Raw genomic sequence first — 72,089 nt, 5'->3', positions numbered from 1 at the left:
ACCGACATCTGTATGAACGTATAAATATCTACACCGACATCTGTATTAAGATGGAGATATCTACACCGCTATCTGTATAAACATGGAAATATAAAAACCGCTATCTGTATAAACATGGAAATATCTACACCGCTATCTGTATAAACATGGAAATATCTACACCGCTACCTGTATAAACATGGAAATATCAGCACCGCTATCTGTATGAACATGGAGATATCTACACCGCCATCTGTATGAACATGGATATGTCTACACAGCCATCTGGAGGAACATGGAAATATCTACAACGCTATCTGTACAAACATGGAAATATCTACACCGCTATCTGTATGAACATGGAAATATCTACACCACTATCTGAATGAACATGGAAATATCTACAGCGCTATCTGTATGAACATGGATATATCTACACAGCCATCTGGATGAACATGGAAATATCTACACCACTATCTGTATGAACATGGAAATATGTACACCGCTATCTGTGTAAACATGCATACATCTTCACCGCTATCTGTATAAACATGGAAATATCTACACCGCTATCTGTATGAACGTGGAAATAACTACACCGCTATCTGTATGAACATGGAAATATCTACACCGCTATCTGTATGAACATGGATATATCTACACAGCCATCTGGATGAACATGGAAATATCTACACCACTATCTGTGTAAACATGCATACATCTTCACCGCTATCTGTATAGACATGGAAATATCTACACTGCTATCTGAATGAACATGGAAATATCTGCACCGTTATCTGTATGAACATGGAAATATCTACACCGCTATCTGTGTAATCATGCATACATCTTCAAAGCTATCTGTATAAACATGGAAATATCTACCCCGCTATCTGTATGAACATGGAAATAACTACACCGCTATCTGTATGAACATGGAAATATCTACACCGCTATCTGTATGAACATGGATATATCTACACAGCCATCTGGATGAACATGGAAATATCTACACCGCTATCTGTATTAACATGGAAATATCTACACCGCTATCTGTGTAAACATGCATACATCTTCACCGCTATCTGTATAAACATGGAAATATCTACACCGCTATCTGTATGAACATGGAAATATCTGCACCGCTATCTGTATGAACATGGAAATATCTACACCGCTATCTGTGTAAACATGCATACATCTTCACCGCTATCTGTATAAACATGGAAATATCTACACCGCTATCTGTATGAACATGGAAATAACTACACCGCTATCTGTATGAACATGGAAATATCTACACCGCTATCTGTATGAACATGGATATATCTACACAGCCATGTGGATGAACATGGAAATATCTACACCAATATCTGTGTAAACATGCATACATCTTCACCGCTATCTGTATAAACATGGAAATGTCTACACCACTATCTGTATGAACATGGAAATATCTGCACCGCTATCTGTATGAACATGGAAATATCTACACCGCTATCTGTTTGAACATGGAAATATCTACATGGCTATCTGCATGAAAATGGAATTATCTACACTGCTATCTGCATATACATGGAAATATCTGCACAGCTATCTCTTTACACATGGAAATAACTACACCGCTATCTGTATGAACATGGAAATATCTACACCGCCATCTGTATGAACATGGAAATATCTGCACCGCCATCTGTATGAACATATAAATATCTACACCGCCATCTGTATTAAGATGGAGATATCTACACCGATATCTGTATAAACATGGAAATATCTACACCGCTATCTGTATAAACATGGAAATATCTACACCGCTATCTGTATAAACATGGAAATATCTACACCGCTACCTGTATAAACATGGAAATATCAGCACCGCTATCTGTATGAACATGGAGATATCTACACCGCCATCTGTATGAACATGGATATGTCTACACAGCCATCTGGAGGAACATGGAAATATCTACAACGCTATCTGTACAAACATGGAAATATCTACACCGCTATCTGTATGAACATGGAAATATCTACACCACTATCTGAATGAACATGGAAATATCTACACCGCTATCTGTATAAACATGGATATATCTACACAGCCATCTGGATGAACATGGAAATATCTACACCGCTATCTGTATGAACATGGAAATATCTACACCGCTATCTGTGTAAACATGCATACATCTTCACCGCTATCTGTATAAACATGGAAATATCTACACCGCTATCTGTATGAACATGAAAATAACTACACGGCTATCTGTATGAACATGGAAATATCTACACCGCTATCTGTATGAACATGGATATATCTACACAGCCATCTGGATGAACATGGAAATATATACACCACTATCTGTGTAAACATGCATACATCTTCACCGCTATCTGTATAAACATGGAAATATCTACACCGCTATCTGTATAAACATGGAAATATCTACACCGCTATCTGTATAAACATGGAAATATCTACACCGCTACCTGTATAAACATGGAAATATCAGCACCGCTATCTGTATGAACATGGAGATATCTACACCGCCATCTGTATGAACATGGATATGTCTACACAGCCATCTGGAGGATCATGGAAATATCTACAACGCTATCTGTACAAACATGGAAATATCTACACCGCCATCTGTATGAACATGGAAATATCTACACCACTATCTGAATGAACATGGAAATATCTACACCGCTATCTGTATGAACATGGATATATCTACACAGCCATCTGGATGAACATGGAAATATCTACACCGCTATCTGTATGAACATGGAAATATGTACACCGCTATCTGTGTAAACATGCATACATCTTCACCGCTATCTGTATAAACATGGAAATATCTACACCGCTATCTGTATGAACATGGAAATAACTACACCGCTATCTGTATGAACATGGAAATATCTACACCGCTATCTGTATGAACATGGATATATCTACACAGCCATCTGGATGAACATGGAAATATCTACAGCACTATCTGTGTAAACATGCATACATCTTCACCGCTATCTGTATAAACATGGAAATATCTACACCGCTATCTGTATGAACATGGAAATATCTGCACCGCTATCTGTATGAACATGGAAATATCTACACCGCTATCTGTGTAAACATGCATACATCTTCACCGCTATCTGTATAAACATGGAAATATCTACACCGCTATCTGTATGAACATGGAAATAACTACACCGCTATCTGTATGAACATGGAAATATCTACACCGCTATCTGTATGAACATGGATATATCTACACAGCCATGTGGATGAACATGGAAATATCTACACCACTATCTGTGTAAACATGCATACATCTTCACCGCTATCTGTATAAACATGGAAATATCTACACCGCTATCTGTATGAACATGGAAATATCTGCACCGCTATCTGTATGAACATGGAAATATCTACACCGCTATCTGTTTGAACATGGAAATATCTGCACCGCCATCTGTATGAACATATAAATATCTACACCGCCATCTGTATTAAGATGGAGGTATCTACACCGATATCTGTATAAACATGGAAATATCTACACCGCTATCTGTATAAAAATGGAAATATCTACACCGCTATCTGTATAAACATGGAAATATCTACACCGCTACCTGTATAAACATGGAAATATCAGCACCGCTATCTGTATGAACATGGAGATATCTACACCGCCATCTGTATGAACATGGATATGTCTACACAGCCATCTGGAGGAACATGGAAATATCTACAACGCTATCTGTACAAACATGGAAATATCTACACCGCTATCTGTATGAACATGGAAATATCTACACCGCTATCTGTATGAACAAGGAAATATCTTCACCGCCATCTGTACGAACATGGATATATCTACAGAGCCATCTGGATGAACATGGAAATATCAACACCGCCATCTGAATGAACATATAAATATCTACACCGCCATCTGTATTAAGATGGAGATATCTACACCGCTATCAGTATAAACCTGGAAATATCTACACCGCTATCTGGATAAACATGGAAATATCTTCACCGCTATCTGGATAAACATGGAAATTTCTTCACCGCTACCTGTATAAAGATGGAAATATCAGCACCGCTATCTGTAGGAACATGGAGATATCTACACCGCCATCTGTATGAACATGGATATGTCTACACAGCCATCTGGAGGAACATGGAAATATCTACAACGCTATCTGTACAAACATGGAAATATCTACACCGCTATCTGTATGAACATGGAAATAGCTACACCGCTATCTGTATGAACATGGAAATATCTACACCACTATCTGAATGAACATGGAAATATCTACACCGCTATCTGTATGAACATGGATATATCTACACAGCCATGTGGATGAACATGGAAATATCTACACCGCTATCTGTATGAACATGGAAATAACTACACCGCTATCTGTGTAAACATGCATACATCTTCACCGCTATCTGTATAAACATGGAAATATCTACACCGCTATCTGTATGAACATGGAAATAACTACACCGCCATCTGTATGAACATGGAAATATCTACACCGCTATCTGTATGAACATGGATATATCTACACAGCCATCTGGATGAACATGGAAATATCTACACCACTATCTGTGTAAACATGCATACATCTTCACCGCTATCTGTATAAACATGGAAATATCTACACCGCTATCTCTATGAACATGGAAATATCTGCACCGCTATCTGTATGAACATGGAAATATCTACACCGCTATCTGTTTGAACATGGAAATATCTACACGGCTATCTGCATGAAAATGGAATTATCTACACTGCTATCTGCATATACATGGAAATATCTACACAGCTATCTCTTTACACATGGAAATAACTACACCGCTATCTGTATGAACATGGAAATATCTACACCGCCATCTGTATGAACATGGAAATATCTGCACCGACATCTGTATGAACGTATAAATATCTACACCGACATCTGTATTAAGATGGAGATATCTACACCGCTATCTGTATAAACATGGAAATATCTACACCGCTATCTGTATAAACATGGAAATATCTACACCGCTATCTGTATAAACATGGAAATATCTACACCGCTACCTGTATAAACATGGAAATATCAGCACCGCTATCTGTATGAACATGGAGATATCTACACCGCCATCTGTATGAACATGGATATGTCTACACAGCCATCTGGAGGAACATGGAAATATCTACAACGCTATCTGTACAAACATGGAAATATCTACACCGCTATCTGTATGAACATGGAAATATCTACACCACTATCTGAATGAACATGGAAATATCTACAGCGCTATCTGTATGAACATGGATATATCTACACAGCCATCTGGATGAACATGGAAATATCTACACCACTATCTGTATGAACATGGAAATATGTACACCGCTATCTGTGTAAACATGCATACATCTTCACCGCTATCTGTATAAACATGGAAATATCTACACCACTATCTGTATGAACGTGGAAATAACTACACCGCTATCTGTATGAACATGGAAATATCTACACCGCTATCTGTATGAACATGGATATATCTACACAGCCATCTGGATGAACATGGAAATATCTACACCACTATCTGTGTAAACATGCATACATCTTCACCGCTATCTGTATAGACATGGAAATATCTACACTGCTATCTGAATGAACATGGAAATATCTGCACCGCTATCTGTATGAACATGGAAATATCTACACCGCTATCTGTGTAATCATGCATACATCTTCAAAGCTATCTGTATAAACATGGAAATATCTACCCCGCTATCTGTATGAACATGGAAATAACTACACCGCTATCTGTATGAACATGGAAATATCTACACCGCTATCTGTATGAACATGGATATATCTACACAGCCATCTGGATGAACATGGAAATATCTACACCGCTATCTGTATGAACATGGAAATATCTACACCGCTATCTGTGTAAACATGCATACATCTTCACCGCTATCTGTATAAACATGGAAATATCTACACCGCTATCTGTATGAACATGGAAATATCTGCACCGCTATCTGTATGAACGTGGAAATATCTACACCGCTATCTGTGTAAACATGCATACATCTTCACCGCTATCTGTATAAACATGGAAATATCTACACCGCTATCTGTATGAACATGGAAATAACTACACCGCTATCTGTATGAACATGGAAATATCTACACCGCTATCTGTATGAACATGGATATATCTACACAGCCATGTGGATGAACATGGAAATATCTACACCACTATCTGTGTAAACATGCATACATCTTCACCGCTATCTGTATAAACATGGAAATATCTACACCACTATCTGTATGAACATGGAAATATCTGCACCGCTATCTGTATGAACATGGAAATATCTACACCGCTATCTGTTTGAACATGGAAATATCTACATGGCTTTTTGCATGAAAATGGAATTATCTACACTGCTATCTGCATATACATGGAAATATCTACACAGCTATCTCTTTACACATGGAAATAACTACACCGCTATCTGTATGAACATGGAAATATCTACACCGCCATCTGTATGAACATGGAAATATCTGCACCGCCATCTGTATGAACATATAAATATCTACACCGCCATCTGTATTAAGATGGAGATATCTACACCGATATCTGTATAAACATGGAAATATCTACACCGCTATCTGTATAAACATGGAAATATCTACACCGCTATCTGTATAAACATGGAAATATCTACACCGCTACCTGTATAAACATGGAAATATCAGCACCGCTATCTGTATGAACATGGAGATATCTACACCGCCATCTGTATGAACATGGATATGTCTACACAGCCATCTGGAGGAACATGGAAATATCTACAACGCTATCTGTACAAACATGGAAATATCTACACCGCTATCTGTATGAACATGGAAATATCTACACCACTATCTGAATGAACATGGAAATATCTACACCGCTATCTGTATAAACATGGATATATCTACACAGCCATCTGGATGAACATGGAAATATCTACACCGCTATCTGTATGAACATGGAAATATCTACACCGCTATCTGTGTAAACATGCATACATCTTCACCGCTATCTGTATAAACATGGAAATATCTACACCGCTATCTGTATGAACATGGAAATAACTACACGGCTATCTGTATGAACATGGAAATATCTACACCGCTATCTGTATGAACATGGATATATCTACACAGCCATCTGGATGAACATGGAAATATATACACCACTATCTGTGTAAACATGCATACATCTTCACCGCTATCTGTATAAACATGGAAATATCTACACCGCTATCTGTATAAACATGGAAATATCTACACCGCTATCTGTATAAACATGGAAATATCTACACCGCTATCTGTATAAACATGGAAATATCAGCACCGCTATCTGTATGAACATGGAGATATCTACACCGCCATCTGTATGAACATGGATATGTCTACACAGCCATCTGGAGGATCATGGAAATATCTACAACGCTATCTGTACAAACATGGAAATATCTACACCGCCATCTGTATGAACATGGAAATATCTACACCACTATCTGAATGAACATGGAAATATCTACACCGCTATCTGTATGAACATGGAAATATGTACACCGCTATCTGTGTAAACATGCATACATCTTCACCGCTATCTGTATAAACATGGAAATATCTACACCGCTATCTGTATGAACATGGAAATAACTACACCGCTATCTGTATGAACATGGAAATATCTACACCGCTATCTGTATGAACATGGATATATCTACACAGCCATCTGGATGAACATGGAAATATCTACAGCACTATCTGTGTAAACATGCATACATCTTCACCGCTATCTGTATAAACATGGAAATATCTACACCGCTATCTGTATGAACATGGAAATATCTGCACCGCTATCTGTATGAACATGGAAATATCTACACCGCTATCTGTGTAAACATGCATACATCTTCACCGCTATCTGTATAAACATGGAAATATCTACACCGCTATCTGTATGAACATGGAAATAACTACACCGCTATCTGTATGAACATGGAAATATCTACACCGCTATCTGTATGAACATGGATATATCTACACAGCCATGTGGATGAACATGGAAATATCTACACCACTATCTGTGTAAACATGCATACATCTTCACCGCTATCTGTATAAACGTGGAAATATCTACACCGCTATCTGTATGAACATGGAAATATCTGCACCGCTATCTGTATGAACATGGAAATATCTACACCGCTATCTGTTTGAACATGGAAATATCTGCACCGCCATCTGTATGAACATATAAATATCTACACCGCCATCTGTATTAAGATGGAGGTATCTACACCGATATCTGTATAAACATGGAAATATCTACACCGCTATCTGTATAAAAATGGAAATATCTACACCGCTATCTGTATAAACATGGAAATATCTACACCGCTACCTGTATAAACATGGAAATATCAGCACCGCTATCTGTATGAACATGGAGATATCTACACCGCCATCTGTATGAACATGGATATGTCTACACAGCCATCTGGAGGAACATGGAAATATCTACACCGCTATCTGTATGAACATGGAAATATCTACACCGCTATCTGTGTAAACATGCATACATCTTCACCGCTATCTGTATAAACATGGAAATATCTACACCGCTATCTGTATGAACATGGAAATAACTACACCGCTATCTGTATGAACATGGAAATATCTACACCGCTATCTGTATGAACATGGATATATCTACACAGCCATCTGGATGAACATGGAAATATCTACACCACTATCTGTGTAAACATGCATACATCTTCACCGCTATCTGTATAAACATGGAAATATCTACACCGCTATCTGTATGAACATGGAAATATCTGCACCGCTATCTGTATGAACATGGAAATATCTACACCGCTATCTGTTTGAACATGGAAATATCTACACGGCTATCTGCATGAAAATGGAATTATTTACACTGCTATCTGCATATACATGGAAATATCTACACAGCTATCTCTTTACACATGGAAATAACTACACCGCTATCTGTATGAACATGGAAATATCTACACCGCTATCTGTATGAACATGGAAATATCTGCACCGCCATCTGTATGAACATATAAATATCTACACCGACATCTGTATTAAGATGGAGATATCTACACCGCTATCTGTATAAACATGGAAATATCTACACCGCTATCTGTATAAACATGGAAACATCTACACCGCTATCTGTATAAACTTGGAAATATCTACACCACTATCTGAATGAACATGGAAATATCTACACCGCTATCTGTATAAACATGGATATATCTACACAGCCATCTGGATGAACATGGAAATATCTACACCGCTATCTGTATGAACATGGAAATATCTACACCGCTATCTGTGTAAACATGCATACATCTTCACCGCTATCTGTATAAACATGGAAATATCTACACCGCTATCTGTATGAACATGGAAATAACTACACGGCTATCTGTATGAACATGGAAATATCTACACCGCTATCTGTATGAACATGGATATATCTACACAGCCATCTGGATGAACATGGAAATATATACACCACTATCTGTGTAAACATGCATACATCTTCACCGCTATCTGTATAAACATGGAAATATCTACACCGCTATCTGTATAAACATGGAAATATCTACACCGCTATCTGTATAAACATGGAAATATCTACACCGCTACCTGTATAAACATGGAAATATCAGCACCGCTGTCTGTATGAACATGGAGATATCTACACCGCCATCTGTATGAACATGGATATGTCTACACAGCCATCTGGAGGATCATGGAAATATCTACAACGCTATCTGTACAAACATGGAAATATCTACACCGCCATCTGTATGAACATGGAAATATCTACACCACTATCTGAATGAACATGGAAATATCTACACCGCTATCTGTATGAACATGGATATATCTACAAAGCCATCTGGATGAACATGGAAATATCTACACCGCTATCTGTATGAACATGGAAATATGTACACCGCTATCTGTGTAAACATGCATACATCTTCACCGCTATCTGTATAAACATGGAAATATCTACACCGCTATCTGTATGAACATGGAAATAACTACACCGCTATCTGTATGAACATGGAAATATCTACACCGCTATCTGTATGAACATGGATATATCTACACAGCCATCTGGATGAACATGGAAATATCTACAGCACTATCTGTGTAAACATGCATACATCTTCACCGCTATCTGTATAAACATGGAAATATCTACACCGCTATCTGTATGAACATGGAAATATCTGCACCGCTATCTGTATGAACATGGAAATATCTACACCGCTATCTGTTTGAACATGGAAATATCTGCACCGCCATCTGTATGAACATATAAATATCTACACCGCCATCTGTATTAAGATGGAGGTATCTACACCGATATCTGTATAAACATGGAAATATCTACACCGCTATCTGTATAAAAATGGAAATATCTACACCGCTATCTGTATAAACATGGAAATATCTACACCGCTACCTGTATAAACATGGAAATATCAGCACCGCAATCTGTATGAACATGGAGATATCTACACCGCCATCTGTATGAACATGGATATGTCTACACAGCCATCTGGAGGAACATGGAAATATCTACAACGCTATCTGTACAAAAATGGAAATATCTACACCGCTATCTGTATGAACATGGAAATATCTACACCACTATCTGAATGAACATGGAAATATCTACACCGCTATCTGTATAAACATGGATATATCTACACAGCCATCTGGATGAACATGGAAATATCTACACCGCTATCTGTATGAACATGGAAATATCTACACCACTATCTGTGTAAACATGCATACATCTTCACCGCTATCTGTATAAACATGGAAATATCTACACCGCTATCTGTATGAACATGGAAATAACTACACCGCTATCTGTATGAACATGGAAATATCTACACCGCTATCTGTATGAACATGGATATATCTACACAGCCATCTGGATGAACATGGAAATATCTACACCACTATCTGTGTAAACATGCATACATCTTCACCGCTATCTGTATAAACATGGAAATATCTACACCGCTATCTGTATGAACATGGAAATATCTGCACCGCTATCTGTATGAACATGGAAATATCTACACGGCTATCTGCATGAAAATGGAATTATCTACACTGCTATCTGCATATACATGGAAATATCTACACAGCTATCTCTTTACACATGGAAATAACTACACCGCTATCTGTATTAACATGGAAATATCTACACCGCCATCTGTATGAACATGGAAATATCTGCACCGCCATCTGTATGAACATATAAATATCTACACCGACATCTGTATTAAGATGGAGATATCTACACCGCTATCTGTATAAACATGGAAATATCTACACCGCTATCTGTATAAACATGGAAACATCTACACCGCTATCTGTATAAACAAGGAAATATCTACACCACTATCTGAATGAACATGGAAATATCTACACCGCTATCTGTATAAACATGGATATATCTACACAGCCATCTGGATGAACATGGAAATATCTACACCGCTATCTGTATGAACATGGTAATATCTACACCGCTATCTGTGTAAACATGCATACATCTTCACCGCTATCTGTATAAACATGGAAATATCTACACCGCTATCTGTATGAACATGGAAATAACTACACCGCTATCTGTATGAACATGGAAATATCTACAACGCTATCTGTATGAACATGGATATATCTACACAGCCATCTGGATGAACATGGAAATATCTACACCACTATCTGTGTAAACATGCATACATCTTCAACGCTATCTGTATAAACATGGAAATATCTACACCGCTATCTGTATGAACATGGAAATATCTGCACCGCTATCTGTATGAACATGGAAATATCTACACCGCTATCTGTGTAATCATGCATACATCTTCACCGCTATCTGTATAAACATGGAAATATCTACACCGCTATCTGTATGAACATGGAAATAACTACACCGCTATCTGTATGAACATGGAAATATCTACACCGCTATCTGTATGAACATGGATATATCTACACAGCCATCTGGATGAACATGGAAATATCTACACCGCTATCTGTATGAACATGGAAATATCTACACCGCTATCTGTGTAAACATGCATACATCTTCACCGCTATCTGTATAAACATGGAAATATCTACTCCGCTATCTGTATGAACATGGAAATAACTACACCGCTATCTGTATGAACATGGAAATATCTACACCGCTATCTGTATGAACATGGATATATCTACACAGCCATCTGGATGAACATGGAAATATCTACACCCCTATCTGTGTAAACATGCATACATCTTCACCGCTATCTGTATAAACATGGAAATATATACACCGCTATCTGTATGAACATGGAAATATCTGCACCGCTATCTGTATGAACATGGAAATATCTACACCGCTACCTGTGTAAACATGCATACATCTTCACCGCTATCTGTATAAACATGGAAATATCTACACCGCTATCTGTATGAACATGGAAATAACTACACCGCTATCTGTATGAACATGGAAATATCTACACCGCTATCTGTATGAACATGGATATATCTACACAGCCATGTGGATGAACATGGAAATATCTACACCACTATCTGTGTAAACATGCATACATCTTCACCGCTATCTGTATAAACATGGAAATATCTACACCGCTATCTGTATGAACATGGAAATATCTGCACCGCTATCTGTATGAACATGGAAATATCTACACCGCTATCTGTTTGAACATGGAAATATCTACAAGGCTATCTGCATGAAAATGGAATTATCTACACTGCTATCTGCATATACATGGAAATATCTACACAGCTATCTCTTTACACATGGAAATAACTACACAGCTATCTGTATGAACATGGAAATATCTACACCGCCATCTGCATGAACATGGAAATATCTGCACCGCCATCTGTATGAACATATAAATATCTACACCGCCATCTGTATTAAGATGGAGATATCTACACCGATATCTGTATAAACATGGAAATATCTACACCGCTATCTGTATAAACATGGAAATATCTACACCGCTATCTGTATAAACATGGAAATATCTACACCGCTACCTGTATAAACATGGAAATATCAGCACCGCTATCTGTATGAACATGGAGATATCTACACCGCCATCTGTATGAACATGGATATGTCTACACAGCCATCTGGAGGAACATGGAAATATCTACAAAGCTATCTGTACAAACATGGAAATATCTACACCGCTATCTGTATGAACATGGAAATATCTACACCACTATCTGAATGAACATGGAAATATCTACACCGCTATCTGTATAAACATGGATATATCTACACAGCCATCTGGATGAACATGGAAATATCTACACCGCTATCTGTATAAACATGGAAATATCTACACTGCTACCTGTATAAACATGGAAATATCTACACCGCTACCTGTATAAACATGGAAATATCAGCACCGCTATCTGTATGAACATGGAAATATCTACACCGCTATCTGTATGAACATGGAAATAGCTACACCACTATCTGTATGAACATGGAAATATCTACACCGCTATCTGTATGAAAATGGAAATATCTACACCGCTATCTGTATGAACATGGAAATATCTTCACCGCCATCTGTACGAACATGGATATATCTACAGAGCCATGTGGATGAACATGGAAATATCTACAACGCCATCTGTATGAACATATAAATATCTACACCGCCATCTGTATTAAGATGGAGATATCTACACCGCTATCTGTATAAACATGGAAATATCAACACGGCTATCTGTATAAACATGGAAATATCTACATCGCTATCTGTATAAACATGGAAATATCTACACCGCTACCTGTATAAACATGGAAATATCAGCACCGCTATCTGTATGAACATGGAAATATCTACATCGCTATCTGTATGAACATGGAAATATCTACACCGCTATCTGTATGAACATGGATATATCTACACAGCCCTCTGGATGAACATGGAAATCTCTACACCGCTATCTGTGTAAACATGCATACATCTTCACCGCTATCTGTATAAACATGGAAATATCTACACCGCTATCTCTATGAACATGGAAATATCTACACCGCTATCTGTTTGAAGATGGAAATATATACACAGCTATCTGCATGAAAATGGAAATATCTACACAGCTACCTCTTTACACCTTGAAATATTTACACCGCGATCTGTAGGAACATGGAAATATCAGCACCGCTATCTGTATGAACATGGAAATATCTACACCGCTATCTGTATGAACATGGAAATATCTACACCGCTATCAGTATGAACATGGATATATCTACACAGCCCTCTGGATGAACATGGAAATATCCACACCGCTATCTGTGTAAACATGCATACATCTTCACCGTTATCTGTATAAACATGGAAATATCTACACCGCTATCTGTATGAACATGGAAATATCTACACCGCTATCTGTTTGAAGATGGAAATATATACATAGCTATCTGCATGAAAATGGAAATATCTACTCAGATATCTGCATATAGATGGAAATATCTACACAGCAATCTCTTTACACATGGAAATAACTACACCGCTATCTGTATGAACATGGACATATCTACACCGCCATCTGTATGAACATGGAAATATCTGCACGGCCATCTGTATGAACATATAAATATCTACACCGCCATCCGTATTAAGACGGAGATATCTACACCGCTATCTCAATAAAGATGAAAATATCTACACCGCTATCTGAATAAACATGGAAATATCTACACCACTATCTGTATAAACATGGAAATATCTACACCGCTACCTGTATAAACATGGAAATATCAGCACCGCTATCTCTATGAACCTGGAAATGTCTACACCGCTATCTGAATGAACATGGAAATATCTACACCGCTATCTGTTTGAACATGTAAATATCTACACCGCTATCTGCATGAAAATGGAAATATCTACAAAGCTATCTGCATATACATGGAAATATCTACACAGCTATCTCTTTACACTTGGAAATAACTACACCGCTATCTCTATAAACATGGAAATATCTACACCGCCATCTGCATGAACATGGAATTATCTGCACCGCCATCTGTATGAATATATAAATATCTACACCGCCATCTGTATTAAGAAGGAAATATCTAAACCGCTCTCTGTATAGACATGGAAATATCTACACCGCTGCCTGTATAAACATGGAAATATCAGCACCACTCTCTGTATGAAAATGGAGATATCTGCACCGCTATCTGCATGAACATGGAAATATCTACACCGCTATCTGTATGAATATGGAAATATCTACACCGCTATCTGTATGAACATGGAAATAGCAACACCGCTATCTGTATGAACATGGAAATATCTACACCGCTATCTGTATGAACATGGAAATATCTACACCGCTATCTGTATGAACATGGAATTATCTTCACCGCCATCTGTACGAACATGGATATATCTACAGAGCCATGTGGATGAACATGGAAATATCTACAACGGAATCTGTATGAACATATAAATATCTACACCACCATCTGCATTAAGATGGAGTTATCTACACCGCTATCTGTATAAACATGGAAATATCAACACGGCTATCTGTATAAAGATGGAAATATCTACACCGCTATCTGTATAAACATGGAAATATCTTCACCGCCATCTGTACGAACATGGAAATATCAGCACCGCTATCTGTATGAACATGGAAATATCTACACCGCTATCTGTATGAACATGGAAATATCTACTCCGCTATCTGTATGAACATGGATATATCTACACAGCCATCTGGATGAACATGGAAATATCTACACCGCTCTCCGTGTAAACATGCCTACATCTTCACCACTATCTGTATAAACATGGAAATATCTGCACCGCTATCAGTATGAACATGGAAATATCTACACCGCTATCTGTTTGGAGATGGAAATATCTGCACCGCTATCTGCATGAAAATGGAAATATCTACACTGCAATCTGCATATACATTTAAATATCTACACAGCTATCTCTTTACACATGGAAATAACTACACCACTATCTGAATGAACATGGAAATAACTACAACGCCATCTGTATGAACATGGAAATATCTACACCGCCATCTGTATGAACATATAAATATCTACACCGCCATGTGTATTAAGATGGAGATATCTACACTGCTATCTCTATAAACATGGAAATATCTACACAGCCATCTGTATGAACATATAAATACACCGCCATCTGTATTAAGAAGGAAATATCTAAACTGCTATCTGTATAAACATGGAAATATCTACACCGCTGCCTGTATAAACATGGAAATATCAGCACCGGTATCTGTATGAACATGGAAATATCTACACCGCTATCTGTAACAACATGGAAATAGCTACACCGCTGCCTGTATAAACATGGAAATATCAGCACCGCTATCTGTATGAACACGGAAATATCTACACCACTATCTGTATGAACATGGATATATCTACACAGCCATCTGGATGAACATGGAAATATCTACACCACTATCTGTATGAACATGGAAATATCTACACCTCTATCTGTGTAAACATGCATACACCTTCACCGCTATCTGTAAAAACAAGGAAATATCTACACCGCTATCTGTATGAACATGGAAATATCTACACCGCTATCTGTATGAACATGGAAATATCTACACGGCTATCTGTTTCAACATGGAAATATCTACACCGCTATCTGCCTGAAAATGGAAATGTCTACACTCCTATCTGCATATACATGAAATATCTACACAGCTATATCTTTACACATGGAAATAACTACACTGCTATCTGTATGAACATGGAAATATCCACACCGCCATCTGTATGAACATGGAAATATCTGCACCGCCATCCGTATGAACATATAAATATCTACACCGCCATCTGTATTAAGATGGAGATATCTACACCGCTATCTGTATAAACATGGAAATATCTACACCACTATCTGTATAAACATGGAAATATCTACACCGCAATCTGTATAAACATGGAAATATCTACACCGCTACCTGTATAAACATGGAAATATCAGCACCGCTATCTGTATGAACATGGAAATATCTACACCGCTATCTGTATGAACATCGAAATAGCTACACCGCTATCTGTATGAACATGGAAATATCTACACCGCTATCTGTATGAACATGGAAATATCTACACCGCTATCTGTATGAACATGGAAATATCTACACCGCTATCTGTATGAACATGGAAATATCTACACCGCTATCTGTATGAACATGGAAATATCTACACCGCTATCTGTTTGAACATGGAAATATCTATACCGCTATCTGCATGAAAATGGAAATACATACACAGCTATCTGCATATACATGGAAATATCTACACAGCTATCTCTTTACACATGGAAATAACTACACCGCTATCTGTAGGAACATGGAAATATCCTCACCGCCATCTGTATGAACATGGATATATCTACACAGCCATCTGGATGAACATGGAAATATCTACACCGCTATCTGTTTGAACATGGAAATATCTACACCGCTATCTGTGTAAACATGCATACATCTTCACCGCTATCTCTATAAACATGGAAATATCTACACTGCTATCTGTATGAACATGGAAATACCTACACCGCTATCTGTTTGAACATGGAAATATCTACACCGCTATCTGCATGAAAATGGAAATATGTACAAAGCTATCTGCATATACATGGAAACATCTACACAGCTATCTCTTTACACATGGAAATAACTACACCACTTAATCTATAAACATGGAAATATCTACACCGCCATCTGTATGAACATGGAAATATCTGCACCACCATCTGTATGAACATATAAATATCTACACCGCCATCTGTATTAAGAAGGAAATATCTAAACCGCTATCTGTATGAACATTGAAATATCTACACCGCTATCTGTATGAACATGGAAATATCTACACCGCTATCTGTGTAAACATGCATATATCTTCACCGCTATCTGTATAAACATGGAAATATCTACAACGCTATCTCTATGAAAATGGAAATATCTACACCGATATCTGTACGAACATGGAAACATCTAAACCGCTATCTGCATGAAAATAGAAATATCTACAAAGCTATCTGCATATACATGGAAATATCTACAAAGCTATCTCTTTACACATGGAAATAACTACACCGCTATCTCTATAAACACGGAAATATCTACACTGCCATCTATATTAACATGGAAATATCTGCACCGCCATCTGTATAAACATATAAATATCTACACCGCCATCTGTATTTAGATGGAGATATCTGCACCGCTATCTGTATAAACTTGGAAATATCTACACCGCTATCTGTATAAACTTGGAAATACCTACACCGCTATCTGTATAAACACGGAAATACCTACACCGCTACCTGTATAAACATGGAAATATCAGCACCGCTATCTGTATGAACATGGAAATACCTACACCGCTATCTCTATGAACATGGAAATATCTACACCGCTATCTGTATGAACATGGAAATAGCTACACTGCTATCTGAATGAACATGGAAATATCTACACCACTATCTGTAGGAACATGGAAATATCTACACCGCTATCAGCATGAACATGGATATATCTACACAGCCATCTGGATGAACATGGAAATATCTACACCGCTATCTGCATGAACATGGAAATATCTACACTGCTATCTGTGTAAACATGCATACATCTTCACCGCAATCTGTATAAGCATGGAAATATCAACACCGCTATCTGTATGAACGTGGAAATATCTACACTGCTATCTGTATCAACATGGAAATATCTACACCGATATCTGCACGAACATGGAAATATCTACACCGCTATCTGCATGAAAATGGAAATATCTACACAGCGATCTGCATATACATGGAAATATCTACAAAGCTATCTCTTTACACGTGGAAATAAGTACAGCGCTATCTCTATAAACATGGAAATAGCTACACCGCCATCTGTATGAACATGGAAATATCTGCACCGCCATCTGTATGAACATATAAATATCTATGCCGCCATCTATATTAAAATGGAGATATCTACACCGCTATCTGTATAAACTTGGAAATATCTACACTGCTATCTCTATGAACATGGAAATTTCTACACCGCTATCTGTATGAACATGGAAATATCTGCACCACTACCTGTATGAACATGGAAATATCTACACCGCTATTTGTATGAACATGGATATATCTACACAGCCATCTGGATGAACACGGAAATATCTACACCACTATCTGTATGAACATGGAAATATCTACACCGCTATCTGTGTAAATATGCATACATCTTCACCGCAATCTGTATAAACATGGTAATATCTACACCGCTCTCTGTATGAACATGGAAATATCTACACCGCTATCTGTTTGAACATGGAAATATCTACACCGCTATCTGCATGAAAATGGAAATATCTACACAGCTATCTGCATATACATGGAAATATCTACACAGCTATCTCTTTACACATGGAAATAACTACACCGCTATCTGTATGAACACGGAAATATCTTCACCGCCATCTGTATGAACATGGAAATAGCTGCACCGACATCTGTATGAACATATACATATCTACACGGCCATCTGTATTAAGATGGAGATATCTACACCGATATCTGTATAAACATGGAAATATCTACACCGCTATCTGTATAAACATGGCAATATCTACACCGCTATCTGTGTAAACATACATACATCTTCACCGCTATCTGTAAAAACACGGAAATATCTACACCGCTTTCTGTATGAACATGGAAATATCTGCACCGCTATCTGTATGAACATGGAAATATCTACACCGCTATCTGTTTGAACATGGAAATATCTACACGGCTATCTACATGAAAATGGAAATATCTACACTGCTATCTGCATATACATGGAAATATCTACACAGCTGTCTCTTTACACATGGAAATAACTACACCGCTATCTGTATGAACATGGAAATATCTACACCGCCATCTGTATGAACATGGAAATATCTGCACCGCCATCTGTATGAACATATAAATATCTACACCCCCATCTGTTTTAAGATGGAGATATCTACACCGCTATCTGTATAAACATGGAAATATCTACACCGCTATCTGTATAAACATGGAAATATCTACACCGCTATCTGTATAAACATGGAAATATCTACACCGCTACCTGTATAAACATGGAAATATCAGCACCGCTATCTGTATGAACATGGAAATAACAACACGGCTATCTGTATGAACATGGAAATATCTACACCGCCATCTGTATGAACATGGAAATATCTGCACCGCCATCTGTATGAACATATAAATATCTACACCGCAATCTGTATTAAGATGGAGATATCTACACCGCTATCTGAATAAACATGGAAATATCTACACCGCTATCTGTATAAACATGGAAATATCAGCACCGCTATCTGTATGAACATGGAAATATCAGCCCCTCTATCTGTATGAACATGGAGATATCTACACCGCCATCTGTATGAACACGGATATATCTACACAGCCATCTGGATGAACATGGAAATATCTACACCGCTATCTGTATGAACATGGAAATAGCTACACCGCTATCTGTATGAACATGGAAATATCTACACCGCTATCTGTATGAACATGGAAATATCTACACCGCTATCTGTATGAACATGGAAATATCTTCACCGCCATCTGTACGAACATGGATATATCTACAGAGCCATCTGGATGAACATGGAAATATCTACAACGCCATCTGTATGAACATATAAATATCTACACCGCCATCTGTATTAAGATGCAGATATCTAAACCGCTATCTGTATAAACAGGGAAATATCAACACCGCTTTCTGTATAAACATGGAAATATCTACACCGCTATCTGTATAAACATGGAAATATCTACACCGCTACCTGTATAAACATGGAAATATCAGCACCGCTATCTGTATGAACATGGGAATATCTACACCGCTATCTGTATGAACATGGATATATCTACACAGCCCTCTGGATGAACATGGAAATATCCACACCGCTATCTGTGTAAACATGCATACATATTCACCGCTATCTGTATAAACATGGAAATATCTACACCGCTATCTGTATGAACATGGAAATATCTACACCGCTATCTGTTTGAAGATGGAAATATATACATCGCTATCAGCAAGAAAATGGAAATATCTACACAGCTATCTGCATATAGATGGAAATATCTACACAGCTATCTCTTTACACATGGAAATAACTACACCGCTATCTGTATGAACATGGAAATATCTACACCGCCATCTGTATGAACATGGAAATATCTGCACCGCCATCTGTATGAACATATAAATATCTACACCGCCATCTGTATTAAGATGGAGATATCTACACCGCTATCTGTATAAACATGGAAATATCTACACCGCTATCTGTATAAACATGGAAATATCTACACCGCTATCTGTATAAACATGGAAATATCTACACCGCTACCTGTATAAACATGGAAATATCAGCACCGCTATCTGTTTGAACATGGAAATATCTACACCGCTATCTGTATGAACATGGAAATAGCTACACCGCTATCTGAATGAACATGGAAATATCTACACCGCCATCTGTATGAACATGGATATATCTACACAGCTTTCTGGAGGAACATGGAAATATCTACAACGCTATCTGTACGAACATGGAAATATCTACACCGCTATCTGTATGAACATGGAAATAGCTACACCACTATCTGTATGAACATGGAAATATCTACACCACTATCTGAATGAACATGGAAATATCTACACCGCTCTCTGTATGAACATGGATATATCTACACAGCCATCTGGATGAACATGGAAATATCTTCACCGCTATCTGTATGAACATGGAAATATCTACACCGCTATCTGTGTAAACATACATACACCTTCACCGCTATCTGTATAAACATGGAAATATCTACACCGCTATCTGTATGAACATGGAAATATCTGCACCGCTATATGTATGAACATGGAAATATCTACACCGCTATCTGTATGAACATGGAAATATCTGCACCGCTATATGTATGAACATGGAAATATCTACACCGCTATCTGTTTGAGCATGGAAATATCTACACGGCTATCTGCATGAAAATGGAAATATCTACAAAGCTATCTGCATATACATGGAAATATCTACAAAGCTATCTCTTTGCACATGGAAATAACTACACCGCTATCTCTATAAACACGGAAATATCTACACTGCCATCTGTATTAACATGGAAATATCTGCACCGCCATCTGTATAAACATATAAATATCTACACCGCCATCTGTATTTAGATGGAGATATCTGCACCGCTATCTGTATAAACTTGGAAATATCTACACCGCTATCTGTATAAACTTGGAAATACCTACACCGCAATCTGTATAAACACGGAAATACCTACACCGCTACCTGTATAAACATGGAAATATCAGCACCGCTATCTGTATGAACATGGAAATACCTACACCGCTATCTCTATGAACATGGAAATATCTACACCGCTATCTGTATGAACATGGAAATAGCTACACTGCTATCTGAATGAACATGGAAATATCTACACCACTATCTGTAGGAACATGGAAATATCTACACCGCTATCAGCATGAACATGGATATATCTACACAGCCATCTGGATGAACATGGAAATATCTACACCGCTATCTGCATGAACATGGAAATATCTACACTGCTATCTGTGTAAACATGCATACATCTTCACCGCAATCTGTATAAGCATGGAAATATCAACACCGCTATCTGTATGAACGTGGAAATATCTACACTGCTATCTGTATCAACATGGAGATATCTACACCGCTATCTGCACGAACATGGAAATATCTACACCGCTATCTGCATGAAAATGGAAATATCTACACAGCGATCTGCATATACATGGAAATATCTACAAAGCTATCTCTTTACACGTGGAAATAAGTACAGCGCTATCTCTATAAACATGGAAATAGCTACACCGCCATCTGTATGAACATGGAAATATCTGCACCGCCATCTGTATGAACATATAAATATCTACACCGCCATCTATATTAAAATGGAGATATCTACACCGCTATCTGTATAAACTTGGAAATATCTACACTGCTATCTCTATGAACATGGAAATTTCTACACCGCTATCTGTATGAACATGGAAATATCTGCACCACTACCTGTATGAACATGGAAATATCTACACCGCTATTTGTATGAACATGGATATATCTACACAGCCATCTGGATGAACACGGAAATATCTACACCACTATCTGTATGAACATGGAAATATCTACACCGCTATCTGTGTAAATATGCATACATCTTCACCGCAATCTGTATAAACATGGTAATATCTACACCGCTCTCTGTATGAACATGGAAATATCTACACCGCTATCTGTTTGAACATGGAAATATCTACACCGCTATCTGCATGAAAATGGAAATATCTACACAGCTATCTGCATATACATGGAAATATCTACACAGCTATCTCTTTACACACGGAAATAACTACACCGCTATCTGTATGAACATGGAAATATCTTCACCGCCATCTGTATGAACATGGAAATAGCTGCACCGACATCTGTATGAACATATACATATCTACACGGCCATCTGTATTAAGATGGAGATATCTACACCAATATCTGTATAAACATGGAAATATCTACACCGCTATCTGTATAAACATGGCAATATCTACACCGCTATCTGTGTAAACATACATACATCTTCACCGCTATCTGTAAAAACACGGAAATATCTACACCGCTTTCTGTATGAACATGGAAATATCTGCACCGCTATCTGTATGAACATGGAAATATCTACACCGCTATCTGTTTGAACATGGAAATATCTACACGGCTATCTACATGAAAATGGAAATATCTACACTGCTATCTGCATATACATGGAAATATCTACACAGCTGTCTCTTTACACATGGAAATAACTACACCGCTATCTGTATGAACATGGAAATATCTACACCGCCATCTGTATGAACATGGAAATATCTGCACCGCCATCTGTATGAACATATAAATATCTACACCGCCATCTGTTTTAAGATGGAGATATCTACACCACTATCTGTATAAACATGGAAATATCTACACCGCTATCTGTATAAACATGGAAATATCTACACCGCTACCTGTATAAACATGGAAATATCTACACCGCTACCTGTATAAACATGGAAATATCAGCACCGCTATCTGTATGAACATGGAAATAACTACACGGCTATCTGTATGAACATGGAAATATCTACACCGCCATCTGTATGAACATGGAAATATCTGCACCGCCATCTGTATGAACATATAAATATCTACACCGCCATCTGTATTAAGATGGAGATATCTACACTGCTATCTGAATAAACATGAAAATATCTACACCGCTATCTGTATAAACATGGAAATATCAGCACCGCTATCTGTATGAACATGGAAATATCAGCCCCTCTATCTGTATGAACATGGAGATATCTACACCGCCATCTGTATGAACACGGATATATCTACACAGCCATCTGGATGAACATGGAAATATCTACACCGCTATCTGTATGAACATGGAAATAGCTACACCGCTATCTGTATGAACATGGAAATATCTACACCGCTATCTGTATGAACATGGAAATATCTACACCGCTATCTGTATGAACATGGAAATATCTTCACCGCCATCTGTACGAACATGGATATATCTACAGAGCCATCTGGATGAACATGGAAATATCTACAACGCCATCTGTATGAACATATAAATATCTACACCGCCATCTGTATTAAGATGCAGATATCTAAACCGCTATCTGTATAAACATGGAAATATCTACACCGCTATCTGTATAAACATGGAAATATCTACACCGCTACCTGTATAAACATGGAAATATCAGCACCGCTATCTGTATGAACATGGGAATATCTACACCGCTATCTGTATGAACATGGAAATAGCTACACTGCTATCTGAATGAACATGGAAATATCTACACCACTATCTGTAGGAACATGGAAATATCTACACCGCTATCAGCATGAACATGGATATATCTACACAGCCATCTGGATGAACATGGAAATATCTACACCGCTATCTGCATGAAAATGGAAATATCTACACAGCTATCTGCATATACATGGAAATATCTACACAGCTATCTCTTTACACATGGAAATAACTACACCCCTATCTGTATGAACATGGAAATATCTTCACCGCCATCTGTATGAACATGGAAATAGCTGCACCGACATCTGTATGAACATATACATATCTACACGGCCATCTGTATTAAGATGGAGATATCTACACCGATATCTGTATAAACATGGAAATATCTACACCGCTATCTGTATAAACATGGCAATATCTACACCGCTATCTGTGTAAACATACATACATCTTCACCGCTATCTGTAAAAACACGGAAATATCTACACCGCTTTCTGTATGAACATGGAAATATCTGCACCGCTATCTGTATGAACATGGAAATATCTACACCGCTATCTGTTTGAACATGGAAATATCTACAAGGCTATCTACATGAAAATGGAACTATCTACACTGCTATCTGCATATACATGGAAATATCTACACAGCTGTCTCTTTACACATGGAAATAACTACACCGCTATCTGTATGAACATGGAAATATCTACACCGCCATCTGTATGAACATGGAAATATCTGCACCGCCATCTGTATGAACATATAAATATCTACACCGCCATCTGTTTTAAGATGGAGATATCTACACCACTATCTGTATAAACATGGAAATATCTACACCGCTATCTGTATAAACATGGAAATATCTACACCGCTATCTGTATAAACATAGAAATATCTACACCGCTACCTGTATAAACATGGAAATATCAGCACCGCTATCTGTATGAACATGGAAATAACTACACGGCTATCTGTATGAACATGGAAATATCTACACCGCCATCTGTATGAACATGGAAATATCTGCACCGCCATCTGTATGAACATATAAATATCTACACCGCCATCTGTATTAAGATGGAGATATCTACACCGCTATCTGAATAAACATGAAAATATCTACACCGCTATCTGTATAAACATGGAAATATCAGCACCGCTATCTGTATGAACATGGAAATATCAGCCCCTCTATCTGTATGAACATGGAGATATCTACACCGCCATCTGTATGAACACGGATATATCTACACAGCCATCTGGATGAACATGGAAATATCTACACCGCTATCTGTATGAACATGGAAATAGCTACACCGCTATCTGTATGAACATGGAAATATCTACACCGCTATCTGTATGAACATGGAAATATCTACACCGCTATCTGTATGAACATGGAAATATCTTCACCGCCATCTGTACGAACATGGATATATCTACAGAGCCATCTGGATGAACATGGAAATATCTACAACGCCATCTGTATGAACATATAAATATCTACACCGCCATCTGTATTAAGATGCAGATATCTAAACCGCTATCTGTATAAACATGGAAATATCTACACCGCTATCTGTATAAACATGGAAATATCTACACCGCTACCTGTATAAACATGGAAATATCAGCACCGCTATCTGTATGAACATGGGAATATCTACACCGCTATCTGTATGAACATGGATATATCTACACAGCCCTCTGGATGAACATGGAAATATCCACACCGCTATCTGTGTAAACATGCATACATATTCACCGCTATCTGTATAAACATGGAAATATCTACACCGCTATCTGTATGAACATGGAAATATCTACACCGCTATCTGTTTGAAGATGGAAATATATACATCGCTATCAGCAAGAAAATGGAAATATCTACACAGCTATCTGCATATAGATGGAAATATCTACACAGCTATCTCTTTACACATGGAAATAACTACACCGCTATCTGTATGAACATGGAAATATCTACACCGCCATCTGTATGAACATGGAAATATCTGCACCGCCATCTGTATGAACATATAAATATCTACACCGCCATCTGTATTAAGATGGAGATATCTACACCGCTATCTGTATAAACATGGAAATATCTACACCGCTATCTGTATAAACATGGAAATATCTACACCGCTATCTGTATAAACATGGAAATATCTACACCGCTACCTGTATAAACATGGAAATATCAGAACCGCTATCTGTTTGAACATGGAAAGAACTACACCACTATCTGTATGAACATGGAAATAGCTACACCGCTATCTGAATGAACATGGAAATATCTACACCGCCATCTGTATGAACATGGATATATCTACACAGCCTTCTGGAGGAACATGGAAATATCTACAACGCTATCTGTACGAACATGGAAATATCTACACCGCTATCTGTATGAACATGGAAATAGCTACACCACTATCTGTATGAACATGGAAATATCTGCACCGCTATGTGTATGAACATGGAAATATCTACACCGCTATCTGTTTGAACATGGAAATATCTACACGGCTATCTGCATGAAAATGGAAATATCTACACTGCTATCTGCATATACATGGAAATATCTACACAGCTATCCCTTTACACATGGAAATAACTACACCGCTATCTGTATGAACATGGAAATATCTACACCGCCATCTGTATGAACATGGAAATATCTGCACCGCCATCTGTATGAACATATAAATATCTACACCGCCATCTGTATTAAGATGGAGATATCTACACCGCTATCTGTATAAACATGGAAATATCTACACCGCTATCTGTATAAACATGGAAATATCTACACCGCTACCTGTATAAACATGGAAATATCTACACCGCTACCTGTATAAACATGGAAATATCAGCACCGCTATCTGTATAAACATGGAAATATCTACACCGCTATCTGTATGAACATGGAAATATCCACACCGCCATCTGTATGAACATGGAAATATCTGCACCGCCATCTGTATGAACATATAAATATCTACACCGCCATATGTATTAAGATGGAGATATCTACACCGCTATCTGAATAAACATGGAAATATCTACACCGCTATCTGTATAAACATGGAAATATCAGCACCGCTATCTGTATGAACATGGAAATATCAGCCCCTCTATCTGTATGAACATGGAGATATCTACACCGCCATCTGTATGAACACGGATATATCTACACAGCCATCTGGATGAACATGGAAATATCTACACCGCTATCTGTATGAACATGGAAATAGCTACACCGCTATCTGTATGAACATGGAAATATCTACACCGCTATATGTATGAACATGGAAATATCTACACCGCTATCTGTATGAACATGGAAATATCTTCACCGCCATCTGTACGAACATGGATATATCTACAGAGCCATCTGGATGAACATGGAAATATCTACAACGCCATCTGTATGAACATATAAATATCTACACCGCCATCTGTATTAAGATGGAGATATCTAAACCGCCATCTGTATTAAGATGGAGATATCTAAACCGCTATCTGTATAAACATGGAAATATCTACACCGCTATCTGTATAAACATGGAAATATCTACACCGCTACCTGTATAAACATGGAAATATCAGCACCGCTATCTGTATGAACATGGGAATATCTACACCGCTATCTGTATGAACATGGATATATCTACACAGCCCTCTGGATGAACATGGAAATATCCACACCGCTATCTGTGTAAACATGCATACATCTTCACCTCTATCTGTATAAACATGGAAATATCTACACCGTAATCTGTATGAACATGGAAATATCTGCACCGCTATCTGTTTGAAGATGGAAATATATACATCGCTATCTGCATGAAAATGGAAATATCTACACAGCTATCTGCATATAGATGGAAATATCTACACAGCAATCTCTTTACACATGGAAATAACTACACCGCTATCTGTATGAACATGGACATATCTACACCGCCATCTGTATGAAGATGGAAATATCTGCACCGCCATCAGTATGAACATATAAATACCTACACCGCCATCTGTATTAAGATGGAGATATCTACACCGCTATCTGAATAAACATGGAAATATCTACACCGCTATCTGTATAAACATGGAAATATCTACACCACAATCTGTATAAACATGGAAATATCTACACCACTACCTGTATAAACACGGAAATAGCACCGCTATCTGTATGAACATGGAAATATCTGCACCGCTATCTGTATGAACATGGAAATATCTACAGCGCTATCTGTTTGAAGATGGAAATATCTACACAGCTATCTGCATGAAAATGGAAATATCTACACTGCTATCTGCATATACATGGAAATATCTACACTGCTATCTCTTTACACATGGAAATAACTACACCGCTATCTGTATGAACATGGAAATATCTACACCGCCATCTGTATGAACATGGAAATATCTGCACCGCCATCTGTATGAACATATAAATATCTACACCGCCATCTGTATTAAGATGGAGATATCTACACCGCTATCTGTATAAACATGGAAATATCAGCACCGCTCTCTGTATGAAAATGGAGATATCTACACCGTTATCTGTATGAACCTTTAAATATCTACACTGCTATCTGTATGAACATGGAAATAGCTACACCGTTATCTGTATGAACATGGAAATAGCTACACCGCTATCTGTATGAACATGGAAATATCTACACCGCTATCTGTATGAACATGGATATATCTACACAGCCATCTGGATGAACATGGAAATATCTACACCGCTATCTGTATGAACATGGAAATACCTACACCGCTATCTGTATGAACTTGGATATATCTACACAGCCATCTGGATGAACATGGAAATATCTACACCGCTATCTGTGTAAACATGCATACTTCTTCACCGCTATCTGTATAAACATGGAAATATCTACACTGCTATCTGTATGAACATGGAAATATCTGCACCGCTATCTGTATCAATATGGAAATATCAACACCGCTATCTGTTTGAACATGGAAATATCTACACCGCTATCTGCATGAAAATGGAAATATCTACACTGCTATCTGCATATACATGGAAATATCTACACAGCTATCTCTTTACACATGGAAGTAACTACACCGCTATCTGTATGAACATGGAAATATCTACACCGCCATCTGTATGAACATGGAAATATCTACAACGCTATCTGTATGAACATGGATATATCTACACAGCCCTCTGGATGAACATGGAAATATCCACACCGCTATCTGTGTACACATGCATACATCTTCACCGCTATCTGTATAAACATGGAAATACCAGCACCGCTATCTCTATGAACATGGAAATATCTACACTGCTATCTGTTTGAAGACGGAAATATATACACCGCTATCTGCATGAAAATGGAAATATCTACACAGCTATCTGCATATAGATGGAAATATCTACACGGCTATCTCTTTACACATGGAAATAACTACACCGCTATCTGTATGAACATGCAAATATCTACACCGCCATCTGTATGAACATGGAAATATCTGCACCGCCATCTGTATGAGCATATAAATGTCTACACCGCCATCTCTATTAAGATGGAGATATCTACACCGCTATCTGAATAAACATGGAAATATCTACACCGCTATCTGTATAAACATGGAAATATCTACACCGCTATCTATATAAACATGGAAATATCTACACCGCTACCTGTATAAACATGGAAATATCAGCACCGCTATGTGCATAAACCTGGAAATATCTACACCGCTATCTGTATGAACATGGAAATATCTACACCGCTATCTGTATGAACATGGAAATATCTACAAAGCTATCTGAATGAACATGGAAATATCTACACCGCTATCTGTTTGAACATGTAAATATCTACACGGCTTTCTGCATGAAAATGGAAATATCTACACTGCTATCTGCATATACATGGAAATATCTACACAGCTATCTCTTTACACATGGAAAGAACTACACCGCTATCTGTATGAACATGGAAATATCTACACCGCCATCTGTATGAACATGGAAATATCTGCACCGCCATCTGTATGAACATATAAATATCTACACCGCCATCTGTATTAAGATGGAGATATCTACACCGCTATCTGTATAAACATGGAAATATCAACACCGCTATCTGTATAAACATGGAAATATCTACACCGCTATCTGTATAAACATGGAAATATCTACACCGCTACCTGTATAAACGTGGAAATATCAGCACCGCTATCTGTAGGAACATGGAGATATCTACACCGCCATCTGTATGAACATGGATATATCTACACAGCCATCTGGAGGAACATGGAAATATCTACAACGCTATCTGTACGAACATGGAAATATCTACACCGCTATCTGTATGTACATGGAAATAGCTGAACCGCTATCTGAATGAACATGGAAATATCTACACCGCCTTCTGTATGAACGTGGATATATCTACACAGCCATCTGGAGGAACATGGAAATATCTACAATGCTATCTGTACGAACATGGAAATATCTACACCGCTATCTGTATGAACATGGAAATAGCTACACCACTATCTGTATGAACATGGAAATATCTACACCACTATCTGAATGAACATGGAAATATCTACACCGCTATCTGTATGAACATGGATATATCTACACAGCCATCTGGATGAACATGGAAATATCTACACTGCTATCTGTATGAACATGGAAATATCTTCACCGCTATCTGTGTAAACATACATACATCTTCACCGCTATCTGTATAAACATGGAAATATCTACACCGCTATCAGTATGAACATGGAAATATCTGCACCGCTATGTGTATGAACATGGAAATATCTACACCGCTATCTGTTTGAACATGGAAATATCTACACGGCTATCTGCATGAAAATGGAAATATCTACACTGCTATCTGCATATACATGGAAATATCTACACAGCTATCCCTTTACACATGGAAATAACTACACCGCTATCTGTATGAACATGGAAATATCTACACCGCCATCTGTATGAACATGGAAATATCTGCACCGCCATCTGTATGAACATATAAATATCTACACCGCCATCTGTATTAAGATGGAGATATCTACACCGCTATCTGTATAAACATGGAAATATCTACACCGCTATCTGTATAAACATGGAAATATCTACACCGCTACCTGTATAAACATGGAAATATCTACACCGCTACCTGTATAAACATGGAAATATCAGCACCGCTATCTGTATAAACATGGAAATATCTACACCGCTATCTGTATGAACATGGAAATATCCACACCGCCATCTGTATGAACATGGAAATATCTGCACCGCCATCTGTATGAACATATAAATATCTACACCGCCATATGTATTAAGATGGAGATATCTACACCGCTATCTGAATAAACATGGAAATATCTACACCGCTATCTGTATAAACATGGAAATATCAGCACCGCTATCTGTATTAACATGGAAATATCAGCCCCTCTATCTGTATGAACATGGAGATATCTACACCGCCATCTGTATGAACACGGATATATCTACACAGCCATCTGGATGAACATGGAAATATCTACACCGCTATCTGTATGAACATGGAAATAGCTACACCGCTATCTGTATGAACATGGAAATATCTACACCGCTATATGTATGAACATGGAAATATCTACACCGCTATCTGTATGAACATGGAAATATCTTCACCGCCATCTGTACGAACATGGATATATCTACAGAGCCATCTGGATGAACATGGAAATATCTACAACGCCATCTGTATGAACATATAAATATCTACACCGCCATCTGTATTAAGATGGAGATATCTAAACCGCCATCTGTATTAAGATGGAGATATCTAAACCGCTATCTGTATAAACATGGAAATATCTACACCGCTACCTGTATAAACATGGAAATATCAGCACCGCTATCTGTATGAACATGGGAATATCTACACCGCTATCTGTATGAACATGGATATATCTACACAGCCCTCTGGATGAACATGGAAATATCCACACCGCTATCTGTGTAAACATGCATACATCTTCACCTCTATCTGTATAAACATGGAAATATCTACACCGTAATCTGTATGAACATGGAAATATCTGCACCGCTATCTGTTTGAAGATGGAAATATATACATCGCTATCTGCATGAAAATGGAAATATCTACACAGCTATCTGCATATAGATGGAAATATCTACACAGCAATCTCTTTACACATGGAAATAACTACACCGCTATCTGTATGAACATGGACATATCTACACCGCCATCTGTATGAAGATGGAAATATCTGCACCGCCATCAGTATGAACATATAAATACCTACACCGCCATCTGTATTAAGATGGAGATATCTACACCGCTATCTGAATAAACATGGAAATATCTACACCGCTATCTGTATAAACATGGAAATATCTACACCACAATCTGTATAAACATGGAAATATCTACACCACTACCTGTATAAACACGGAAATATCAGCACCGCTATCTGTATGAACATGGAAATATCTGCACCGCTATCTGTATGAACATGGAAATATCTACAGCGCTATCTGTTTGAAGATGGAAATATCTACACAGCTATCTGCATGAAAATGGAAATATCTACACTGCTATCTGCATATACATGGAAATATCTACACTGCTATCTCTTTACACATGGAAATAACTACACCGCTATCTGTATGAACATGGAAATATCTACACCGCCATCTGTATGAACATGGAAATATCTGCACCGCCATCTGTATGAACATATAAATATCTACACCGCCATCTGTATTAAGATGGAGATATCTACACCGCTATCTGTATAAACATGGAAATATCAGCACCGCTCTCTGTATGAAAATGGAGATATCTACACCGTTATCTGTATGAACATTTAAATATCTACACTGCTATCTGTATGAACATGGAAATAGCTACACCGTTATCTGTATGAACATGGAAATAGCTACACCGCTATCTGTATGAACATGGAAATATCTACACCGCTATCTGTATGAACATGGATATATCTACACAGCCATCTGGATGAACATGGAAATATCTACACCGCTATCTGTATGAACATGGAAATACCTACACCGCTATCTGTATGAACTTGGATATATCTACACAGCCATCTGGATGAACATGGAAATATCTACACCGCTATCTGTGTAAACATGCATACTTCTTCACCGCTATCTGTATAAACATGGAAATATCTACACTGCTATCTGTATGAACATGGAAATATCTGCACCGCTATCTGTATCAATATGGAAATATCAACACCGCTATCTGTTTGAACATGGAAATATCTACACCGCTATCTGCATGAAAATGGAAATATCTACACTGCTATCTGCATATACATGGAAATATCTACACAGCTATCTCTTTGCACATGGAAGTAACTACACCGCTATCTGTATGAACATGGAAATATCTACACCGCCATCTGTATGAACATGGAAATATCTACAACGCTATCTGTATGAACATGGATATATCTACACAGCCCTCTGGATGAACATGGAAATATCCACACCGCTATCTGTGTACACATGCATACATCTTCACCGCTATCTGTATAAACATGGAAATACCAGCACCGCTATCTCTATGAACATGGAAATATCTACACCGCTATCTGTTTGAAGACGGAAATATATACACCGCTATCTGCATGAAAATGGAAATATCTACACAGCTATCTGCATATAGATGGAAATATCTACACGGCTATCTCTTTACACATGGAAATAACTACACCGCTATCTGTATGAACATGCAAATATCTACACCGCCATCTGTATGAACATGGAAATATCTGCACCGCCATCTGTATGAGCATATAAATGTCTACACCGCCATCTCTATTAAGATGGAGATATCTACACCGCTATCTGAATAAACATGGAAATATCTACACCGCTATCTGTATAAACATGGAAATATCTACACCGCTATCTGTATAAACATGGAAATATCTACACCGCTACCTGTATAAACATGGAAATATCAGCACCGCTATGTGTATAAACCTGGAAATATCTACACCGCTATCTGTATGAACATGGAAATATCTACACCGCTATCTGTATGAACATGGAAATATCTACAAAGCTATCTGAATGAACATGGAAATATCTACACCGCTATCTGAACATGTAAATATCTACACCGCTATCTGCATGAAAATGGAAATATCTACACTGCTATTTGCATATACATTTAAATATCTACACAGCTATCTCTTTACACATGGAAATAACTACACCACTATCTGTATGAACATGGAAGTAACTACACCGCCATCTGTATGAACATGGAAATATCTGCACCGCCATCTGTATGAACATATAAATATCTACACCGCCATCTGTATTAAGATGGAGATATCTACACTGCTATCTGTATAAACATGGAAATATCTATACCGCCATCTGTATGAACATATAAATACACCGCCATCTGTATTAAGAAGGAAATATCTAAACCGCTATCTGTATAAACATGGAAATATCTACACCGCTGCCGGTATAAACATGGAAATATCAGCAACGCTATCTGTATGAACATGGAAATATCTACACCGCTATCTGTATGAACATGGAAATATCTACACCGCTATCTGTGTAAATATGCATACATCTTCACCGCAATCTGTATAAACATGGTAATATCTACACCGCTCTCTGTATGAACATGGAAATATCTACACCGCTACCTGTTTGAACATGGAAATATCTACACCGCTATCTGCATGTAAATGGAAATATCTACACAGCTATCTGCATATACATGGAAATATCTACACAGCTATCTCTTTACACTTGGAAATAACTACACCGCTATCTGTATGAACATGGAAATATCTTCACCGCCATCTGTATGAACATGGAAATAGCTGCACCGACATCTGTATGAACATATACATATCTACACGGCCATCTGTATTAAGATGGAGATATCTACACCGATATCTGTATAAACATGGAAATATCTACACCGCTATCTGTATAAACATGGCAATATCTACACCGCTATCTGTATAAACATGGAAATATCTACACCGCTACCTGTATAAACATGGAAATATCAGCACCGCTATCTGTATGAACATGGAAATATCAGCCCCTCTATCAGTATGAACATGGAGATATCTACACCGCTATCTGTATGAACATGGAAATATCTAGACCACTATCTTAATGAATTTGGAAATACCTTCACCGCCATCTGTATGAACATGGATATATCTACACAGCCATCTGGATGAACATGGATATATCTACACAGCCCTCTGGATGAACATGGAAATATCCACACCGCTATCTGTGTAAACATGCATACATCTTCACCGCTATCTGTATAAACATGGAAATATCTACACCGCTATCTGTATGAACATGGAAATATCTACACCGCTATCTGTTTGAAGATGGAAATATATACACCGCTATCTGCATGAAAATGGAAATATCTACACAGCTATCTGCATGAAAATGGAAATATCTGCACAGCTATCTGCATATACATGGAAATATCTACACAGCTATCTCTTTACACATGTAAATAACTACACCGCTATCTGTATGAACATGGAAATATCTACACCGCCATCTGTATGAACATGGAAATATCTGCACCGCCATCTGTATGAACATATAAATATCTACACTGCCATCTGTATTAAGATGGAGATATCTACACCGCTATCTGAATAAACATGGAAATATCTACACCGCTATCTGTATAAACATGGAAATATCAGCACCGCTATCTGTATGAACATGGAAATATCAGCCCCTCTATCTGTATGAACATGGAGATATCTACACCGCCATCTGTATGAACATGGATATATCTACACAGCCATCTGGAGGAACATGGAAATATCTACACCGCTATCTGTATGAACATGGAAATAGCTACACCGCTATCTGTATGAACATGGAAATATCTACACCGCTATCTGTATGAACATGGAAATATCTACACGGCTATCTGTATGAACAAGGAAATATCTTCACCGCCATCTGTACGAACATGGATATATCTACATAGCCATCTGGATGAACATGGAAATATCTACACCGCCATCTGTATGAACATATAAATATCTACACCGCCATCTGTATTAAGATGGAGATATCTACACCGCTATCTTTATAAACCTGGAAATATCTACACCGCTATCTGTATAAACATGGAAATATCTACACCGCTATCTGGATAAACATGGAAATTTCTACACCGCTACCTGTATAAACATGGAAATATCAGCACCGCTATCTCTATGAACATGGAAATATCTACACCGATATCTGTTTGAAGATGGAAATATATACACCGCTATCTGCATGAAAATGGAAATATCTACACAGCTATCTGCATATAGATGGAAATATCTACACAGCTATCTCTTTACACATGGAAATAACTACACCGCTATCTGTATGAACATGCAAATATCTACACCGCCATCTGTATGAACATGGAAATATCTGCACCGCCATCTGTATGAGCATATAAATATCTACACCGCCATCTCTATTAAGATGGAGATATCTACACCGCTATCTGAATAAACATGGAAATATCTACACCGCTATCTGTATAAACATGGAAATATCTACACCGCTATCTGTATAAACATGGAAATATCTACACCACTACCTGTATAAACATGGAAATATCAGCACCGCTATGTGTATAAAAATGGAAATATCTACACCGCTATCTGTATGAACATGGAAATATCTACACCGCTATCTGTATGAACATGGAAATATCTACAAAGCTATCTGAATGAACATGGAAATATCTACACCGCTATCTGTTTGAACATGGAAATATCTACACCGCTATCTGCATGAAAATGGAAATATCTACACTGCTATTTGCATATACATTTAAATATCTACACAGCTATCTCTTTACACATGGAAATAACTATACCACTATCTGTATGAACATGGAAGTAACTACACCGCCATCTGTATGAACATGGAAATATCTGCACCGCCATCTGTATGAACATATAAATATCTACACCGCCATCTGTGTTAACATGGAGATATCTACACTGCTATCTGTATAAACATGGAAATATCTACACCGCCATCTGTACGAACATATAAATACACCGCCATCTGTATTAAGAAGGAAATATCTAAACCGCTATCTGTATAAACATGGAAATATCTACACCGCTACCTGTATAAACATGGAAATATCAGCACCGCTATCTGTATGAACATGGAAATATCTACACCGCTATCTGTATGAACTTGGATATATCTACACAGCCATCTGGATGAACATGGAAATATCTACACCGCTATCTGTTTAAACATGCATACTTCTTCACCGCTATCTGTATAAACATGGAAATATCTACACTGCTATCTGTATGAACATGGAAATATCTGCACCGCTATCTGTATGAACATGGAAATATCTACACCGCTATCTGTTTGAACATGGAAATATCTACACCGCTATCTGCATGAAAATGGAAATATCTACACTGCTATCTGCATATACATGGAAATATCTGCACAGCTATCTCTTTACACATGGAAATAACTACACCGCTATCTGTATGAACATGGAAATATCTACACCGCCATCTGTATGAACATGGAAATATCTGCACCGCCATCTGTATGAACATATAAATATCTACACCGCCATCTGTATTAAGATGGAGATATCTACACCGCTATCTGTATAAACATGGAAATATCTACACCGCTATCTGTATAAACATGGAAATATCTACACCGCTATCTGTATAAACATGGAAATATCTACACCGCTACCTGTATAAACATGGAAATATCAGCACCGCTATCTGTATGAACATGGAAATATCTACACCGCTATCTGTATGAACATGGAAATATCTACACCGCTATCAGTATGAACATGGATATATCTACACAGCCCTCTGGATGAACATGGAAATATCCACACCGCTATCTGTGTAAACATGCATACATCTTCACCGCTATCTGTATAAACATGGAAATATCAACACCGCTATCTCTATGAACATGGAAATATCTACACCGCTATCTGTTTGAAGATGGAAATATATACACCGCTATCTGCATGAAAATGGAAATATCTACACAGCTATCTGCATATAGATGGAAATATCTACACAGCTATCTCTTTACACATGGAAATAACTACACCGCTATCTGTATGAACATGCAAATATCTACACCGCCATCTGTATGAACATGGAAATATCTGCACCGCCATCTGTATGAGCATATAAATATCTACACCGTCATCTCTATTAAGATGGAGATATCTACACCGCTATCTGAATAAACATGGAAATATCTACACCGCTATCTGTATAAACATGGAAATATCTACACCGCTATCTGTATAAACATGGAAATATCTACACCGCTACCTGTATAAACATGGAAATATCAGCACCGCTATGTGTATAAACCTGGAAATATCTACACCGCTATCTGTATGAACATGGAAATATCTACACCGCTATCTGTATGAACATGGAAATATCTACAAAGCTATCTGAATGAACATGGAAATATCTACACCGCTATCTGTTTGAACATGTAAATATCTACACCGCTATCTGCATGAAAATGGAAATATCTACACTGCTATTTGCATATACATTTAAATATCTACACAGCTATCTCTTTACACATGGAAATAACTACACCACTATCTGTATGAACATGGAAGTAACTACACCGCCATCTGTATGAACATGGAAATATCTGCACCGCCATCTGTATGAACATATAAATATCTACACCGCCATCTGTATTAAGATGGAGATATCTACACTGCTATCTGTATAAACATGGAAATATCTATACCGCCATCTGTATGAACATATAAATACACCGCCATCTGTATTAAGAAGGAAATATCTAAACCGCTATCTGTATAAACATGGAAATATCTACACCGCTGCCGGTATAAACATGGAAATATCAGCACCGCTATCTGTATGAACATGGAAATATCTACACCGCTATCTGTATGAACATGGAAATATCTACACCGCTATCTGTGTAAATATGCATACATCTTCACCGCAATCTGTATAAACATGGTAATATCTACACCGCTCTCTGTATGAACATGGAAATATCTACACCGCTACCTGTTTGAACATGGAAATATCTACACCGCTATCTGCATGTAAATGGAAATATCTACACAGCTATCTGCATATACATGGAAATATCTACACAGCTATCTCTTTACACCTGGAAATAACTACACCGCTATCTGTATGAACATGGAAATATCTTCACCGCCATCTGTATGAACATGGAAATAGCTGCACCGACATCTGTATGAACATATACATATCTACACGGCCATCTGTATTAAGATGGAGATATCTACACCGATATCTGTATAAACATGGAAATATCTACACCGCTATCTGTATAAACATGGCAATATCTACACCGCTATCTGTATAAACATGGAAATATCTACACCGCTACCTGTATAAACATGGAAATATCAGCACCGCTATCTGTATGAACATGGAAATATCAGCCCCTCTATCAGTATGAACATGGAGATATCTACACCGCTATCTGTATGAACATGGAAATATCTAGACCACTATCTTAATGAACTTGGAAATACCTTCACCACCATCTGTATGAACATGGATATATCTACACAGCCATCTGGATGAACATGGATATATCTACACAGCCCTCTGGATGAACATGGAAATATCCACACCGCTATCTGTGTAAACATGCATACATCTTCACCGCTATCTGTATAAACATGGAAATATCTACACCGCTATCTGTATGAACATGGAAATATCTACACCGCTATCTGTTTGAAGATGGAAATATATACACCGCTATCTGCATGAAAATGGAAATATCTACACAGCTATCTGCATGAAAATGGAAATATCTGCACAGCTATCTGCATATACATGGAAATATCTACACAGCTATCTCTTTACACATGTAAATAACTACACCGCTATCTGTATGAACATGGAAATATCTACACCGCCATCTGTATGAACATGGAAATATCTGCACCGCCATCTGTATGAACATATAAATATCTACACTGCCATCTGTATTAAGATGGAGATATCTACACCGCTATCTGAATAAACATGAAAATATCAGCCCCTCTATCTGTATGAACATGGAGATATCTACACCGCCATCTGTATGAACATGGATATATCTACACAGCCATCTGGAGGAACATGGAAATATCTACACCGCTATCTGTATGAACATGGAAATAGCTACACCACTATCTGTATGAACATGAAAATATCTACACCGCTATCTGTATGAACATGGAAATATCTACACGGCTATCTGTATGAACAAGGAAATATCTTCACCGCCATCTGTACGAACATGGATATATCTACATAGCCATCTGGATGAACATGGAAATATCTACACCGCCATCTGTATGAACATATAAATATCTACACCGCCATCTGTATTAAGATGGAGATATCTACACCGCTATCTTTATAAACCTGGAAATATCTACACCGCTATCTGTATAAACATGGAAATATCTACACCGCTATCTGGATAAACATAGAAATTTCTACACCGCTACCTGTATAAACATGGAAATATCAGCACCGCTATCTCTATGAACATGGAAATATCTACACCGCTATCTGTTTGAAGATGGAAATATATACACCGCTATCTGCATGAAAATGGAAATATCTACACAGCTATCTGCATATAGATGGAAATATCTACACAGCTATCTCTTTACACATGGAAATAACTACACCGCTATCTGTATGAACATGCAAATATCTACACCGCCATCTGTATGAACAAGGAAATATCTGCACCGCCATCTGTATGAGCATATAAATATCTACACCGCCATCTCTATTAAGATTGAGATATCTACACCGCTATCTGAATAAACATGGAAATATCTACACCGCTATCTGTATAAACATGGAAATATCTACACCGCTACCTGTATAAACATGGAAATATCAGCACCGCTATGTGTATAAAAATGGAAATATCTACACCGCTATCTGTATGAACATGGGAATATCTACACCGCTATCTGTATGAACATGGAAATATCTACAAAGCTATCTGAATGAACATGGAAATATCTACACCGCTATCTGTTTGAACATGTAAATATCTACACCGCTATCTGCATGAAAATGGAAATATCTACACTGCTATTTGCATATACATTTAAATATCTACACAGCTATCTCTTTACACATGGAAATAACTGTACCACTATCTGTATGAACATGGAAGTAACTACACCGCCATCTGTATGAACATGGAAATATCTGCACCGCCATCTGTATGAACATATAAATATCAACACCGCTATCTGTATTAAGATGGAGATATCTACACTGCTATCTGTATAAACATGGAAATATCTATGCCGCCATCTGTATGAACATATAAATACACCGCCATCTGTATTAAGAAGGAAATATCTAAACCGCTATCTGTATAAACATGGAAACATCTACACCGCTGCCGGTATAAACATGGAAATATCAGCACCGCTATCTGTATGAACATGGAAATATCTACACCGCTATCTGTATGAACATGGAAATATCTACACCGCTATCCGTGTAAATATGCATACATCTTCACCGCAATCTGTATAAACATGGTAATATCTACACCGCTCTCTGTATGAACATGGAAATATCTACACTGCTACCTGTTTGAACATGGAAATATCTACACCGCTATCTGCATGAAAATGGAAATATCTACACAGCTATCTGCATATACATGGAAATATCTACACAGCTATCTCTTTACACTTGGAAATAACTACACCGCTATCTGTATGAACATGGAAATATCTTCACCGCCATCTGTATGAACATGGAAATAGCTGCACCGACATCTGTATGAACATATACATATCTACACGGCCATCTGTATTAAGATGGAGATATCTACACCGATATCTGTATAAACATGGAAATATCTACACCGCTATCTGTATAAACATGGCAATATCTACACCGCTATCTGTATAAACATGGAAATATCTACACCGCTACCTGTATAAACATGGAAATATCAGCACCGCTATCTGTATGAACATGGAAATATCAGCCCCTCTATCAGTATGAACATGGAGATATCTACACCGCTATCTGTATGAACATGGAAATATCTAGACAACCATCTTAATGAACATGGAAATACCTTCACCGCCATCTGTATGAACATGGATATATCTACACAGCCATCTGGATGAACATGGATATATCTACACAGCCCTCTGGATGAACATGGAAATATCCACACCGCTATCTGTGTAAACATGCATACATCTTCACCGCTATCTGTATAAACATGGAAATATCTACACCGCTATCTGTATGAACATGGAAATATCTACACCGCTATCTGTTTGAAGATGGAAATATATACACCGCTATCTGCATGAAAATGGAAATATCTACACAGCTATCTGCATGAAAATGGAAATATCTACACAGCTATCTGCATATACATGGAAATATCTACACAGCTATCTCTTTACACATGTAAATAACTACACCGCTATCTGTATGAACATGGAAATATCTATACCGCCATCTGTATGAACATGGAAATATCTGCACCGCCATCTGTATGAACATATAAATATCTACACTGCCATCTGTATTAAGATGGAGATATCTACACCGCTATCTGAATAAACATGGAAATATCTACACCGCTATCTGTATAAACATGGAAATATCAGCACCGCTATCTGAATGAACATGGAAATATCAGCCCCTCTATCTGTATGAACATGGAGATATCTACACCGCCATCTGTATGAACATGGATATATCTACACAGCCCTCTGGAGGAACATGGAAATATCTACACCGCTATCTGTATGAACATGGAAATAGCTACACCGCTATCTGTATGAACATGGAAATACCTACACCGCTATCTGTATGAACATGGAAATATCTACACCGCTATCTGTATGAACAAGGAAATATCTTCACCGCCATCTGTACGAACATGGATATATCTACATAGCCATCTGGATGAACATGGAAATATCTACACCGCCATCTGTATGAACATATAAATATCTACACCGCCATCTGTATTAAGATGGAGATATCTACACCGCTATCTTTATAAACCTGGAAATATCTACACCGCTACCTGTATAAACATGGAAATATCTACACCGCTATCTGGATAAACATGGAAATTTCTACACCGCTACCTGTATAAACATGGACATATCAGCACCGCTATCTGTAGGAACATGGAGATATCTACACCGCCATCTGTATGAACATGGATATATCGACACAACCATCTGGAGGAACATGGAAATATCTACAACGCTATCTGTACGAACATGGAAATATCTACACCGCTATCTGTATGAACATGGAAATAGTTACACCGCTATCTGTATGAACATGGAAATATCTACACCGCTATCTGAATGAACATGGAAATATCTACACCGCTATCTGTATGAACATGGATATATCTACACAGCCATCTGGATGAACATGGAAATATCTACACCGCTATCTGTATGAACATGGAAATATCTACACCGCTATCTGTTTTAATCTGCATACATCTTCACCGCTATCTGTATAAACATGGAAATATCTACACCGCTATCTGCATGAAAATGGAAATATCTACACAGCGATCTGCATATACATGGAAATATCTACAAAGCTATCTCTTTACACGTGGAAATAAGTACAGCGCTATCTCTATAAACATGGAAATAGCTACACCGCCATCTGTATGAAGATGGAAATATCTGCACCGCAATCTGTATGAACATATAAATATCTACACCGCCATCTATATTAAAATGGAGATATCTACACCGCTATCTGTATAAACTTGGAAATATCTACACTGCTATCTGTAAGAACATGGAAATTTCTACACCGCTATCTGTATGAACATGGATATATCTACACCGCTATCTGTATGAACATGGATATATCTACACAGCCATCAGGATGAACATGGAAATATCTGCACCGCCATATGTATGAACATATAAATATCTACACTGCCATCTGTATTAAGAAGGAGATATCTACACCGCTATCTGAATAAACATGGAAATATCTACACCGCTATCTGAATAAACATGGAAATATCAGCACCGCTATCTGTATGAACATGGAAATATCAGCCCCTCTATCTGTATGAACATGGAGATATCTACACCACCATCTGTATGAACATGGATATATCTACACAGCCATCTGGAGGAACATGGAAATATCTACACCGCTATTTGTATGAACATGGAAATAGCTACACCGCTATCTGTATGAACATGGAAATATCTACACCGCTATCTGTATGAACATGGAAATATCTACACCGCTATCTGTATGAACAAGGAAATATCTTCACCGCCATCTGTACGAACATGGATATATCTACAGAGCCATCTGGATGAACATGGAAATATCTACACCGCCATCAGAATGTACATATAAATATCTACAACGCCATCTGTATTAAGATGGAGATATCTACACCGCTATCTGTATAAACCTGAAAATATCTACACCACCATCTGTATGAACATGGAAATATCCACACCGCTATCTGTTTGAATATGGAAATATATACACCGCTACCTGCATGAAAATGGAAATATCTACACAGCTATCTGCATATACATGGCAATATCTACACAGCTATCTCTTTACAAATGGAAATAACTACACCGCTATCTGTATGAACATGGAAATATCTACACCGCCATCTGTATGTACATGGAAATATCTGCACCGCCATCTGTATGAACATATAAATATCTACACTGCCATCTGTATTAAGATGGAGATATCTACACTGCTATCTGTATAAACATGGAAATATCTACACCGCCATCTGTATGAACATATAAATATCTACGCCGCCATCTGTATTATGAAGGAAATATCTAAACCGCTATCTGTATAAACATGGAAATATCTACACCGCTATCTGTATCAACATGGAAATAGCTACACCGCTATCTGTATAAACAAGGAAATAGCACCGCTATCTGTATGAACATGGAAATATCTACACCGCCATCTGTATGAACATGGAAATATCTACACCGCTATCTGTATGAACATGGAAATAGCTACACCGCTATCTGTATGAACATGGATATATCTACACAGCCATCTGGATGAACATGGAAATATATACACCGCTATCTCTGTAAACATGCATATATCTTCACCGCTATCTGTATAAACATGGAAATATCTACACTGCTATCTCTATGAACATGGAAATTTCTACACCGCTATCTGTATGAACATGGAAATAGCTACACCGCTATCTGTATGAACATGGAAATATCTACACCACTACCTGTATGAACATGGAAATATCTACACCGCTATTTGTATGAACATGGATATATCTACACAGCCATCTGGATGAACATGGAAATATCCACACCGCTATCTGTGTAAACATGCATACATCTTCACCGCTATCTGTATAAACATGGAAATATCAACACCGCTATCTCTATGAACATGGAAATATCTACACCGCTATCTGTTTGAAGATGGAAATATATACACCGCTATCTGCATGAAAATGGAAATATCTACACAGCTATCTGCATATAGATGGAAATATCTACACAGCTATCTCTTTACACATGGAAATAACTACACCGCTATCTGTATGAACATGCAAATATCTACACCGCCATCTGTATGAACATGGAAATATCTGCACCGCCATCTGTATGAGCATATAAATATCTACACCGTCATCTCTATTAAGATGGAGATATCTACACCGCTATCTGAATAAACATGGAAATATCTACACCGCTATCTGTATAAACATGGAAATATCTACACCGCTATCTGTATAAACATGGAAATATCTACACCGCTACCTGTATAAACATGGAAATATCAGCACCGCTATGTGTATAAACCTGGAAATATCTACACCGCTATCTGTATGAACATGGAAATATCTACACCGCTATCTGTATGAACATGGAAATATCTACAAAGCTATCTGAATGAACATGGAAATATCTACACCGCTATCTGTTTGAACATGTAAATATCTACACCGCTATCTGCATGAAAATGGAAATATCTACACTGCTATTTGCATATACATTTAAATATCTACACAGCTATCTCTTTACACATGGAAATAACTACACCACTATCTGTATGAACATGGAAGTAACTACACCGCCATCTGTATGAACATGGAAATATCTGCACCGCCATCTGTATGAACATATAAATATCTACACCGCCATCTGTATTAAGATGGAGATATCTACACTGCTATCTGTATAAACATGGAAATATCTATACCGCCATCTGTATGAACATATAAATACACCGCCATCTGTATTAAGAAGGAAATATCTAAACCGCTATCTGTATAAACATGGAAATATCTACACCGCTGCCGGTATAAACATGGAAATATCAGCACCGCTATCTGTATGAACATGGAAATATCTACACCGCTATCTGTATGAACATGGAAATATCTACACCGCTATCTGTGTAAATATGCATACATCTTCACCGCAATCTGTATAAACATGGTAATATCTACACCGCTCTCTGTATGAACATGGAAATATCTACACCGCTACCTGTTTGAACATGGAAATATCTACACCGCTATCTGCATGTAAATGGAAATATCTACACAGCTATCTGCATATACATGGAAATATCTACACAGCTATCTCTTTACACCTGGAAATAACTACACCGCTATCTGTATGAACATGGAAATATCTTCACCGCCATCTGTATGAACATGGAAATAGCTGCACCGACATCTGTATGAACATATACATATCTACACGGCCATCTGTATTAAGATGGAGATATCTACACCGATATCTGTATAAACATGGAAATATCTACACCGCTATCTGTATAAACATGGCAATATCTACACCGCTATCTGTATAAACATGGAAATATCTACACCGCTACCTGTATAAACATGGAAATATCAGCACCGCTATCTGTATGAACATGGAAATATCAGCCCCTCTATCAGTATGAACATGGAGATATCTACACCGCTATCTGTATGAACATGGAAATATCTAGACCACTATCTTAATGAACTTGGAAATACCTTCACCGCCATCTGTATGAACATGGATATATCTACACAGCCATCTGGATGAACATGGATATATCTACACAGCCCTCTGGATGAACATGGAAATATCCACACCGCTATCTGTGTAAACATGCATACATCTTCACCGCTATCTGTATAAACATGGAAATATCTACACCGCTATCTGTATGAACATGGAAATATCTACACCGCTATCTGTTTGAAGATGGAAATATATACACCGCTATCTGCATGAAAATGGAAATATCTACACAGCTATCTGCATGAAAATGGAAATATCTGCACAGCTATCTGCATATACATGGAAATATCTACACAGCTATCTCTTTACACATGTAAATAACTACACCGCTATCTGTATGAACATGGAAATATCTACACCGCCATCTGTATGAACATGGAAATATCTGCACCGCCATCTGTATGAACATATAAATATCTACACTGCCATCTGTATTAAGATGGAGATATCTACACCGCTATCTGAATAAACATGAAAATATCAGCCCCTCTATCTGTATGAACATGGAGATATCTACACCGCCATCTGTATGAACATGGATATATCTACACAGCCATCTGGAGGAACATGGAAATATCTACACCGCTATCTGTATGAACATGGAAATAGCTACACCACTATCTGTATGAACATGAAAATATCTACACCGCTATCTGTATGAACATGGAAATATCTACACGGCTATCTGTATGAACAAGGAAATATCTTCACCGCCATCTGTACGAACATGGATATATCTACATAGCCATCTGGATGAACATGGAAATATCTACACCGCCATCTGTATGAACATATAAATATCTACACCGCCATCTGTATTAAGATGGAGATATCTACACCGCTATCTTTATAAACCTGGAAATATCTACACCGCTATCTGTATAAACATGGAAATATCTACACCGCTATCTGGATAAACATAGAAATTTCTACACCGCTACCTGTATAAACATGGAAATATCAGCACCGCTATCTCTATGAACATGGAAATATCTACACCGCTATCTGTTTGAAGATGGAAATATATACACCGCTATCTGCATGAAAATGGAAATATCTACACAGCTATCTGCATATAGATGGAAATATCTACACAGCTATCTCTTTACACATGGAAATAACTACACCGCTATCTGTATGAACATGCAAATATCTACACCGCCATCTGTATGAACAAGGAAATATCTGCACCGCCATCTGTATGAGCATATAAATATCTACACCGCCATCTCTATTAAGATTGAGATATCTACACCGCTATCTGAATAAACATGGAAATATCTACACCGCTATCTGTATAAACATGGAAATATCTACACCGCTACCTGTATAAACATGGAAATATCAGCACCGCTATGTGTATAAAAATGGAAATATCTACACCGCTATCTGTATGAACATGGGAATATCTACACCGCTATCTGTATGAACATGGAAATATCTACAAAGCTATCTGAATGAACATGGAAATATCTACACCGCTATCTGTTTGAACATGTAAATATCTACACCGCTATCTGCATGAAAATGGAAATATCTACACTGCTATTTGCATATACATTTAAATATCTACACAGCTATCTCTTTACACATGGAAATAACTGTACCACTATCTGTATGAACATGGAAGTAACTACACCGCCATCTGTATGAACATGGAAATATCTGCACCGCCATCTGTATGAACATATAAATATCAACACCGCTATCTGTATTAAGATGGAGATATCTACACTGCTATCTGTATAAACATGGAAATATCTATGCCGCCATCTGTATGAACATATAAATACACCGCCATCTGTATTAAGAAGGAAATATCTAAACCGCTATCTGTATAAACATGGAAACATCTACACCGCTGCCGGTATAAACATGGAAATATCAGCACCGCTATCTGTATGAACATGGAAATATCTACACCGCTATCTGTATGAACATGGAAATATCTACACCGCTATCCGTGTAAATATGCATACATCTTCACCGCAATCTGTATAAACATGGTAATATCTACACCGCTCTCTGTATGAACATGGAAATATCTACACTGCTACCTGTTTGAACATGGAAATATCTACACCGCTATCTGCATGAAAATGGAAATATCTACACAGCTATCTGCATATACATGGAAATATCTACACAGCTATCTCTTTACACTTGGAAATAACTACACCGCTATCTGTATGAACATGGAAATATCTTCACCGCCATCTGTATGAACATGGAAATAGCTGCACCGACATCTGTATGAACATATACATATCTACACGGCCATCTGTATTAAGATGGAGATATCTACACCGATATCTGTATAAACATGGAAATATCTACACCGCTATCTGTATAAACATGGCAATATCTACACCGCTATCTGTATAAACATGGAAATATCTACACCGCTACCTGTATAAACATGGAAATATCAGCACCGCTATCTGTATGAACATGGAAATATCAGCCCCTCTATCAGTATGAACATGGAGATATCTACACCGCTATCTGTATGAACATGGAAATATCTAGACAACCATCTTAATGAACATGGAAATACCTTCACCGCCATCTGTATGAACATGGATATATCTACACAGCCATCTGGATGAACATGGATATATCTACACAGCCCTCTGGATGAACATGGAAATATCCACACCGCTATCTGTGTAAACATGCATACATCTTCACCGCTATCTGTATAAACATGGAAATATCTACACCGCTATCTGTATGAACATGGAAATATCTACACCGCTATCTGTTTGAAGATGGAAATATATACACCGCTATCTGCATGAAAATGGAAATATCTACACAGCTATCTGCATGAAAATGGAAATATCTACACAGCTATCTGCATATACATGGAAATATCTACACAGCTATCTCTTTACACATGTAAATAACTACACCGCTATCTGTATGAACATGGAAATATCTATACCGCCATCTGTATGAACATGGAAATATCTGCACCGCCATCTGTATGAACATATAAATATCTACACTGCCATCTGTATTAAGATGGAGATATCTACACCGCTATCTGAATAAACATGGAAATATCTACACCGCTATCTGTATAAACATGGAAATATCAGCACCGCTATCTGAATGAACATGGAAATATCAGCCCCTCTATCTGTATGAACATGGAGATATCTACACCGCCATCTGTATGAACATGGATATATCTACACAGCCCTCTGGAGGAACATGGAAATATCTACACCGCTATCTGTATGAACATGGAAATAGCTACACCGCTATCTGTATGAACATGGAAATACCTACACCGCTATCTGTATGAACATGGAAATATCTACACCGCTATCTGTATGAACAAGGAAATATCTTCACCGCCATCTGTACGAACATGGATATATCTACATAGCCATCTGGATGAACATGGAAATATCTACACCGCCATCTGTATGAACATATAAATATCTACACCGCCATCTGTATTAAGATGGAGATATCTACACCGCTATCTTTATAAACCTGGAAATATCTACACCGCTACCTGTATAAACATGGAAATATCTACACCGCTATCTGGATAAACATGGAAATTTCTACACCGCTACCTGTATAAACATGGACATATCAGCACCGCTATCTGTAGGAACATGGAGATATCTACACCGCCATCTGTATGAACATGGATATATCGACACAACCATCTGGAGGAACATGGAAATATCTACAACGCTATCTGTACGAACATGGAAATATCTACACCGCTATCTGTATGAACATGGAAATAGTTACACCGCTATCTGTATGAACATGGAAATATCTACACCGCTATCTGAATGAACATGGAAATATCTACACCGCTATCTGTATGAACATGGATATATCTACACAGCCATCTGGATGAACATGGAAATATCTACACCGCTATCTGTATGAACATGGAAATATCTACACCGCTATCTGTTTTAATCTGCATACATCTTCACCGCTATCTGTATAAACATGGAAATATCTACACCGCTATCTGCATGAAAATGGAAATATCTACACAGCGATCTGCATATACATGGAAATATCTACAAAGCTATCTCTTTACACGTGGAAATAAGTACAGCGCTATCTCTATAAACATGGAAATAGCTACACCGCCATCTGTATGAAGATGGAAATATCTGCACCGCAATCTGTATGAACATATAAATATCTACACCGCCATCTATATTAAAATGGAGATATCTACACCGCTATCTGTATAAACTTGGAAATATCTACACTGCTATCTGTAAGAACATGGAAATTTCTACACCGCTATCTGTATGAACATGGATATATCTACACCGCTATCTGTATGAACATGGATATATCTACACAGCCATCAGGATGAACATGGAAATATCTGCACCGCCATATGTATGAACATATAAATATCTACACTGCCATCTGTATTAAGAAGGAGATATCTACACCGCTATCTGAATAAACATGGAAATATCTACACCGCTATCTGAATAAACATGGAAATATCAGCACCGCTATCTGTATGAACATGGAAATATCAGCCCCTCTATCTGTATGAACATGGAGATATCTACACCACCATCTGTATGAACATGGATATATCTACACAGCCATCTAGAGGAACATGGAAATATCTACACCGCTATTTGTATGAACATGGAAATAGCTACACCGCTATCTGTATGAACATGGAAATATCTACACCGCTATCTGTATGAACATGGAAATATCTACACCGCTATCTGTATGAACAAGGAAATATCTTCACCGCCATCTGTACGAACATGGATATATCTACAGAGCCATCTGGATGAACATGGAAATATCTACACCGCCATCAGAATGTACATATAAATATCTACAACGCCATCTGTATTAAGATGGAGATATCTACACCGCTATCTGTATAAACCTGAAAATATCTACACCACCATCTGTATGAACATGGAAATATCCACACCGCTATCTGTTTGAATATGGAAATATATACACCGCTACCTGCATGAAAATGGAAATATCTACACAGCTATCTGCATATACATGGCAATATCTACACAGCTATCTCTTTACAAATGGAAATAACTACACCGCTATCTGTATGAACATGGAAATATCTACACCGCCATCTGTATGTACATGGAAATATCTGCACCGCCATCTGTATGAACATATAAATATCTACACTGCCATCTGTATTAAGATGGAGATATCTACACTGCTATCTGTATAAACATGGAAATATCTACACCGCCATCTGTATGAACATATAAATATCTACGCCGCCATCTGTATTATGAAGGAAATATCTAAACCGCTATCTGTATAAACATGGAAATATCTACACCGCTATCTGTATCAACATGGAAATAGCTACACCGCTATCTGTATAAACAAGGAAATAGCACCGCTATCTGTATGAACATGGAAATATCTACACCGCCATCTGTATGAACATGGAAATATCTACACCGCTATCTGTATGAACATGGAAATAGCTACACCGCTATCTGTATGAACATGGATATATCTACACAGCCATCTGGATGAACATGGAAATATCTACACCGCTATCTCTGTAAACATGCATATATCTTCACCGCTATCTGTATAAACATGGAAATATCTACACTGCTATCTCTATGAACATGGAAATTTCTACACCGCTATCTGTATGAACATGGAAATAGCTACACCGCTATCTGTATGAACATGGAAATATCTACACCACTACCTGTATGAACATGGAAATATCTACACCGCTATTTGTATGAACATGGATATATCTACACAGCCATCTGGATGAACACGGAAATATCTACACCACTATCTGTATGAACATGGAAATATCTACACCGCTATCTGTGTAAATATGCATACATCTTCACCGCAATCTGTATAAACATGGTAATATCTACACCGCTCTCTGTATGAACATGGAAATATCTACACCGCTATCTGTTTGAACCTGGAAATATCTACACCGCTATCTGCATGAAAATGGAAATATCTACACAGCTATCTGCATATACATGGAAATATCTACACAGCTATCTCTTTACACATGGAAATAACTACACCGCTATCTGTATGAACATGGAAATATCTTCACCGCCATCTGTATGAACATGGAAATAGCTGCACCGACATCTGTATGAACATATACATATCTACACGGCCATCTGTATTAAGATGGAGATATCTACACCGATATCTGTATAAACATGGAAATATCTACACCGCTATCTGTATAAACATGGCAATATCTACACCGCTGTCTGTATAAACATGGAAATATCTACACCGCTACCTGTATAAACATGGAAATATCAGCACCGCTATCTGTATCAACATGGAAATATCAGCCCCTCTATCTGTATGAACATGGAGATATCTACACCGCTATCTGTATGAACATGGAAATATCTAGACCGCTATCTGAATGAACATTTAAATACCTTCACCGCCATCTGTATGAACATGGATATATCTACACAGCCATCTGGATGAACATGGATATATCTACACAGCCCTCTGGATGAACATGGAAATATCCACACGGCTATCTGTGTAAACATGCATACATCTTCACCGCTATCTGTATAAACATGGAAATATCTACACAGCCATCTGGATGAACATGGAAATATCTACACCGCTATCTGTATGAACATGGAAATATCTACACCGCTATCTGTATGAAAATGGATATATCTTCACAGCCATCTGGATGAACATGGAAATATCTACAGCGCTATCTGTGTAAACATGCATACATCTTCACCGCTATCTGTATAAACATGGAAATATCTACACTGCTATCTGTATGAACATGGAAATATCTGCACCGCTATCTGTATGAACATGGAAATATCCGCACCGCTATCTGTTTGAACATGGAAATATCTACACCGCTATCTGCATGAAAATGGAAATATCTACACTGCTATCTGCATATACATGGAAATATCTACACAGCTATCTCTTTACGCATGGAAATAACTACACCGCTATCTGTATGAACATGGAAATAACTACACCGCCATCTGTATGAACATGGAAATATCTGCAACGCCATCTGTATGAACATATAAATATCTACACCGCCATCTGTATTAAGATGGAGATATCTACACCGCTATCTGTATAAACATGGAAATATCTACACCGCTATCTGTTTGAACATGGAAATATCTACACCGCTATCTGCATGAAAATGGAAATATCTACACAGCTATCTGCATATACATGGAAATAGCTACACAGCTATCTCTTTACACATGGAAATAACTACACCGCTATCTGTATGAACATGGAAATATCTTCACCGCCATCTGTATGAACATGGAAATAGCTGCAACGACATCTGTATGAACATATACATATCTACACGGCCATCTGTATTAAGATGGAGATATCTTCACCGATATCTGTATAAACATGGAAATATCTACACCGCTATCTGTATAAACATGGCAATATCTACACCGCTATCTGTATAAACATGGAAATATCTACACCGCTACCTGTATAAACATGGAAATATCAGCACCGCTATCTGTATGAACATGGAAATATCAGCCCCTCTATCTGTATGATCATGGAGATATCTACACCGCTATCTGTATGAACATGGAAATATCTAGACCGCTATCTGAATGAACATGGAAATACCTTCACCGCCATCTGTATGAACATGGATATATCTACACAGCCATCTGGATGAACATGGATATATCTACACAGCCCTCTGTATAAACATGGAAATATCTACACTGCTATCTGTATGAACATGGAAATATCTACACCGCTATCTGTATGAACAAGGAAATATCTTCACCGCCATCTGTACGAACATGGATATATCTACAGAGCCATCTGGATGAACATGGAAATATCTACACCGCCATCTGTAAGAACATATAAATATCTACACCGCCATCTGTATTAAGATGGAGATATCTACACCGCTATCTGTATAAACCTTAAAATATCTACACCGCTATCTGTATAAACATGCAAATATCTACACCGCTATCTGGATAAACATGGAAATTTCTACACCGCTACCTGTATAAACATGGAAATATCAGCACCGCTATCTGAAGGAACATGGAGATATCTACACCGCTATCTGTATGAACATGGATATATCTACACAGCCATCTGGATGAACATGGAAATATCTACACCGCTATCTGTATGAAGAAGGAAATATCTACACCGCTATCTGTGTAAACATGCATACATCTTCACCGCTGTCTGTATAAACATGGAAATAACTACACCGCTATCTGTATGAACATGGAAATAGCTACACCTCTATCTGTATGAACATGGAAATATCTACACCGCTATCTGTATGAACATGGATATATCTACACAGCCATCAGGATGAACATGGAAATATCTGCACCGCCATCTGTATGAACATATAAATATCTACACTGCCATCTGTATTAAGAAGGAGATATCTACACCGCTATCTGAATAAACATGGAAATATCTACACCGCTATCTGAATAAACATGGAAATATCAGCACCGCTATCTGTATGAACATGGAAATATCAGCCCCTCTATCTGTATGAACATGGAGATATCTACACCGCCATCTGTATGAACATGGATATATCTACACAGCCATCTGGAGGAACATGGAAATATCTACACCGCTATTTGTATGAACATGGAAATAGCTACACCGCTATCTGTATGAACATGGAAATATCTACACCGCTATCTGTATGAACATGGAAATATCTACACCGCTATCTGTATGAACAAGGAAATATCTTCACCGCCATCTGTACGAACATGGATATATCTACAGAGCCATCTGGATGAACATGGAAATATCTACACCGCCATCTGTATGAACATATAAATATCTACACCGCCATCTGTATTAAGATGGAGATATCTACACCGCTATCTGTATAAACCTGAAAATATCTACACCGCTATCTGTATAAACATGGAAATATCTACACCGCTATCTGGATAAACATGGAAATTTCCACACCGCTACCTGTATAAAGATGGAAATATCAGCACCGCTATCTGTAGGAACATGGAGATATCTACACCGCCATCTGTATGAACATGGATATATCTACACAGCCATCTGGAGGAACATGGAAATATCTACAATGCTATCTGTACGAACATGGAAATATCTACACCGCTATCTGTATGAACATGGAAATAGCTACACCGCTATCTGTATGAACATGGAAATATCTACACCACTATCTGAATGAACATGGAAATATCTACACCGCTATCTGTATGAACATGGATATATCTACACAGCCATCTGGATGAACATGGAAATATCTAAACCGCTATCTGTATGAACATGGAAATATCTACACCGCTATCTGTGTAAACATGCATACATCATCACCGCTATCTGTAGAAACATGGAAATATCTACACCGCTATCTGTATGAACATGGAAATATCTGCACCGCTATCTGTATGAACATGGAAATATCTACACCGCTATCTGTTTGAACATGGAAATATCTACACGGCTATCTGCATGAAAATGGAAATATCTACACTGCTATCTGCATATACATGGAAATAACTATACAGCTATCTCTTCACACATGGAAATAACTACACCGCTATCTGTATGAACATGGAAATATCTACACCGCCATCTGTGAACATGGAAATATCTGCACCGCCATCTGTATGAACATATAAATATCTACACCGCCATCTGTATTAAGTTGGAGATATCTACACCGCTATCTGTATAAACATGGAAATATCTACACCGCTATCTGTATAAACATGGAAATATCTACACCGCTATCTGTATAAACATGGAAATATCTACACCGCTCCCTGTATAAACATGGAAATATCAGCACCGCTATCTGTATGAACATGGAAATATCTACACCGCTATCTGTATGAACATGGAAATATCTACTCCGCCATCTGTATGAACATGGAAATATCTGCACCGCCATCTGTATGAACATATAAATATCTACACCGCCATCTGTATTAAGATGGAGTTATCTACACCGCTATCTGAATAAACATGGAAATATCTACACCGCTATCTGTATAAACATGGAAATATCAGCACCGCTATCTGTATGAACATGGAAATATCTACACCGCTATCTGTATGAACATGGAGATATCTACACCGCCATCTGTATGAACACGGATATATCTACACAGCCATCTGGATGAACATGGAAATACCTACACCGCTATCTATATGAACATGGAAATAGCTACACCGCTATCTGTATGAACATGGAAATATCTACACCGCTATCTGTATGAACATGGAAATATCTACACCGCTATCTGTATGAACATGGAAATATCTTCACCGCCATCTGTACGAACATGGATATATCTACAGAGCCATCTAGATGAACATGGAAATATCTAAAACGCCATCTGTATGAACATATAAATATCTACACCGGCATCTGTATTAAGATGGAAATATCTACACCGCTATCTGTATAAACATGGAAATATCAACACCGCTATCTGTATAAACATGGAAATATCTACACCGCTATCTGTAAAAACATGGAAATATCTACACCGCTACCTGTATGAACATGGAAATATCAGCACCGCTATCTGTATGAACATGGAAATATCTACACCGCTATCTGTATGAACATGGAAATCTCTACACCGCTATCTGTATGAACATGGATATATCTACACAGACCTCTGGATGAAAATGGAAATATCCACACCGCTATCTGTGTAAACATGCATACATCTACACCGCTATCTGTATAAACATGGAAATATCTACACCGCTATCTGTATGAACATGGAAATATCTTCACCGCCATCTGTATGAACATGGAAATAGCTGCACCGACATCTGTATGAACATATACATATCTACACGGCCATCTGTATTAAGATGGAGATATCTACACCGATATCTGTATAAACATGGAAATATCTACACCGCTATCTGAATAAACATGGCAATATCTACACCGCTCTCTGTATAAACATGGAAATATCTACACCGCTACCTGTATAAACATGGAAATATCAGCACCGCTATCTGTATGAACATGGAAATATCAGCCCCTCTATCTGTATGAACATGGAGATATCTACACCGCTATCTGTATGAACATGGAAATATCTAGACCGCTATCTGAATGAACATGGAAATACCTTCACCGCCATCTGTATGAACATGGATATATCTACACAGCCATCTGGATGAACATGGATATATCTACACAGCCCTCTGGATGAACATGGAAATATCCACACCGCTATCTGTGTAAACATGCATACATCTTCACCGCTATCTGTATAAATATGGAAATATCTACACCGCTATCTGTATGAACATGGAAATATCTACACCGCTATCTGTATGAAAATGGATATATCTTCACAGCCATCTGGATGAACATGGAAATATCTACACCGCTATCTGTGTAAACATGCATACATCTTCACCGCTATCTGTATAAACATGGAAATATCTACACTGCTATCTGTATGAACATGGAAATATCTGCACCGCTATCTGTATGAACATGGAAATATCTACACCGCTATCTGTTTGAACATGGAAATATCTACACCGCTATCTGCATGAAAATGGAAATATCTACACTGCTATCTGCATATACATTGAAATATCTACACAGCTATCTCTTTACGCATGGAAATAACTACACCGCTATCTGTATGAACATGGAAATAACTACACCGCCATCTGTATGAACATGGAAATATCTGCAACGCCATCTGTATGAACATATAAATATCTACACCGCCATCTGTATTAAGATGGAGATATCTACACCTCTATCTGTATAAACATGGAAATATCTACACCGCTATCTGTTTGAACATGGAAATATCTACACCGCTATCTGCATGAAAATGGAAATATCTACACAGCTATCTGCATATACATGGAAATAGCTACACAGCTATCTCTTTACACATGGAAATAACTACACCGCTATCTGTATGAACATGGAAATATCTTCACCGCCATCTGTATGAACATGGAAATAGCTGCAACGACATCTGTATGAACATATACATATCTACACGGCCATCTGTATTAAGATGGAGATATCTTCACCGATATCTGTATAAACATGGAAATATCTACACCGCTATCTGTATAAACATGGCAATATCTACACCGCTATCTGTATAAACATGGAAATATCTACACCGCTACCTGTATAAACATGGAAATATCAGCACCGCTATCTGTATGAACATGGAAATATCAGCCTCTCTATCTGTATGATCATGGAGATATCTACACCGCTATCTGTATGAACATGGAAATATCTAGACCGCTATCTGAATGAACATGGAAATACCTTCACCGCCATCTGTATGAACATGGATATATCTACACAGCCATCTGGATGAACATGGATATATCTACACAGCCCTCTGTATAAACATGGAAATATTTACACTGCTATCTGTATGAACATGGAAATAACTACACCGCTATCTGTTGGAAGATGGAAATATATACACCGCTATCTGCATGAAAATGGAAATATCTACACAGCTATCTGCATGAAAATGGAAATATCTACACAGCTATCTGCATATTCATGGAAATATCTACACAGCTATCTCTTTACACATGTAAATAACTACACCGCTATCTGTATGAACATGGAAATATCTACACCGCCATCTGTATGAACATATAAATATCTACACTGCCATCTGTATTAAGATGGAGATATCTACACCGCTATCTGAGTAAACATGGAAATATCTACACCGCTATCTGTATAAACATGGAAATATCAGCACCGCTATCTGTATGAACATGGAAATATCAGCCCCTCTATCTGTATGAACATGGAGATATCTACACCGCCATCTGTATGAACATGGATATATCTACACAGCCATCTGGAGGAACATGGAAATATCTACACCGCTATCTGTATGAACATGGAAATAGCTACACCGCTATCTGTATGAACATGGAAATATCTACACCGCTATCTGTATGAACATGGAAATATCTACACCGCTATCTGTATGAACAAGGAAATATCTTCACCGCCATCTTTACGAACATGGATATATCTACAGAGCCATCTGGATGAACATGGAAATATCTACACCACCATCTGTAAGAACATATAAATATCTACACCGCCATCTGTATTAAGATGGAGATATCTACACCGCTATCTGTATAAACCTGAAAATATCTACACCGCTATCTGTATAAACATGCAAATATCTACACCGCTATCTGGATAAACATGGAAATTTCTACACCGCTACCTGTATAAACATGGAAATATCAGCACCGCTATCTGAAGGAACATGGAGATATCTACACCGCTATATGTATGAACATGGATATATCTACACAGCCATCTTGATGAACATGGAAATATCTACACCGCTATCTGTATGAACAAGGAAATATCTACACCGCTATCTGTGTAAACATGCATACATCTTCACCGCTGTCTGTATAAACATGGAAATAACTACACCGCTATCTGTATGAACATGGAAATAGCTACACCGCTATCTGTATGAACATGGAAATATCTACACCGCTATCTGTATGAACATGGATATATCTACACAGCCATCAGGATGAACATGGAAATATCTGCACCGCCATCTGTATGAACATATAAATATCTACACTGCCATCTGTATTAAGAAGGAGATATCTACACCGCTATCTGAATAAACATGGAAATATCTACACCGCTATCTGAATAAACATGGAAATATCAGCACCGCTATCTGTATGAACATGGAAATATCAGCCCCTCTATCTGTATGAACATGGAGATATCTACACCGCCATCTGTATGAACATGGATATATCTACACAGCCATCTGGAGGAACATGGAAATATCTACACCGCTATTTGTATGAACATGGAAATAGCTACACCGCTATCTGTATGAACATGGAAATAGCTACACCGCTATCTGTATGAACATGGAAATATCTACACCGCTATCTGTATGAACATGGAAATATCTACACCGCTATCTGTATGAACAAGGAAATATCTTCACCGCCATCTGTACGAACATGGATATATCTACAGAGCCATCTGGATGAACATGGAAATATCTACACCGCCATCTGTATGAACATATAAATATCTACACTGCCATCTGTATTAAAATGGAGATATCTACACCGCTATCTGTATAAACCTGAAAATATCTACACCGCTATCTGTATAAACATGGAAATATCTACACCGCTATCTGGATAAACATGGAAATTTCCACACCTCTACCTGTATAAACATGGAAATATCAGCACCGCTATCTGTAGGAACATGGAGATATCTACACCGCCATCTGTATGAACATGGATATATCTACACAGCCATCTGGAGGAACATGGAAATATCTACAACGCTATCTGTACGAACATGGAAATACCTACACCGCTATCTGTATGAACATGGAAATAGCTACACCGCTATCTGTATGAACATGCAAATATCTACACCACTATCTGAATGAACATGGAAATATCTACACCGCTATCTGTATGAACATGGATATATCTACACAGCCATCTGGATGAACATGGAAATATCTAAACCGCTATCTGTATGAACATGGAAATATCTACACCGCTATCTGTGTAAACATGCATACATCTTCACCGCTATCTGTAGAAACATGGAAATATCTACACCGCTATCTGTATGAACATGGAAATATCTGCACCGCTATCTGTATGAACATGGAAATATCTACACCGCTATCTGTTTGAACATGGAAATATCTACACGGCTATCTGCATGAAAATGGAAATATCTACACTGCTATCTGCATATACATGGAAATATCTACACAGCTATCTCTTTACACATGGAAATAACTACACCGCTATCTGTATGAACATGGAAATATCTACACCGCCATCTGTATGAACATGGAAATATCTGCACCGCCATCTGTATGAACATATAAATATCTACACCGCCATCTGTATTAAGTTGGAGATATCTACACCGCTATCTGTATAAACATGGAAATATCTACACCGCTATCTGTATAAACATGGAAATATCTACACCGCTATCTGTATAAACATGGAAATATCTACACCGCTCCCTGTATAAACATGGAAATATCAGCACCGCTATCTGTATGAACATGGAAATATCTACACCGCTATCTGTATGAACATGGAAATATCTACTCCGCCATCTGTATGAACATGGAAATATCTGCACCGCCATCTGTATGAACATATAAATATCTACACCGCCATCTGTATTAAGATGGAGTTATCTACACCGCTATCTGAATAAACATGGAAATATCTACACCGCTATCTGTATAAACATGGAAATATCAGCACCGCTATCTGTATGAACATGGAAATATCAGCCCCTCGATCTGTATGAACATGGAGATATCTACACCGCCATCTGTATGAACACGGATATATCCACACAGCCATCTGGATGAACATGGAAATACCTACACCGCTATCTGTATGAACATGGAAATAGCTACACCGCTATCTGTATGAACATGGAAATATCTACACCGCTATCTGTATGAACATGGAAATATCTACACCGCTATCTGTATGAACATGGAAATATCTTCACCGCCATCTGTACGAACATGGATATATCTACAGAGCCATCTAGATGAACATGGAAATATCTACAACGCCATCTGTATGAACATATAAATATCTACACCGCCATCTGTATTAAGATGGAAATATCTACACCGCTATCTGTATAAACATGGAAATATCAACACCGCTATCTGAATAAACATGGAAATATCTACACCGCTATCTGTATAAACATGGAAATATCTACACCGCTACCTGTATAAACGTGGAAATATCAGCACCGCTATCTGTATGAACATGGAAATATCTACACCGCTATCTGTATGAACATGGATATATCTACACAGACCTCTGGATGAAAATGGAAATATCCACACCGCTATCTGTGTAAACATGCATACATCTTCACCGCTATCTGTATAAACATGGAAATATATACACCGCTATCTGCATGAAAATGGAAATATCTACACACCCATCTGCATGAAAATGGAAATATCTACACCGCAATCTCTATAAACATGGAAATATCTACACAGCTATCTCTTTACACTTGTAAATAAATACACCGCTATCTGTATGAACATGGAAATATCTACACCGCCATCTGTATGAACATGGAAATATCTGCACCGCCATCTGTATGAACATATAAATATCTACACTGCCATCTGTATTAAGATGGAGATATCTACACCGCTATCTGAATAAACATGGAAATATCAGCACCGCTATCTGTATGAACATGGAAATATCAGCCCCTCTATCTGTATGAACATGGACATATCTACACCGCCATCTGTATGAACATGGATATATCTACACACCCATCTGGAGGAACATGGAAATATCTACACCGCTATCTGTATGAACATGGAAATAGCTACACCGCTATCTGTATGAACATGGAAATATCTACACCGCTATCTGTATGAACATGGAAATATCCACACCGCCATCTGTATGAACATGGAAATATCTGCACCGCCATCTGTATGAACATATAAATATCTACACCGCAATCTGTATAAAGATGGAGATATCTACACCGCTATCTGTATAAACATGGAAATATCTACACCGCTATCTGTATAAACATGGAAATATCTACACCGCTATCTGTATGAACAAGGAAATATCTTCACCGCCATCTGTACGAACATGGATATATCTACAGAGCCATCTGGATGAACATGGAAATATCTACACCGCCATCTGTATGAACATATAAATATCTACACTGCCATCTGTATTAAGATGGAGATATCTACACCGCTATCTGTATAAACCTGAAAATATCTACACCGCTATCTGTATAAACATGGAAATATCTACACCGCTATCTGGATAAACATGGAAATTTCTACACCGCTACCTGTATAAACATGGAAATATCAGCACCGCTATCTGAAGGAACATGGAGATATCTACACCGCCATCTGTATCAACATGGATATATCTACACAGCCATCTGGAGGAACATGGAAATATCTACACCGCTATCTGTACGAACATGGAAATATCTACACCGCTATCTGTATGAACATGGAAATAGCTACACCGCTATCTGTATGAACATGGAAATATCTACACCACTATCTGAACGAACATGGAAATATCTACACCGCTATCTGTATAAACATGGAAATTTCTACACCGCTACCTGTATAAACATGGAAATATCAGCACCGCTATCTGTATAAACATGGAAATATCTACACCGCTATCTGTACGAACATGGAAATATCTACACCGCTATCTGTATGAACATGGAAATAGGTACACCGCTATCTGTATGAACATGGAAATATCTACACCACTATCTGTATGTACATGGAAATATCTACACCGCTATCTGTGTAAACATGCATACATCTTCACCGCTATCTGTATAAACATGGAAATATCTACACCACTATCTGTATGAACATGGAAATAGCTACACCGCTATCTGTATGAACATGGAAATATCTACACCGCTATCTGTATGAACATGGATATATCTACACAGCCATCTGGATGAACATGGAAATATCTACAGCGCTATCTGTGTAAACATGCATACATCTTCACCGCTATCTGTATAAATATGGAAATATCTACACCGCTATCTGTATGAACATGGAAATGTCTGCACCGCTATCTGTATGAACATGGAAATATCTACACCGCTATCTGTTTGAACATGGAAATATCTACACCGCTATCTGTATGAACATGGAAATACCTACACCGCTATCTGTATGAACATGGAAATAGCTACACAGCTATCTGTATGAACATGGAAATATCTACACCGCTATCTGTGTAAACATGCATACATCTTCACCGCTATCTGTATAAACATGGAAATATCTACACCGCTATCTGTATGAACATGGAAATAGCTACACCGCTATCTGTATGAACATGGAAATAGCTACACCGCTATCTGTATGAACATGGATATATCTACACAGCCATCTTGATGAACATGGAAATATCTACACCGCTATCAGTATGAACATGGAAATATCTTCACCGCTATCTGTGTAAACATGCATACATCTTCACCGCTATCTGTATAAACATGGAAATATCTACACCGCTATCTGTATGAACATGGAAATAGCTACACCGCTATCTGTATGAACATGGAAATAGCTACACCGCTATCTGTATGAACATGGATATATCTACACAGCCATCTGGATGAACATGGAAATATCTGCACCGCCATCTGTATGAACATATAAATATCTACACTGCCATCTGTATTAAGATGGAGATATCTACACCGCTATCTGAATAAACATGGAAATATCTACACCGCTATCTGTATAAACATGGAAATATCAGCACCGCTATCTGTATGAACATGGAAATATCAGCCCCTCTATCTGTATGAACATGGAGATATCTACACCGCCATCTGTATGAACATGGATATATCTACACAGCCATCTGGAGGAACATGGAAATATCTACACCGCTATCTGTATGAACATGGAAATAGCTACACCGCTATCTGTATGAACATGGAAATACCTACACCGCTATCTGTATGAACATGGAAATATCTACACCGCTATCTGTATGAACAAGGAAATATCTTCACCGTCATCTGTACGAACATGGATATATCTACAGAGCCATCTGTATGAACATGGAAATATCTACACCGCTATCTGTATAAACATGGAAATATCTACACTGCTATCTGCATATACATTTAAATATCTACAAAGCTATCTCTTTACACTTGGAAATTACTACACCACTATCTGTATGAACATGGAAATATCTACACCGCTATCTGTGTAAACATGCATACATCTTCACCGCTATCTGTATAAACATGGAAATGTCTACACCACTGTCTGTATGAACATGGAAATATCTACACCGCTATCTGTATGAACATGGAAATATCTACTCCGCTATCTGTTTGAACATGGAAATATCTAAACCACTATCTGCATGAAAATGGAAATATCTACACTGCTATCTGCATATACATGGAAATATCTACACAGCTATATCTTTACACATGGAAATAACTACACCGCTATCTGTATGAACATGGAAATATCCACACCGCCATCTGTATGAACATGGAAATATCTGCACCGCCATCTGTATGAACATATAAATATCTACACCGCAATCTGTATAAAGATGGAGATATCTACACCGCTATCTGTATAAACATGGAAATATCTACACCGCTATCTGTATAAACATGGAAATATCTACACCGCTATCTGTATAAACATGGAAATATCTACACCGCTACCTGTATAAACATGGAAATATCAGCACCGCTATCAGTATGAACATGGAAATATCTACACAGCTATCAGCATGAACATGGAAATATCTACACCGCTATCTGTATGAACATGGAAATAGCTACACCGCTATCTGTATGAACATGGATATATCTAAACAGCCCTCTGGATGAACATGGAAATATCCACACCGCTATCTGTGTAAACATGCAAACAACTTCACCGATATCTGTATAAAGATGGAAATATCTACACCGCTATCTGTATGAACATGGAAATATCTGCACCGCCATCTGTATGAACATATAAATATCTACACCGCAATCTGTATAAAGATGGAGATATCTACACCGCTATCTGTATAAACATGGAAATATCTACACCGCTATCTGTATAAACATGGAAATATCTACACCGCTATCTGTATAAACATGGAAATATCTACACCGCTCCCTGTATAAACATGGAAATATCAGCACCGCTATCTGTATGAACATGGAAATATCTACACCGCTATCTGTATGAACATGGAAATATCTACTCCGCCATCTGTATGAACATGGAAATATCTGCACCGCCATCTGTATGAACATATAAATATCTACACCGCCATCTGTATTAAGATGGAGTTATCTACACCGCTATCTGAATAAACATGGAAATATCTACACCGCTATCTGTATAAACATGGAAATATCAGCACCGCTATCTGTATGAACATGGAAATATCAGCCCCTCGATCTGTATGAACATGGAGATATCTACACCGCCATCTGTATGAACACGGATATATCCACACAGCCATCTGGATGAACATGGAAATACCTACACCGCTATCTGTATGAACATGGAAATAGCTACACCGCTATCTGTATGAACATGGAAATATCTACACCGCTATCTGTATGAACATGGAAATATCTACACCGCTATCTGTATGAACATGGAAATATCTTCACCGCCATCTGTACGAACATGGATATATCTACAGAGCCATCTAGATGAACATGGAAATATCTACAACGCCATCTGTATGAACATATAAATATCTACACCGCCATCTGTATTAAGATGGAAATATCTACACCGCTATCTGTATAAACATGGAAATATCAACACCGCTATCTGAATAAACATGGAAATATCTACACCGCTATCTGTATAAACATGGAAATATCTACACCGCTACCTGTATAAACGTGGAAATATCAGCACCGCTATCTGTATGAACATGGAAATATCTACACCGCTATCTGTATGAACATGGAAATCTCTACACCGCTATCTGTATGAACATGGATATATCTACACAGACCTCTGGATGAAAATGGAAATATCCACACCGCTATCTGTGTAAACATGCATACATCTTCACCGCTATCTGTATAAACATGGAAATATCTACACCGCTATCTGTATGAACATGGAAATATCTACACCGCTATCTCTTGGAAGATGGAAATATATACACCGCTATCTGCATGAAAATGGAAATATCTACACACCCATCTGCATGAAAATGGAAATATCTACACCGCAATCTCTATAAACATGGAAATATCTACACAGCTATCTCTTTACACTTGTAAATAAATACACCGCTATCTGTATGAACATGGAAATATCTACACCGCCATCTGTATGAACATGGAAATATCTGCACCGCCATCTGTATGAACATATAAATATCTACACTGCCATCTGTATTAAGATGGAGATATCTACACCGCTATCTGAATAAACATGGAAATATCAGCACCGCTATCTGTATGAACATGGAAATATCAGCCCCTCTATCTGTATGAACATGGACATATCTACACCGCCATCTGTATGAACATGGATATATCTACACACCCATCTGGAGGAACATGGAAATATCTACACCGCTATCTGTATGAACATGGAAATAGCTACACCGCTATCTGTATGAACATGGAAATATCTACACCGCTATCTGTATGAACATGGAAATATCCACACCGCCATCTGTATGAACATGGAAATATCTGCACCGCCATCTGTATGAACATATAAATATCTACACCGCAATCTGTATAAAGATGGAGATATCTACACCGCTATCTGTATAAACATGGAAATATCTACACCGCTATCTGTATAAACATGGAAATATCTACACCGCTATCTGTATGAACAAGGAAATATCTTCACCGCCATCTGTACGAACATGGATATATCTACAGAGCCATCTGGATGAACATGGAAATATCTACACCGCCATCTGTATGAACATATAAATATCTACACTGCCATCTGTATTAAGATGGAGATATCTACACCGCTATCTGTATAAACCTGAAAATATCTACACCGCTATCTGTATAAACATGGAAATATCTACACCGCTATCTGGATAAACATGGAAATTTCTACACCGCTACCTGTATAAACATGGAAATATCAGCACCGCTATCTGAAGGAACATGGAGATATCTACACCGCCATCTGCATCAACATGGATATATCTACACAGCCATCTGGAGGAACATGGAAATATCTACACCGCTATCTGTACGAACATGGAAATATCTACACCGCTATCTGTATGAACATGGAAATAGCTACACCGCTATCTGTATGAACATGGAAATATCTACACCACTATCTGAACGAACATGGAAATATCTACACCGCTATCTGTATAAACATGGAAATTTCTACACCGCTACCTGTATAAACATGGAAATATCAGCACCGCTATCTGTATAAACATGGAAATATCTACACCGCTATCTGTACGAACATGGAAATATCTACACCGCTATCTGTATGAACATGGAAATAGGTACACCGCTATCTGTATGAACATGGAAATATCTACACCACTATCTGTATGTACATGGAAATATCTACACCGCTATCTGTGTAAACATGCATACATCTTCACCGCTATCTGTATAAACATGGAAATATCTACACCACTATCTGTATGAACATGGAAATAGCTACACCGCTATCTGTATGAACATGGAAATATCTACACCGCTATCTGTATGAACATGGATATATCTACACAGCCATCTGGATGAACATGGAAATATCTACAGCGCTATCTGTGTAAACATGCATACATCTTCACCGCTATCTGTATAAATATGGAAATATCTACACCGCTATCTGTATGAACATGGAAATGTCTGCACCGCTATCTGTATGAACATGGAAATATCTACACCGCTATCTGTTTGAACATGGAAATATCTACACCGCTATCTGTATGAACATGGAAATACCTACACCGCTATCTGTATGAACATGGAAATAGCTACACCGCTATCTGTATGAACATGGAAATATCTACACCGCTATCTGTGTAAACATGCATACATCTTCACCGCTATCTGTATAAACATGGAAATATCTACACCGCTATCTGTATGAACATGGAAATAGCTACACCGCTATCTGTATGAACATGGAAATAGCTACACCGCTATCTGTATGAACATGGATATATCTACACAGCCATCTTGATGAACATGGAAATATCTACACCGCTATCTGTATGAACATGGAAATATCTTCACCGCTATCTGTGTAAACATGCATACATCTTCACCGCTATCTGTATAAACATGGAAATATCTACACCGCTATCTGTATGAACATGGAAATAGCTACACCGCTATCTGTATGAACATGGAAATAGCTACACCGCTATCTGTATGAACATGGATATATCTACACAGCCATCTGGATGAACATGGAAATATCTGCACCGCCATCTGTATGAACATATAAATATCTACACTGCCATCTGTATTAAGATGGAGATATCTACACCGCTATCTGAATAAACATGGAAATATCTACACCGCTATCTGTATAAACATGGAAATATCAGCACCGCTATCTGTATGAACATGGAAATATCAGCCCCTCTATCTGTATGAACATGGAGATATCTACACCGCCATCTGTATGAACATGGATATATCTACACAGCCATCTGGAGGAACATGGAAATATCTACACCGCTATCTGTATGAACATGGAAATAGCTACACCGCTATCTGTATGAACATGGAAATACCTACACCGCTATCTGTATGAACATGGAAATATCTACACCGCTATCTGTATGAACAAGGAAATATCTTCACCGTCATCTGTACGAACATGGATATATCTACAGAGCCATCTGTATGAACATGGAAATATCTACACCGCTATCTGTATAAACATGGAAATATCTACACTGC

The sequence above is a fragment of the Gorilla gorilla genome, chromosome 7 (genome assembly GCF_029281585.2).
Source record: "Gorilla gorilla gorilla isolate KB3781 chromosome 7, NHGRI_mGorGor1-v2.1_pri, whole genome shotgun sequence".
NCBI classification, from domain to species: Eukaryota; Metazoa; Chordata; class Mammalia; order Primates; family Hominidae; genus Gorilla; species Gorilla gorilla.
Note: the sequence above shows the minus strand (reverse complement) of the source record.